The sequence below is a fragment of the Lycium barbarum genome, chromosome 8, assembly GCF_019175385.1.
Source record: "Lycium barbarum isolate Lr01 chromosome 8, ASM1917538v2, whole genome shotgun sequence".
Classification (NCBI taxonomy): Eukaryota; Viridiplantae; Streptophyta; class Magnoliopsida; order Solanales; family Solanaceae; genus Lycium; species Lycium barbarum.
Genome location: NC_083344.1, coordinates 129,790,058 through 129,852,621, shown reverse-complemented (window position 1 = coordinate 129,852,621; position 62,564 = coordinate 129,790,058). Strand labels below are relative to the sequence as shown.

At 35.3% G+C, this 62,564-nt stretch overlaps 4 protein-coding genes across 5 annotated transcripts; 1 reads left to right on the top strand and 3 right to left on the bottom strand.

Moving 5' to 3' along the window:
- Positions 1-18,718: 18,718 nt before the first annotated feature.
- On the top strand, positions 18,719-22,791 carry LOC132605487 (cytokinin dehydrogenase 1-like). Its single transcript, XM_060318624.1, has 5 exons — positions 18,719-19,444; positions 21,038-21,165; positions 21,464-21,724; positions 21,812-22,074; positions 22,156-22,791. The coding sequence occupies exons 1-5, from the start codon at positions 18,814-18,816 to the stop codon at positions 22,481-22,483; spliced, it is 1,611 nt and encodes a 536-aa protein (XP_060174607.1). The 5' UTR covers positions 18,719-18,813; the 3' UTR covers positions 22,484-22,791.
- Positions 22,792-23,598: 807 nt separating this feature from the next.
- LOC132607417 (eukaryotic translation initiation factor 3 subunit E) lies at positions 23,599-29,085 on the bottom strand. Of its 2 annotated transcripts, none has more exons than XM_060321374.1 (8): positions 28,740-29,085; positions 26,178-26,332; positions 25,718-25,945; positions 25,464-25,585; positions 24,764-24,983; positions 24,340-24,482; positions 24,037-24,174; positions 23,599-23,936 (listed from the first exon to the last, which is right to left on the bottom strand). In XM_060321374.1, the coding sequence occupies exons 1-8, from the start codon at positions 28,948-28,950 to the stop codon at positions 23,837-23,839; spliced, it is 1,317 nt and encodes a 438-aa protein (XP_060177357.1). In that variant the 5' UTR covers positions 28,951-29,085; the 3' UTR covers positions 23,599-23,836. The 2 variants fall into 2 exon arrangements, with proteins under 2 accessions (XP_060177357.1, XP_060177359.1); XM_060321376.1 differs by lacking the exon at positions 28,740-29,085 and adding an exon at positions 27,949-28,024.
- A 3,165-nt stretch (positions 29,086-32,250) lies between these two features.
- Positions 32,251-36,627, bottom strand: LOC132607416 (calcium-binding protein CBP-like). Its single transcript, XM_060321373.1, has 5 exons — positions 35,824-36,627; positions 33,081-33,127; positions 32,791-32,966; positions 32,631-32,649; positions 32,251-32,549 (listed from the first exon to the last, which is right to left on the bottom strand). Exons 1-5 carry the CDS (start codon positions 36,545-36,547, stop codon positions 32,445-32,447), a joined length of 1,071 nt encoding a protein of 356 aa, XP_060177356.1. The 5' UTR covers positions 36,548-36,627; the 3' UTR covers positions 32,251-32,444.
- A 3,109-nt stretch (positions 36,628-39,736) lies between these two features.
- Positions 39,737-43,052, bottom strand: LOC132605486 (uncharacterized). Its single transcript, XM_060318623.1, has 4 exons — positions 42,533-43,052; positions 41,809-41,976; positions 41,040-41,417; positions 39,737-40,651 (listed from the first exon to the last, which is right to left on the bottom strand). Exons 1-4 carry the CDS (start codon positions 42,746-42,748, stop codon positions 39,992-39,994), a joined length of 1,422 nt encoding a protein of 473 aa, XP_060174606.1. The 5' UTR covers positions 42,749-43,052; the 3' UTR covers positions 39,737-39,991.
- Between the last annotated feature and the right edge of the window lie 19,512 nt (positions 43,053-62,564).

Genomic DNA, 62,564 nt, shown 5'->3' with positions numbered 1-62,564 from the left:
TCGAAATCCTTGGACCCCTAAATCAGTAGATAAATTTGATTTTAGTAAACATGCGATTTTGAGCTTAAATCTGATTGGTGTTGTATTTTAAATTTAGAAACCATTGTAAAAGAGTTGAATATTGATATTTAAATTTAGAAACCATTGTAAAAGAGCTGAATATTGATATTTAAATTTAGAAACCATTGTAAAAGAGCTGAATATTGATATTTAAATTTAGAAACCATTGTAAAAGAGCTGAATATTGATAAGAAAAAATCTGGTACTAAAATCTGTTAAACAGTATTGAAGCTCGAATGAACCTATAAGGGAGATTTCAAATTTCGATCTATAATTTATTGCTCATTTGGAAGTTGTTGATTCAGATTACTGTTCTCAGCATCATTGTGAAGTTGTATTTTAATTTTGGAGTGCTTTGAAGCTGAATTAAGGTGGCTTGGATCAATTTTGAAGCTGGGATCAACGAAGAAGATGATGAATATTTTGAAGACCAAATCAGATTTAAAATAATTAACAAAATGAGAATTTGGCGTGTTTTTCTTAGTTAAATGGGGCTTTTAGGCGGGGGCGGATATGGATCTTAGATGGATCCGGGTTTGTGTTGAAATTTTTATTAATTTGAAATATCATTTCAAAATTAGTCAATAGAATTGCGCCACGTAATAAATAAATTGATTAATTTTAATTTCAGTGGGCGTTTAGAGCCAAAAGGTTGATGGTGAGAGCATTTTTGGCCTGAAAGATGGATGGAGGATATTATTGTACCAAAAACGATAGTTCAGGGACATTTTAGGCCCTTTTTTGTATTAATAATACAAATACATTCTATATATGTAGTTTCTTGAAAAAGTGAAACAAAGACAGATAGTAATGGTATTTGAAGTCTTCAAAAAAAGACCCATAATTCTATCAAGCGTGCTAAAAGGCAATTTTCTTAGAAGGATCTCGTGGGGAAAGAAAAATTGAGTCCAAGGTGGTGCTTGGTATAAAGAAAAATGTTTGTCACGAAAAATATTTTTTCGAAAAATAAGAGGTTCTTTTACTTATTTCTGGTGGTTTACAAGTAAGCAGAAAATATTATCCAAAGAGCATTGATTTCTAATATGTTGCACCCCTCGTTTTCGTAGTGGTAGAACTTATGATTTCCTAGTTGAGTATGCCTTGGGAATTGAGACCCGAGCCTGAGTTTTGGAGATAAAAAGTGTCTTACCCCGTGTGCAATGGTACCAGCAGGTATTCCTGGTGACTTACAGGATTAGAAGTTGAACGAATCGAATCGACGCAATCCGAACTGAAGCGGAAAAGTCTGCAGACACCAGTCGTGATCGACGGGTCGTTAAACCTATCGACGGACCGTCGTTGTGCGGCGTCGATAGGGTTTCGCAGCCTTGCATTCTGTAGGCGCAGGTCGATGAGCACGTCAACGGACCATCGACACGTCGACGGGTCGTCGAACCGGACTACTGAAGGAGTTAATTCTCCGAGTATAAGTAAGTGGTCCACGACTTTAAGTCTTATTTTCTCTCATTCCCAGATCAGAAAACCCTAATATTTTGCTTTCCCAACATTTATGGCATAGTAGTGAAGATTTTACAAGACCCGGACCCCGTAAACCCGAGTTTGTGAAGAAGAAGGTTGGCTCTAGGGTTTCTCCAAGAATAGGAAGCTTAGGAAGTTGAATTTAAAGTGATTCTTGGGATTCTTGACCCCTCAAGGTACGTAAATGATTCTACCCTTGTATTTAAGTTAGTTACTAAGAGTTTTGGTGGTTCCTATGAAGAGAAGATAGCTATGAAAGTGATAAGTCAATGAAAGGTTAAATAGTGCTTTTGGGGTTATGTCAAGAGATGATTGAGGGATGTATTTGGGTATATTTTGTTATGAGAATGTTGCAATTAATGTTATCCTTGATATTATAGTTGAGATTGGATGGAATTAGGAGTTGAGGGTTTTCTACGTTTTCAAGGGATATGTTGTCCATAGTTGTTAAGCTTTTTTGTAATTATGATGATTAGTGAGTAAGGTGAATAGCCTAATTAAGGCCTATGTTATCTTAATTGTAGACCTACGAGTTCAAGGAATAAGAGTTGGACGATTGAATATATCTCCAGGTATGTTAAGGTTATTCCTTCTTTTTTTTGGCACGATCCCATGATATGAACCGATAAACGAGTAAAAGAGTTTCCATATTACTCTATTCTTATAAGTACTAAGAGAAATACAGTTTTGATGTTCCCGTACCTCGGCTATGGTATTTTCCCCATATACAGATCTTACGATTTCCTGTCCTAGTAGTATGAGTTCAGTAAGGCCCATGAGAGGCAAACTATCATTTTACTGTTTGAGAATCCTGTCGTTCAGTTTTACTTGTATTACACATTCACTTCCAGTTCTCAGGGGTATGAGTGAAAGGTGCACTTGACAGGGGGTGGAGGTGTGACCTATGATATTACGTTGTATATGTGAAAGGCACGCTAGACAGGGGGTGAAGGTGTGGCCTATGAATGGTCCATGAGTGGCCTATGATATTGGAGTATATACATGAGAAAGGCACACTTGACAGGGGGTGAAGGTGTGTCCTGTGATGTGACGATGAGGTGTGTACCCACCATTTATATATATATATATATATATATATATATATATATATATATATATATATATATATACATGTCCATACTTCCCAACATACAGATTCAGCCAGATGAGGACAGATACTAGTTCATACAGATTTACACAGATAGTCATTTCAGCTTATGAGTTCAGATCTTATTCATGATTTCTGTACATATTTATGCATGTTGTCTTTATGCCTTACATATTCAGTACATTATCCGTACTGAATCCCCGTTGCTCGGGGGGCTGCGTTCATGCCCGCAGGTACAGGTAGACAGGGAGGTGGTCCGACTTAATAGGACCCTTATCCAGCAGTGATCTGTGCACTTCGATCCGGAGTTGCAGTCTATTTTGGTAGGCCATTCTTTTGAGATGTATATAGATGGGTACGACGGGGCCCTGTCCCGTCCTTTCTACATCTTTATTCCAGTAGAGGTCTGTAGACAGTGGTATGCAGTAGTCAGACGATGTAGCCTTGTCGGCTTATATTCTTTTGTGTACAGTATATATGGCAGCCTCGCTGGCTTGCACTGTTCTTCCGCATGTTATGTTTATATGTATATGCAGATTGTACAGATTTCGGATGTTTCCTCTTTATGAGATTAGTTTGTGCCATTCATGGGCTATTGATGTTCAATATTTTTCAGATAAGTGTTCAGGGGTGTTTGGTCCCTAGAGGTCAGACTCCCGTCACGGCTCATCGGTTTAGGTCGTGACATAATATAAGCAAACAAGGTGGCGCTGGAGGGGTAGGGGTAGTAGGATGGGGAGGAGACAATTAGTATATGATGCTACTTATGGAACTTGTTTCCTTCTGCTTTCACTAGGGAAGTAAGTTTCCTTATTTTTAGGCAGTGTTTTAAAAGGCGAGGGCGCGAGGCGAGACATTTTAGGGAGCACTAGGCGAGGCGTAAGCCCCGAGACACGGGGCGAAAGCCCCATGGATCTACGGGGCGTATGTCTCATGTATCTTCAATTTTATAATTTTATTACTAAAAAATACGCAAATGTAAAGCCATTAAAATTCTGCAAATAAATTCAAATAAATCACCAATAATATAAAAATAATTATTATAATAATTATTTTGACAAAGGTCACAATACAAAAAGTGATAATAGCCTAGATAATCTTTAAAATGAAATCTTCATTTACGTCATCATCAATCTCCAAATCTATTAGTCCTTCCCACCCTCAATTAATATTTGCACTAACTTTTTTTTATATATTCAAAGAAGAAGAAGGGCAAAAAGTGTAAAAGCAATGACAAAAAATGGATGAAGTTGCTTCAGCAACATAGTGCTATGAAATCTCCATCATAGCTATTTCAGACATAATCATCTAAAAAACTATTTATGGCAGTGTTATTTTCTATGAGAGTTGTTTTCTTTGTTTATATATTTTAAGAAAAATCACTAAAATATGAAAAAATGATAACATAAAGTATAAATATCATTACAACAAAATTAAAAATCATAATCTATAGCAAAAATACTTTTACAATAATAAATATTAAATTAACGAGCGGGGCCTACACCTTTGCACCGAGACTTACACTTTTGCACCAGGGACTTACCCTCCAAATTCTAGGGCGTACGCCCTATGGATCTACTCCTTTCATTTGCGCCTCGGAGCATTTTTGGTACTCCCCGCCCCGGCGCTCGCCCCGAAAACGCCTCTGAAAACACTGAAGTTTGGAACGACCAAGGGTAGAATCGTCATTTCTGCAGATATGCATCCTAATTCTAGAACCTTGTCCTTTAACCAGGGGTAGAAATATCATTTAACCCGCAGTTGAAATGCTACATTTCTATATTCTCCATCCTCCCTCTCCTTCACTCGTTCTTCTATGTCTGTTTCATCTTAGATTAAAAGATAATCAAGTGCAGAGCTTGGCAATGATGATGGGATTATAGCACTATGGTTCTAGCTTGTGGTGAGCTCAATATGCTTTTTATCACTACAACATGAAAACATTGATAATATAAAGTATAAATATCATTACAATAAAAAAAAAAAAATCATAATCTATAGCAAAAATACTTTTGAAACAATAAATATTTTATTAACGCCTGGGGCCTACGCCTTTGTGCCCGAGACTTAATGCTTTTGCACCCGGGACTTACCCCTTATGGATCTACGCCTTTCATTTGCGCCCTGGAGCGTTTTTGGTATGCCCAGCCCCGCCCCGCCCCGCCCCGCCCTTGGGCTCCCCCGAAAACGCCTCTGAAAACACTATTTTTAGGAGCTTATTTACTTTTCCGAAGCATTTTGACGTTCCAAACATGAAAAAAAAATTTAAAAAAAAAATCCTTCATGCCAAACACACCCCAAAAGCAGTAGTGGATCTAGAGGCCTGATACGGTTCACATGAACTCAGTAACTTTTGATTGTAAACCCAATTTATTAAATATCTATAAATATTTGATTGTGAACCCAATTATTATTATAAATTTATATATAATATTAATTTAACTTGAGATCATTGCAGGAACCCATCAATTTCAAATTCTGAGTCCGTCTCATCGTATCCCAATGTTCTTACTAGAAGGTCTTTTTTTTTTTTTTGTGTTTGTGGACATATACAACTGTATTATCCCACAATTTTCTTGTTACAAGCACCATCCCAAATGATTATGACCTCCAAAATTAGACTAAGTTCAGTAAACATTATCAAATGAGTCACTAATAAGTGGCTTAGTCCATATAACATCATCTCGATCTAATAAATTTTGTTGTAAACCAACTTACATCTTTGAACATTTATATATGTGATAGAAAGTTAAGTTAGGTTGCAATGAACTCATCTATTTTCTGTCGTTATCTAACAACACACATAACTCCACAAAAAATACATGAAAGTTCAGTTCATATAGGCTAGTTATCATGCGAGAAGAACATTTATATATGCATATTCAACAGCATTCTTTAGTATTATAATTAGTAATGATGGGAGTATGAAACATTAATTTAACAGGTTAAGAGTATCTCCTCAAAATATTGGCGTCAGAGAAGAATAATATTTGGTTACACCTAATTAAGATGGGTTCTATGCGTGCATGTTCTTGCCCATAGGTTAGTAACATATGTACATGTGTCGCCGGCAGAGACAAATTCGGGATTTGAATTTTATGGAATCAAATTTGAGATTCTATCATACACTTATAACTTATTGAATTAATTACTTGATTCAAAATCTATTATTTGTATTTAGTTAGTGGTTTTTTTAATACATATATAAGGCCCGATCCAGAGCTATATAGAAGGGTAAAAAAAGTGAAAATGATGTGAGTTACGTTAAATATGTTAAGTTATGACACATTATTTAGCCTAATTAAATTGATCCAATTCATACAACCAAAAACTAGAAATACGACGGCATTTTATAAATATCATATGATATGATGCCTCTTCAATGTCGCAACTAAATACAAAGAACAGGTTGTTTTTACAACAATTTTGAAATTTTTGTATCAAAAGTCACGACATTTTTTGACAGTTTAATTTGTATCAAATGTGTTGTTTTAACAACATTTTCTTATAAATGTCAAGAATTCCTTTTTCCTGACATTTATTTTATATGTCATAAATAAATATCGTTGTATCCTCCATTTCGTATAGCGTCATTTTGACCTAAATAAACTCAAAACTATTTATGATTATTTATTAGTCCAACTCGTTCTACTCTATTTAAACATAGTCTATCTCGTCCAATTGACACCTCTAATAGCAATTAATTACTTATTGCCTTCTATAAAGATATAAGATGAATATTATACTAATCATTCTTCCTTATCTATTTAAGTTTTGATGGATATATATAGAGTTCTTAATCTTAATACATCTATTGGTGAGAAATACTAATAAGTACTCTGTGAAATTAATTAAGATGTGCACGAACTGATCAGGATATTACAGTTACGTAAAAATGATATATAGGATAATATTTGACCAACTCCCTCTAGGTGACTAGTGTCCACTTGTCGAAGACACAAGCATTGCTCTAAGTCCCAACAGGGGTCAAGCAACTTGGTATCGCCAGACAATATATATGCCTCTGAATTACCAATCATTAACTGACTCGATTGCATCCCCCCCAACTCAAACTTTGAAAATGTCCTTGCCTGTTATCTGATTGTCAATTTTTCTAAAAGTAATTCCAATCAGTCTCTTGTACTTTGAAGTATGTGTTCAAAATTGGATGACATCCCGTCTTAAAAGGTCTTGCCAGTGCTCTTTTTGGCCAAAATTTAAAGCATATTTTAATCCAAAGACATGAAATCTGGGAATAGCTTTATGAGATATAAATTAAAATGAGAAGGGCAAAAAAAAAAAATGCCCTCAATTATAAGAGGTAGATAATTTTTTTTTTTTTTAATTTGGTTTTGATTATGTACTTACTGTTAGTGAACTGGCCCAGATTTGAGCCTCCAAATTATTATTTTTTGAGTTTCTCACTTGGTATATCCGGTATGCTCGTTTGCACCTAGTAGTCCTGCTTTCACTGGAGTTCAATTAAATCTGGAATTGCGCCGGAAAGACCCACAAAAGTGCTCTCTAACAAAGGCACTTCACATCCCGTAGGGCTCGAATCCAAACCCATTAAGAATGAAAGAATATTTTAGCACTCCACCATGAGTCCACGACCCTTGTTAGTGATATCTTATCCTTATAGTTGCTTGTAATATTATTTTCCTAAGTTTCAACGGAGTAAACTCTTTCTAATAAATTTCATGAGGTCTTTATATGGTTACTTAGAGGATTGTGCTGGAGGCACGTGAAGACTTTGGATTTAAAATTATGGGTAATTTAATTTCTTAGTTTATTCTTTTTCGAGTAAGAAGATTCTTAAAACACAAGAATGAAAGTAAGATTCAATAAAAAGGATATTGAAGTTTATCTAATATCCTGCTTTCTTTAGATAATAATATAGTCATTAAGTACTATAAGAAAATTTTGGTACGTACAGGAATTCATTCTATTTCCTACAGACAATATCAATTATTCCATCATCCGGTATATGAAAAGCAAGCAATAAATAAGGAAGGAGGAACTTCATAAATTAATCTCTCTTTCACTTCTGTTCTATCTATGTTTTTTTTTTTCTTTTTTTTTTTTCTGTTCTATCTTATTATAAAGAAAGAATGTCGGAAGATGGTATTGGGTCGGTCATTCAGAAGAGGTGCTTATTCATTCATTAGCTTACTAGTTTGTCCTTCTTTTAACCCTACTTATCATATTATACTAAAAGTGGGAAGCTCCACCTTCAAAGTTAGTTTATCATTTTACCCCTTCACTAAATTAAAATCTAATTAGAAAACAGTAAATTTAATTAAATAGCCATATTTTATTTACCTAATAATTTGTTAATTACATTAGAAGTGAACCGGTGAATTAGGAATGAAGCAGTATCACTTTAATGCTTCAGACCATGAAAATTCAATGAGTTTAATTAGAGGATTGAGGGCATTCACTCTTCTTTATTTACTTCAAAAAAATGTTACCAATCTTAATTATTATAGAAAATGTTTCTCCCTCTTTTTCCTTTTTCTTGAATTTTGAATTCACAATAGACTTAGCAACAAAGACTTTGATCTTTTAGGGTTATTTTTAGTTTACTTAGGGATAAATTATATAATCATGTTTTCTTTTTAATTTAGTGAAATTAATGTTATATAATCATATTATTATATTAATTCCTCAAACCACCAATTCGTTAATCATTATGTTCAAAATATGAAAAGGCTGAGGAGTTGCAAAAAGTAGTTTAATGTAGAACAAATTCATCTAATTGCAACATGAATGATCATTCTTCATTAATGTACTTCAATAATGCATTAAAAAAACTCTAAAGAAACGTACAGAACTCATTAAGCAAAGAGGGTGTGGAGTTAACAATACCTCTTCAAGTTCTTCATGCTTTAATTTATACGTTTTGGAAAAGAAAAAAACTTTCACCCTTTATAACTAAGCTGCTTAAATTAGCCGAGTAAGATTGTCTTCAACATACTTTCGCCCTTGAGTCCAAGGGCATTTGATTTCTCTTCTCCAATGGTCTTTTGTGTATTCAAGATGAATTGAGTAAGGGATGAAATCCTTACACTTTTTTTTCCCCTTCTTTATATGTACTAATATGCTAATAAGAAAGCTTTATTAATTTTTCTCAGTTGCCTCGTATGCCAACAGAAATATTGAATGTCCACCTAATAAAGATGGAAAGTAGCATGCTAGGTCTTTTTTTCTATCTGTACTAATTAAGTTCTTCTTCTGATAAATATCCATGTAAGGGATGATGCATGGAGAATGGAGATAATTGAGCAATTGGAAGATTGTCAATTTTGACAAATAAAATCAGGCAATCAGGTTCCTACTAATATCTTTTTCGACAGGAAAACGATTTCAATTTTTTTAATAGCCTGATAATCTAAAGCTATGCTTGCTTTTTAACTCCACAAACATTTATGCCAGGTTTCTGAAGTAACTGACAGTCTGACACTCATCATTTTAGATGCTAATGTAAAAAAGCTACGAGGTGGAGCATTAGTGTCTTATCTGATGACGTTTTCGAATTTTGATAAAAACTTCCAATTCTTTTTGTTCACGCATAAAGAAAAGGGGAATGGCTAAAAGAATGAAGCTTTAGCTATGACACATAATATGATAATTATGTCAAAGCAACAATCATAAAAAAAATCTCTTTTTGGAGGAAATGTAAAATTGAATTTATACCTTCAACAAAAATACTTTTCCCGAAACTATTTTTGCAGCACAATTTTATGGTACAAAAAACTACTATTAAATAAAATTTCTTTCTCCCCAAAATTCAACTTCCATGAATCTAAAAATAAAGGATATTCTTTTACTTTCATTTGAAAGTAACTTCCGATATGTTGTTCTTTGGAATGTCAAATAGACATCTAATAGGTTCACCATTCATCAGTTTGAGCTTTGGTTTTTCGTTTAAATTTCATGTAACTCACCATGTACATATTCGATTAATGATCGTTTATACTGATTACCATGGGATACACGTGCAACGCACGTGTTCAGATACTAGTAACATATAAATATATCATTGTGGGTGTTGAAAAAGACAATTTCAGACGATTCGCGAATCACTACAGATCCACTTCCATAGGAAAAAAACATTTAAGTCTCTCCTAAATTAGTATTTATTATTGAAATAAATACTACAAGGAATATATAAACATCATTTTCAAGAAAGTGAAACCAATTAAGCAACTAGTGGGAGGAAACTAATTAGGCTAGCCATCAAACCAGAACGGGAAATTAACACATTTTAATTCTCAATATGTATGTAGCTAGAACCTAAGTGACCTATGATCTTGATTAACTTATTCACTTGTTCAAGAGAGCAACTTGATCTGAGTAACCCGAGATGGAGTTAGAATTTTAAGTGTATGCATTCGGATTCTAAAAAATATGATTTACTGAATTCTTGATAAATTATTTATACATATCAAGTAAATTTTTAAATACAAATACAGATTTTGAGCTAAAGATACTATAGCTCCACGCGAATGAGGAGCAAAGAAAAAGATGTCTTTTTTGATGATGTTCACGTGAAATCTGATTAACAGTCCTATCGTGTCTGTTACACAATATTACATATATTTTATTTATAGATTGGGAAAGGTGAAATAAAAGGAGGGATGGGAATGGCACCAAAGGTCTTCAAATAAATTCTAGTATTCTACTGTCAATCGAGCCTTTAAATCCAATCTCACAGGTCTTGTGGAAAAACACTGAGATATAATCAATTAATGTCCCTTATTTTTTGGTATAAAAGAGTATATCTGTCGGTATTCGCTGATCCGATTAATTTAAATTCACTATATAAGATCTATTAAAAGTGATTTCTCTACTAAGAGTTTCTTCGATCCCAAAGTTTGAACTCAAAACTTCTGTTAATTAACTATTGAAAAATCATATCAATCCACCACGTCCCCTCGTGGTAATTAATATACCTAGCTAGTTTGCCAGAATTGTTGATGAGTTGCTTTCAATCTAAAGGTTTCGTTGACATTCTTATTTTGTGGGGTACGTAAATCTCCTAGCACTTCCCACTTCCAACTTGTTCTGATTGAATTAATTGACGATGATAGCATAATTAGTAAAATCATGAAAATAAACTTTTAATTCATTATATTTTTCAAACTCGATCTAAAACTTTTAATTTAAGCCCTTTCTTCTTTTAGCCCATTTTGAACGTCGCTCAATTTTTTTTAAGAAATTCAAGAAGAAATATTTTATAACTCGACAAGTTCTAAAAGGAAAAATATAATACCTGTCTAAGATATAAAATTTTGCTTCAACTTGTTCTGTAATGTGTTTTCTTCAGGGTCATTGAACAACGTTTGGTGTCTCAACCCAGATTATACGACTATGGAGTGTCTGTTACTTCACAAATTTTTTGTTAGCTTGACATATTCCATTAAAGAAAGAAATATCTATATATATAGAAAGCAAAATATAAAATTACATATAGGTGTTTACACTTTCCTGAAATTCCAAGACTCGGTTATCCATCAAAGAAATATCCTTTAGGTCTTAAGTCTGCACTCTACACTCTACACTAGGTAGACGAGCGTTCTCGAAGAGAAAATCATGTGATGAAAAAAGCACGAGCCTCGAATACAGTTTGTTTCTCACTGTCCCATCCCTTCTCTTCATGGAAAAAACTTACCTGAATCGGGTATTTACATGACCCCGATAGACTCGATCAACCTTATAATTCTAAATCTTTCTCAAATTGCCAACTTGATTTCAAAACGCTAAGAGAATGGAAGGCAGAGACCTAAACCCTAGAAAGCACTTTCAATCTCAACCATCAGCATGTATTTTCATAATTTTGCCTTCAAATTCAGTCTTTTGTAGTATTGGACCGATTCTTAGGTCCTGGGACATAACCTAATTTCATTCACTGTTGCCTCAGACTTTCAAGAAAAAAGAAGAAGCAAACGTCATATTGACAAGAAAAATAAGGTAAAACTAAGAAGCGTACAGGATGTTGACAGCATCAACTTGTGGAAAGAAAGATCACATTAAGCACTAATTATATTGATGTACTATAAACAAAGGCAGATAGACAAAATTAGAACAAGACGCAAATAATAGCGTTGGTTGTGAGAATAAAGTTCCACATTATTAATTAGCTGAAAAGAAAGAAAGTTACATATAAGATGTAGCGATACTCGTAATTAATAGTGTGTTTTTGGAAAAGACTGTGCAAGCTTAGCCCAAAACGGACAATATCATATCATGTTAAGAATATTTTGTGATTGGTTTTGTCCAACAATTAATATCAACGCTAAAGGGCCGACGAAATGAGCATGGAGATGGAGGAGATATGTGTGTGACACATTGATTCTCCGGATTTTTCTTTTTGAAAACACCGTGCGGGCTTGGCAAAAAATGAACAAAGATAATAATATTTTTCACCCAGTTTCATCAAACAATTGGTATATAGTCAATGGTTTGACGAAATAAATATGAAGATGATATAGGCGTCCTGATAAACCCATGAATCCTAATGATGGATGACCTATATAGAACTCAATTCGAATCCTAATGATGGATGACCTATGTAGAACTCAATTCAAGTGGCATTGTGATGATCATGTGGAACTAATTAGTCTGAGAAAAAATTGTTGGGGGTGCATGCGAGCAAAATTTCATATTGATAATTGCAAAAAAAAAAAAAATACATATAAAATGTAACATAGTACTCTTAATATTGTAAGGATTAAAATTGGCTCTAATTACATGTGTCACATTCTCATTCATAGTCCTCCAGGCCCAGCTATGAGCCAATTAGAAGCTACGAAATTCTACTAATATATTTTATAATCGGTATTGTTTTTGTCTTAGTATTAATTATGTTTCACCGACACTTGGGTCTTTCTTTTCGGTTATTGTCTCCTTTTTATCAGCATAGGCATAATATATATGCCTCCATGTTTTAATTTTTAAAATAATATTTGATGGTTTTGCTCCTCCCATTGGTTCTTAAAAAATTATATTCATTTGCTTCTTGCCACAGAAAATAAGTAGGGAATGTCTCAAGGAACTGTGCATGTGGGGTTCAAATGAGATATATATTATTTTTCTAATCAATGTGTTCGGATAAATTTGCGCGCACCTTGCTTAATAGCAAATGTTACCCTGCGACCTCTCAACGACATTAAATATTTTTGTCAACCAAAGCTTGAAAAATTTGGAAAAAATCACCTAATTTTTTTTATTTCCGCTGTAATTTAAACCTTAGAGGCTGAGACCACCAGGTGAAATAAGATTTCATAGACAGAATGAACTACGAACCTACAAAAAGAAAAAAAAATGACGTGATGATTTTTGAATAACAGTGGAAAAACCTGATGCAATGATGTTGTCTATGAGAAATAATCTAAACCAGTCATTATATGAATCTGCTGAGTCAATTAGGGGAAACTAGCTAGTGGATACAGGCAATTTTTCTAAAGTATATGTCCTCCGACCTAAAATTCAACCAAATCAAGAACCAATTGTTTCTACTCTTTATTATTCAAGAAATGGATTAGATGATTTCTTCAAAGAATTTTAAGGCTACTTGCATATGTCAATTCCTTAAGAATATCATAAGTGGATATATTTATGATTGAATTGGTCAGGTCCACTCGGAAAGAGTTATGGACACAAGAGGTTCATCAAAACCTCCTTTGCCAAAATATTAAACATGCATTTATTTTTTTATATCTTGAATTTCTTAATTTATTTATTGAGAATATTGGCACCGCCACCAAATTCACTTAGAATCCCATGTGATACCTGGTAGTAAATGTCATGATTTAATTGGTCATGAACATCATAGGGTTTTACTTTTTACAAATTCCAGCATACCCCATATCCTCTTAATATTACACCACTGAATTTCAAATTCATGACTTTGACTTGGCCTCTAAAGCTAACTCTTACTCCTCCTCCTTTAATTTAGGCCCCACTTGATTCTTTTTACATAACATTCTCGACTGTATCAATCGCCTCTAGCCAGTGACATTTAAGAAGTAATTAATGGTAATTTCTTTGACGCGACACCAATATGCTAATTAAGGTGTTGGAATATGAAAGTTACAGTTTATTATTCTTCCTTTTAGATTATGATGGAATTTTATATTGAATAATAGTTTGTTATTCTTCCTTTTAGATTATGATAGAATTTTATATTGAATAATTAAGAGAATGTAGTTACCCGGAAAATGAAATAGTCATTGTAATTGTTAGCTAAAGACTAGTTAGGCAAGTTGCAAAATGCGCCCCTCTTAGGCTAAGCTATCTATAGCAGTATAGCCTATTTGCTTTAGATATTGGGACCACACACTTTCCATTAGTAGAATAGAAGGAAGAAAAGAACAGCAAAACCCTAGCTATGTAATTATCTTGTCAGGAGAAAAGTACCACGAAGCTGTAAGTGCTACTTAATTATATGAGGAAAAAAAAAGTTGTAATCTTAATTGGTACACGACCCGACCTAAAATTGTGAGGCCCTAGCAAAATTCCAAATTGGCAAATCACGAGAGATGCTAGATATATAATGAAACAAATTCTAGAGCTTAATATCGTATTTTAAAATTACGGGAACCTAGATTCAAAACAGATAATATCGACTGAGATATTATTACAACAAATTGAGTACACACTTTTCCTGAGAACCTAGCTACTAGTTTTACATATACTTTGATAAACATATTTTTGCAATTAGTGGAGACTATACACTAAGAACAACTGAAGTAAGAAGTTCTCAAGTGATCGAGCAATGTCCCCATAAGTACATACAGTAAGAATCAATGTGAAATCTCATCGTTGCATAGCTCTGGTCTTATATATATATCGAACAATCAACATGTTGTCGATCTCTCACTATCGAGCACCACTTACATTTGTGAATCATGTATGTACGTACAAGTCAGGGCCGGCCTAAGGGTAAGGCAAATGAAGCCTTTGCCTTAGGCCCCAATTATTTAGAGCCCCAAAATTACTACAAATATTAGCTATTATATTATTATATATAGCACATAATTTATGTATTATTATTAATATTAATAATTAAAAAATGTAAACTTTTATTTTAGTTTGATTGAAGTTGTACAGATGAGTGAGTAAATAACGGTAAAAAAATTCATTAAATTAAATAGGATATTAATATTCCTTGTGGATTCTATTTTTTTTTTTAATTTTTTTTTGCTCTATGTACACTCATTTCTCTTTCACGTTTTTAATGATTTTACTTTCGATTTTTCTAAATTAGCTACTTCATTTTGTCATGTTAGATCCATGCATCAGAAATCAAGCAAATTTGTCATCTTTTTTAACTGAGAAATTACTAAAAGCAAGTGACGCAAAGTTAGAAACTTGATGGTTAATAGGTTTGTTTTTTTGCGTTGCTACACTTAATTACCATGCTTTTGCCTACGGTAAAGTTCGGAATTGTGATGTGCGTGCCTTACCATTAGACAAAAATTTGAGGGTTCTTTTGTGTCTCATTATAAATTATACGAATTTTACGAAATAAGTCTAGAGCTCTTTTGATATATTTTAGCTTTAGGCCTCTAATATCATTGAGCCGCCCTGGTACAAGAGCTATATATTTCTCCATTGCCAGTTCATAATAATGCTTGCTTATTGAGCCGAATACGGCCCCTACACTGCTACACGTCCAGACAATACCAACACCTATATTTGGAATTTTGGATAGTAAAATTATCCCATATAATCCGTCCCAGTTTGGGTGAGTTGCCCAATACGTTAAAGTTTGGACGGATTAGTGACCCATTCATCTATTAACTCATTCCATCTTGACCTGTTGAAATTCAGTCCATCTAAAAGTTGGGCTAATCACTACATCAAAAAAGAGTTTTAGTGGCAATATATTTTCCTTTTAGCGGCAATAGTTATTGTCACAAAAACATTTATCAGCAATTGTTTAATGATATTAGATCCAAGGTCGCTAAAGCCTTTAGCCGCATTTATTGTTAGGGCTAAAGTTTGGTATTGCCGGTAATAATTGATTCTAGAATATAATTAGAGGAAATTAATTTATTGCCGCAAATTAATTGCTGCTAAAAGCATATTTTGTTGTAGTAAATTTAGGCAGAGTATGTAGCCAAATTGACTTGTATATAATAAACCTTGTCAAAATATTTAAATAAATAAATTAATTGGTTTGATATGTATATATTTAGCTACAAGATAAGGTTGGGTGTGTGGGGGGGGGGGGGGGGGTGGAGGAGTTGGGCTTGTTAGATATGACCTATTGTTTAGCCCATCCTTACTCAATCTATTGTAACTCAATCACTTTTGGACAGAGTTAGGGAATGACTCATTTATCGATTCAATCTATTTTGACACGCCCGCTCATTTGTCATCCCTAATTCTCCATTTGTTGTTGGTGGTGGTTGGCATATACCAAGAAATATAATGAAATGCATGCACCACCAAAGGGTGTGGACTTTTGGTGGAATGAGAAACATTCATCCTCCCTTAATCGAGGATATTGTCTTATTTGGCAAGGAGCATTAATAGTATGTATTGATGGCGGAACTAGGATAAAATTACCTATTTATACAGTTAATTGACACCTCTTAGACAAGGATATGTATTCCCATAGTGAGCTTTCAATACTGTGAATTCAAATTATTTAGACCAGTGAATTTCAAATAATTGGATGCTCGAAGAAAGAAAAACTAAAACAACATGCATATTCAAAGAAAATCATTTTATCCTAAATACCTAATATATAATGGATAAAGTATGGTTTCGTTAACATTCATCTATTGGGTATCTCCATATATACTGATGTCAAATCCATTTTTATGTTATCCTAAGAATCATAATTTTATTTATGTTTAAAACCACTATACCTAAAGACCATACATAAGTTGTTTATTCTTCAAGAAGGTAAAATAATTTATGATGCTTCAAGATGACAAGCTCAGGACCACCACTATGCCAAAACAGTAATGTTTCATCAGCCACTCTAAAATCAAACAGTAATGAACTTAGTAGGGGCCTCCCCATTTTAGGCTCTCAAATAAGCACTAAAATCCATCAAACATATATATCTGACATTTAAACCCAAAAAAAAGCGAGATATCTGACATTACTAGTGGATGAATGAGCTTTCCAAAAAAAAGTCATTATGAATGAGGTATCAAAAAAGTCATCTTGAAGATGACACAAGATCAAACAGTACACATATCCATGTGAAGAGAAATTTGAAATTTCAAAAAATGTGGTCTAGTAAGCTGAAAAGGGTGAATACAACAGGAAGAATGAGCTAAAATTTGTAGTCATTGAATCTATGATTCATTGAACAGAATGTGAAATAGCACATATCACCTTCATATAGAAGTGACTATCTTTAAAGAAAATGGTGTCAGAGCCTCACCTTATTTGGAAAGATCTTTACTTGGTCCAAATCCACAGTTTTTGCGGATAAATTTTTTGCTCAAAATGGCAATAAGACAGTAAACTGTTAGATGGCAGTTGATACAGTGAAAAGTACTGCTCCTTCTGTTCCAAAAAGATTATTTTAGTTTGACTTGACACAGAGTTTGAGAAATAAAGGAAGACTTTTGAAATATGTGGTCCAAAACAAGCCTTTGATATTTGTGTGATTGTAAATCATCTCATAAAGTTAAATTGTTTCTAAATATAAAAAGGTATCAATTTTTTTGGGACAGATTAAAAAGGAAAAGAAGATAATCTTTTTAGGATGGAGGGAGTAATAATAGATGATAGATGTTAAATGTTAACTTGACCCCAAAAACTAAGTAGCTCCTGAGCTGAATATTGTCCAAGGCCATAAATGAGAACAACCGTTGAATACCTCAACTAAGGAGCCGTTTGGACATGATTTGAAATCGTGCTATGAAATCATGATGATTTGAGTTGACGTTTTGTTTGGACATGTAATTTGAATTTCTTAAGTTCTATTTTTTTTCTCATAGACATAAAACTCCACAAGTTATGAAAACCATCAAAAATTTTTCAATTCTTATACAATCTTATCAAATGAGCAATCATAGTTCATAATAAACTTAACACGCCACTAGAAGACCTCTTTAAAAAATACAACATCAATTGATCAAACTTTAGTTCAATAAAAAGGAAAATTGAACATGAGTTGTTGTGTAAGTTGTAACTACTCTTTAATATAATCCTCCCACATGGTATGGACAATCTCTTCAGTTGGTAAATGGTTGGTAAGAGTAAATTTGTTATAAATATACTACCACTTGCAGATCTTTTAATATTTGATATAAATAGTTGGTAAATATATCTACCAAGTTATGGATCTTTTTTTACAAAATATAAACTTATGGGTCAAGTTTTATATATATATATTTTTTAAATCATGTCGTAATCACACCTTTTTGAAGAATTTGAGATTTAAAATCATGATATGAAGTTGAAGTTGAAATTTTATGTGAATTGCATAAACAAACGCTGATTTAAAATCAAAATATGAAATCATGATTTTATATCGCATGGCCAAACGCCTACTAATATTATAGGATAATATAATACTCTCGCCCCGCACATCCAATGCTCGATACAGTGGGAAGTGTCAATAATAGGTGTTAGCGTATTCGACCCCAAAGAGTGGATAGCTCATGAGGCGAGTAAGGTGCAAGGCGCTATATAAGGAGACAACAATTCAATACCTCAACTAATGTAGGACAATCTAACACTCTCTACCCCGCACACCCTGTGCTGAACATTAGAAGAATGGGGGTCGATATTCGATAAGCCAAGAATAAGATTAAGTTTGACTTTGATACAATGTTAAAAAAATGACATTGAGCTTAACTCAATCCCAAAATATATCTCATAGTAAGATGCAATGACAATGTATCAATAAATGAAATTTTCCTCTTCAATCTAAAGAAAGTTGAGCCAAAATCTGATAGATTTCCTAAAGCATCCATTTGCAAACAATAACAACATGATAGTCCTTGACCACAAGTATCCAACATTGACAGTGACAACCCAGACATACCCCTATATATTCTCTTCAACACCCTTCCCTTTTCTCCACTCAACACCTCTGTATATTGTCAAAGAAAAGGCAAAAGTATTTAAAAAAAAGGACCAAACTTTTCTTTGTTCCCACAACCACCTTTTCTCTCAATATAGGAAAAATGAAGTCACCATCCCAGTTTTTATTTAAGCAAAAGCATGTTGTCCTGAAATTGCTTATATTCATACTCTTCAATTGTTCAATAAACAAAAGTAACATCTGTTGTAATCATAATTTTGCCTCCCCTTCAAGTTTGATTATTCAAACATCGAAACAACTGAAACTTGAAGGGCACCTTAGTTTTGAAAAATTAAATCTGGTAGCCAAAGACTTTGGTAATAGATGTCACTTCCTTCCATTAGCAATTTTGTACCCAAAATCAGTTTCTGATATATCTTCCCTCATAAAATATATCTCCGAAATCGGTAATATACCTGTTGCTGCTAGAGGCCATGGCCACTCTCTAGAAGGGCAAGCTCAAGCTTATCAAGGACTGGTGATTAATATGGAATCGCTTCAAACACCAGAAATGGCATTCAAAACTACGGAACTTCCTTATGTTGATGTTTCTGCTGGAGAGCTTTGGATAAATATCCTGCATGAAAGTCTTAAACTTGGGCTTGCACCTAAATCTTGGACTGATTATCTTCGCCTCACAGTTGGTGGCACTTTGTCTTATGCTGGAATCAGTGGACAAGCTTTCAAGCACGGACCGCAGATCAATAACGTCTACCAACTCGAGGTTGTCACTGGTATGTTTGTGCACAACCGTCTTAAAAGGCGTTTGGATAAGCTTAAAAGTCTGTCAAACTAGCTTATAAGCACTTTTTGACTTATTTACACGTATGCTGTTTAGTGTTCTTATAAATCGAATGCTTATATTGGATCATAAATTTAGCTTTTGAACCCCCTATTATATTTATATGCAGTCCTAACCTCGCTACTCTTATTTCCACTAGCAATAGAACTTCTGCTCGTAAATAGGGATATAAACTTACTTCTTCAAGCGAGCTATACTTCAACTGCCTAAGGACTAGTTATGCCAATTTCCCTAGTTGACAATATGACTTTTATGCCTAGCAGTAACTTGGATCTTATGTTCTTTAGATGCCCAGCTTATCTGTGTGTCCCATCTCCCCCGAATGATCGGTTTAGGCATCCTTAGCCGAAAGAGTGGTCTTTACGGATTTGTCGTTGTGTGTCACCTTGACATCCCTCCATATTCAGGGGCGGATCTAGTAAGGCGGGTGGGGATGCCACGCCACCCGCACACCTCGAGCAAAACCTTGTATATATATGTGAGTATATATGGGAAATAGTATAAATATGTAAAATGGCACCCTGACTAGCAAATGGTTGTTTGGTGCCACTGGTGAAGGGCCGAAAGTTGTGCCCACAGCACCTAGGATCGAGTCCAACTTGCACCAATTCTTTTAAAGACTTCTCTTTTCTAAGAAGCTTACAGAAGATTCGGTCTCGTTTTTTCTTATTTTCTTTTTCTATTTTGCTTCTTCTTTACTTTATTTTCCTTGTTTCTTTTCTTTTTATTTACTTGCTGACGGTTTTTTTTTCCCCTAATGAGTCACATTGACTTTTTAAAATTTTATAAATCCTTGCTTCTCTTTATAGTTCATAGTGTTTATTCATTTTTTATTTTGATATCTAAATGTGCATCTAAGTTGAGTTCTAGTTCTAGTTGATTAGTCTTGAGTTAGCTAATAGCTTCAAAACATAACTCTCAATTATAAATGAATAATATATTTTTGTTGATATTAGTAATACTATTGAATTTTTATGCTCTGTTTAAAATTATCATAATTATTAAATTATTTCGTTTAATCGATATCTATATAAATCGAAAATATGAATAACCCGAATTGCGGCAGTAGAAAAAATAAATTAAGTTGAAATCCAAAATAGTGTGACAATCGGTTTGTCTATATAAACGGACGAAAGATGCTTCGTTCCCCAACTCATTTAAGTCAACTGATGCATTGGGTCATTCCCTTGTTTGCGGAACTGGGCTATGGAACGCGTCGAGAAAGCCGACGCTTCTGCCTTTCCACGAGTTAAAACTTGTAACAATAGAAATACTTGTAGCTAAGATGAATAACTCGATCCGAAGCTCAAAATAAATCAAGTCAAAGGCCAAAATAGTGTGATAATCGGTCGGTCTATATAAACTGGAAGGCTGAATAACCAGAATTGAAGCCCAAAATGGACCAAATCGAAGCCCAAAATAGTGTGGCACCCGGAATCTCAAATTCCTGGATCCGCCTCTGTCCATATTATTAGTCTGAACATATATTTTGTCCAATGCTAGTAAATAATATTTCTTCTTGTAGGTAAAGGAGAGGTGATTACTTGTTCAGAGGAGCAGAATGCAGACTTATTCCATGGTGTACTAGGAGGACTAGGGCAGTTTGGAATTATTACCAGGGCAAGAATTGCTCTTGAAACAGCACCTAAGAAGGTAGTCATTGAACTCCCAAAACCAAATAAGTAAGATTACTTTATGCCAAATACAAAGACGGCCCGTTAAAAGTTGGCTTGAGTTTTCATTCTGACACTTCAACTAAGTCCAGTACCTATTGAACACTCCAATCTCATCCCTTACGTGACTTATCTAAAGTTGGAGGCTCGATAGGTACTGGCGTTAGCTGAAATGTCAAAATGAAAACTGCCAACTTTGATGGGCCGTCCATGTATTTGGCCATCAAAAAAAAGAAAAGCAAGCTCATTTAGCATTGATAAGAATCACTTATTGACAGGTCAAGTGGATCAGAGTATTGTATTCAGATTTTGCCACATTTTCCAATGATCAAGAAAGCTTGATATCATCTCAGGATACATTTGATTATATTGAAGGATCTGTCATTATCAATAAAACAGGACTATTGAATAACTGGAGGTCTACTTTCAATCCTAAAGATACACTTCTAGCTAGCAATTTCAGTTCTGAGGGCAAAGTTTTATTCTGCCTAGAAGTTGCCAAATACTTTAATCCAGAAAACAAAGATAGTACTGATCAGGTAAAATACTTTAAAATCAGTAAACTTTCCAGTTTCCAGGCTTTGATAACTCTGCAAAATATTGACCTTGTTTCCTTAATACTACAGAACATTGATATCCTCTTATCAAAGTTGAATTATATCCGACCCACGCTGTTCCTATCAGAAGTTTCCTACGTGGAATTCCTTGATAGAGTGCATGTTTCTGAGGTGAAACTCCAAGAAAAGGGGTTGTGGGATGTTGCTCATCCATGGCTAAACCTTCTAATTCCAAAAAGCAGGATTCTTTATTTTGCACAAGAAGTTTTTGGGAAGATTCTTACTGACAGTATCAATGGTCCTATACTCATCTACCCCGTCAACAAATCAAAGTAATAAAATTCTTCATACTTAACCAATCTCCTTAGAGAAATAATACGCATTTTCCTAACAATTTTCTTGTGTTACCTCAGGTGGATAAAAGGAACATCACTGGTTACACCTGAAGAAGATGTTTTTTACCTGATCTCTTTCCTGTCTTCCGCTATGCCATCATCAACAGGAAAGGATGGACTAGAAAATTTGCTAGATCAGAACAAAAGGATACTTAATTTTTGCAGAAAAGCACGTATTGGAATGAAACAATATTTGGCAAATCACAAGACTCAGGAAGAGTGGAAAGATCATTTTGGTCCTCAATGGGAAACATTTGCTAGAAGGAAATCCATATATGACCCTTTGGCTATTCTTGCTCCAGGCCAGAGGATTTTCAGAAGGGCACCAGCCTGTGAACAACAATGAACTTTTCAGTATAAATCACTTAAATAAATAGTCTTTAGCTTTAGATAAATGGCCATCATGCTCAAAAGTGTAATGAACAGATGTACATTCTTAAGTGTGGCGGGACGGGTTAAAAAGCACCAGCTGACCCGCCTCACTGCCATGCCGATATATGTTACTATGAAATTTGCCTATTAGGTAAAGATTATAGACAATGAAATGTACTTAAGTGGTCGGGTGGTACCTGGTAGTTCTTTTTTTTATAACTAAATGGGATGCAGTTTGTTTTCGATGTTGAATTAACTTCATGCAAGTATAAGTGAAATACTCCCTCCGTTCTTGCCAAGTCATACGTATGCTTAATCTTTTATTTTATCCTTTATGCATTAGCACATACATAAAAATCTGTTAGCATAATATTTAAGGCTCAGCAATTTTGCCTGCACCTCTTTGTCAAGCGCACTAAATCTATTATAGATGTTATTAGAAAAGCCGATGATGAATGAAGAGTATTGAATTGAACCATTGAGAGGTGTCTCAAATATCAGAAACGGGAATAAAGAACGCTCTAAGCGATCACAAGGGATACGTGTTGAATTGAGACATTGAAAGGCGTTTAAATCGGCATCAACAGGCATCAACAGGACTCTCAGCGATGGAGCAAAGACGCGTTGAATTGAGCCACTGAAAGGTGAGCCACTGAAAGGTGTGTCCTAAACACCAGAAACGAGGACTACCTGAGCTAACGACAGAGGCAAGGACACTTATGGACCAACATCCACTAATAATTGATCGATCATACTGATATCATGAATAAAAATGTGAACTCTATTATGTGCTGCCCACAAGCTCCATTTGTCGCATACTAGCTAAAGCTTAGACTAACTGAGTCTTAGAATAAGAGGAGCTTGTTTTGGTGGTAGAGTCACCGTCGACCAAGTAAAAAGGTTCAAGTTGGTATGAAGAAGGTGATCCCTCTAAGAAGGGGTGTACCATGGGGCTAAAGACATGAAGCTTAACTGACAATTCCATAGAACATCTACAATTGATACAGTTCTCTCTTGCTGATTTTGTATATCAAGGCAATACAAGATGCAAAGTGTAGACACCCTATGAACCATAACACCTAGGCAATATAACCAAAAACAATTGTTCTCCCAGGCAAAAAGAGTATACACATACAGAGGCGCTCCACTTCCAATGGAGATGCAGGATAAAGAACAGTGATAATTTAATTCACCATGAATCTCAAAATGTTCCTCCAGGGAAAATCCAGGCATTAAGAAAATAAAAACAAAAAACATTCTTGAATATAAAGGTTAATCAGACACCAGAGCAATGCAAAATTGACGCTAGCTTAAATCCTCAACCAAACTATCGAGCAGCCTGTGTTTGTGCATGTTCAAGAAGCTGGCTGACTAATTTGTAAGTACGTCCAGAAAGGGCCTTGGTATGATCGATGAGCTGCTCATACCTGAACAAGAGAATACTCGTAACATCAGGTGCCTGCTAAAATAGGTCAAAAACATATTTGCATTAAACTTTTCGATTAGGTACATCTGCATAAAACTTACACATTCGGCTGACTTGGCTCCATTATAACTGTCCCTGTCTCGGTGTCGATCTTAGCATCAAGCTTTGAAGTCCTAATAAGATTCACTATCCATCGCTCTGCCTCCTCAAGGTTCAAGTTTAGTTTCTCAGCTAGAACTCTGCCATATATGAAATGAAAGAAAATGGGATTAAATGGGCACAACTTTCCTTTCTTAAGCAACTACCCCGACAACATCCCTTCCATGAATAACAAGGGGCAAGGGGGTATGGGAAAGGAATCCCAAATAAATCTAGAAAGTTGCTTCGACGCATTAGCTACATACCCCATATCAATACGTTGGTGAATGCGGCAGTAGGTCTCGGAGATAAAAAGGCGAGCATTTTCAAGGAATTCATCTCTCAATGGCACAGAGGAAAAACTCCCCTCTCCAACACTTTTTCCAAGGAATGGGTCATTCAATATTAACTGCATATAGAGTCCATGTTAAAAAGGGAGGGAAAACAGCTGCATTTATGTACTTGACTACGAGTATCAGACACTAGTATGTTCAAGTTCTACCAAACTTATAAATATTTGCAAAGAAGGTCCTTCCCTTCTAGTTTCAGAAAACAAATCCTCACTTCATAAATCATCTTAAAGCCAATTATAGCGAATGAAGTTTCTACTTCTCAAATACAAGAAATTAATCATAGAAGATCATGATATGAGCATGCATCAAAGCAGATAAACTAGGCGTGGAAGCTTACCTCTTCACACTCCCTCATCTTTTGCTGTGCGCCATCAAAATCATAGTTGACGTAAATACATGCCAAAAACTCTGTGATGGGATCTTTGCAAGAGTACTGTTCCTGCTGAATAACCTTTATAAAGTCCTTAAATTGAGGTCTTCTCCGCTTGTTGACAATAAATGCAGTTGCCAAGTATCGCAGCAAGTGGGGAGCACTTGTTTGAATGGCATTCAAATACCTACAAGATTTCATGATTCGAAAACTCGATCAGAAGCAGTAATTCCAGATCCTGACAACAAAAGAAAAAGTAACAGGTGCTATAATCTAGAAGCACCAAAGAAGAAATACCCTATCTTAATGTAGTGTTACCACAAGAGAAAAGCATCAATGGAGTTATTTCAAACATTTAGAAAAATGAGAACATATTTCAAACATAATCCTGCAGTACGCACACTAAGAATACTACGCATTTTCTGACCCATGAGACTATACTTCCCATGTTTCATTTAGTTTTCAGGGCTCCCTTTTGTTCCCACTCAGGGAAGCAACTAGGACGTCCGAATGACTAAATTTCCCTAAATATTTCCAAACATCACCCACAGCGAGTGATAGTATCAGAAAAGATATCTAGCTGAAACAAGATGGGGAAAGCCAAAAAGAAGCAGCAAAGAAAAACAAGTATCTATAAGCAGTAGCAACTAAAGTACAGTCGGCATACTTGTCCTGATTAAAAAGGTCAATGATCTGTGTTCTGCCATTGTCATGGTTGAAGAAGATGAATAGACTCCAATGCATTAACCATATCCTATTCTGAACTTGATTCAACGGAGTCGAGAAACTCTGCAAAACATGTGACTCTCTTAGTAAACTTAGAAACAAAAACTAAGCATCGTTCAACTTTTCCAAATAGATACTCAACAACTTGTAAGATCAACTCAAACGATAGTCGACTAAACATACGAGTAATATTACCTTTGAGTCGATAATTTCCTTCAAGCGGTTGAGTTCCTCAAGTGCAATATCCCAATTCTGCATCAATATCTCCGCTGCAAGCTTTCCCCACAATGCACTAACGTTCCTTTCACTGTTTGTACACAAGGCTCGGTACTGGTAAAGATAATCAGCAGCACCAGAGTAGTTTCCACATTCAAACTGAAATTTGGCATATTGATACAATGCCTCTATCTGGTCTGGACCAATCTGCAAAGATTCATAAAGCCAATTATTTAGTAGAACAAACAGGGAGTATCCTTAGATCAAAATACATTGACCATCACTAATCAAAATGAAAAAAGGTATTCACAAAATTAGCTAGAGAACAATTTCCCAAGTATCTTATATAACAGAAAGTATTAAAAAAGTATCTTATATAACAGAAAATATTAAAAAAGAAGGAACTTTATATTACATAAACCAGACTAGACCCACCCACCTGGTACCGCTCGTGGAGCAACTGAAGATTGTGCTGTTTGTCAGCTCTCAACTCCTGGACAGCACTGGAATTCTGCAAAAAAGCAATCAATGGAGCTGCAGCTTCCTCAAGTGCTTTCAACCTTGCCACAACCTCAACTCTCCTCTCCATCATTTCTGAATAATCAAACAGCAGTTGTAAAGACACATTGCAGAATTAAACATGCAAAGGATCTCCAAAAATCACTTCTGCTCAAACTAAACTTTTTTTTGATAACCGATAAACCCCCGAGGGCAAGTGGCGAACGCATGCCAACAGATTATCTAATCTAAGTGTACCAAGACAACTAGGCTTTACTCTCATATAATGGATATATAAACCATAGAGCTCAAATAGAGAACACAGACAACGACGTTAAGATTAACTCCCATACAAAATCAACATGTGAATCACAAAGAACACCAAAAATTGCAAGAACAGAAAAGACTGTTATAGGAAAAACGATTAAACAACTCAAACGAACGTCAGCAACCAAAAAGACTGTACTAGCAACAAAAACACCTAAACAACTCCGAAAAAACAATAACTAAACAAGACCTAGCTTGTGCTCAACTCTACTAGTCTACCAAACAGCTACTGCATAAGAATTGCAACCAATGCTGGGATTCAAACCTGAGTTCTACAGATGGTTACCTATACATCAACTACACAGATATCCCCTTGGGATAACTCCTAAACAACCGCTAGAGAGCATATCTATCAAACCCCCCTCCCCCAAAAAACTTTTGCTAAAAGGGCACAGGTAACAAGATTGGTAGAGAAACAAATTAATTAGCATTCACCAATACGTGAAACCATACAAACATACATCAGGTAACAAGATTGGTAGAGAAACAATTAATTAGCATTCACCAATACGTGAACTCATATTGGTGAATGCTAATTAATATCAATATGAAGAGAAAAAGGTCTCCAGGCTGTTACTCCTATGCCTCAACTATACAGATATGTATACCCACGGGACAACTACTAAACAATCTCTAGACACCATAGAGACCAAAATTACAATCACCCCCCCCCCCCCCCCCCCCCCAAAAAAAAAAAAAAAACCCTCTTCCCCTTTCCCCCAACAAAAAAAAACTGCTAAGTCTCCAGATTGTTTCTCCTATACCTCAACTATACAGATATCCCCTCGGGACAACTTCTAAACAACCTCTAGGGACCATATCCATCAAAATTATAACCCCCACCCACCACCCACCTCCTTAAAAAAAGAACCATTTTTTGCTAAAAGGGCACAAGTATTAAGAGAAGTAAAGAAACAAATCAATTGGCATTCACCAAAAAAAAAAATTATGCTAAATAAAAAGGATACTGTTAAGTTTCCAGATTGTTACTCCTATACCTCAACTACACAGATATCCCCTCCCCCTTTGGCTAAAAGGGCAATAGTACTAAGATTAGTAAAGAAACAAATTAATTAGCATTGAACCCCTATAAACACAGATCAATATTAAAGGAAAAAGGAGATACCTTGAGGAACAACACTTAAAGAACTTCTTCTTTTTATAATGAACACTTAACCCAACTTCACTTAAAGAACTTCTTTTTATAATGAACACTTAACCCAACTTCTAGAGACCATATCCGTAAAAATTACAACACCACCACCACCAGAAAAAGAACCCCTTTTGCTCAAAGGTCACAAGTATTAAGATAAATTGGCATTCACCGATATGTGGAACCCTATAAACACACATCCATATGAATGAAAAAGAAAAAAAGGAGATACCTTGAGGGACATCATCGGTATGATAAAGTGACTTATGAATGTCCACATCATAATCAACCATATTAGTTTGACTAAGCAGCTCAACCTTACCGACTCCTAAACAACTTCTAGAGACCAATACTAAGGGCCATATGCAAAAACACACATCCATACGAAGGAACAAAAAAAAAGGAGATACCTTGAGGGACAACACTTAAAACAACTTCTAGAGACCATATCCATCAAAACTACCACCACCACCTCAACAAAAAAAAAAAAATTGCTAAAATGGCACAAGTATTAACAGCAATAAAGAAACAAATCAATTGACACTCATATAAACACACATGGATATGAAGGAAAAAAAGAGATACCTTGAGGAACAACACTTAAACAACTTCTTTTTTTTTTTTTAATAATGAACGCTTTAACAACTTCTAGAGACCATATCCATCAAAACTACTACACCCCCACAAAAAAAAAGAACCCCTTTTGCTAAAATGGCACAAGTATTAAACATAAATAAAGAAACAAATCAATTGACACCCATTTAAACACACATGGATATGAAGCAAAAAAGAAAAAAAGAGATACCTTGAGGAACAACACTTAAACAACTTCTTCTTCTTTTTTTAATGAACACTTAAACAACTTCTAGAGACCATATCCATCAAAACTACTACACCCCCACAAAAAAAAAAAAAAAAAAAAACTTTTGCTAAAATGGCACAAGTATTATAACAAATCAATTGACACTTATAACACACATCCATATGAAGTAAAAAAAAGAAGAAGAAAAAAAAAAGAGATACCTTGAGGGACATCATCAGTATGATAAAGAGACTTATGAATATCCATAGCATAATCAACCATATTAGTATGATTAAGAAGCTCAATCTTAGCCTTAAGTATATCTTCATCAGGGTACAATTTGCTATCTTGCAAGAACTCAAGTAATGGGAAAACCAAATGCCTGTCCAATTGTGGAGCTACACGTGGCGTTAGGTCATACTTAGCAGCCATGATTTTGAGCTCTTCAAAGGGTTATAGCCGCTTTGAAGGAACAAGAAAGAAACAAGGGAAGTGGATCTGTTGTCAATGAACGTTTTTTAGGGTTTTGTTTTTACTTTCTTGGGATAAATATATTGTTGAAATCCACCCCTTGGGTTTTGATTATTGTTACCTTTACCCAACTTAAATAGGAGTCCTATAGCCTCTGTTTGGCCACGCTTTTTTTATTTTGAAAAGTGACTATTTTTTTCAATACGTGCTTATTTAAAAAAAAAAAAAAAAAAAAGAGGCATTTGGCTAAACTTTTGAGAGAAAATAAATATTTCTGGGGAGTAACAAACACTTTTTTGAGAAGCACTTTAGAGAAAAATACACTTAGAAACACTTTTTAAAAGTTTGGTCAAACACAAATTGCTGCTCAAAAGTGTTTGTTAAATTAATTGGCCAAACTCAAATTGATTTTCGCCAAAAGTACTTTTTTATAAGCACTTTTGAAAAAAATAACATTTTTCAAAATAAGCTAATTTTAGAAGCTTAGCCAAACAGACTACTATTTTTGTTTGATTTTTACAAGAAAACTTATGGTAGACCTGGGTAAAAAGTTGATTTGTATCCGTTATTTACACTAACTCAATGAATATATGACACATATTTTAATTTACACTCGTATTGTTAAATCAAAATTTAATTTACATTTTAATCTTAATTTTTTATTTAATCATAGTAAAATAGTGTATAGTTTAATATACATTTTGAGCGCGGATTGATTTTTATGGTAGACTTTTACTTTTAGCACTAATACAAGTGTTTAATAATTTTGTCTATCAAAATATGGGTGGATGAGAGGAATTTACTTAGGAGTCGTAACAAGTTATACTGAAATTATAATTTGAAAATTATGATGTGGCAAATTCATGAGACTAAAAAAACGATATATGATTTATTATTTGAAATATGTGTATGAATTTACACTAGGTAAACTTAGATAAATTTTTATTTTCAATTAATTTTGCCTTTCTTAAAGAATTTTGGGAGAAATTTTTGGAAATTTTGTGATTAAGCAACTCAATGTTGGCTTTATAAGTGTATCTTCATCAGAGGTACAGTAGAATGCTCGCCCCTATGGAGAAAAGGATAAAAATGGTCTCTTAACTATGATAGTAGGTTCAAAATAGTCCCTTAACTATGCACTTAACAGTTTTAGTCCTTTAAGTTTGTTACAAGTTAACAAAAATTGTCCCTTAACTATGAGAGTAGGTTCAAAATAATCCCTTAACTATGCACTTAACGGTTTTGGTCCTTTAAGTTTGCCATAAGTTGACAAAATGGTCCCTTAACTATGAGGGTTGGTTAAAAATAGTCCCTTAAGTATGCACTTAACGGTTTGATAATGTCAGAAAATGATGTCTCGAAACACAAAGACCGACGGACTCTATCGATTAAAGCTGAGGGAATCCATCGACTAAATAAAATACACTTGACTTTAGAAATAAATTAGAAATAGCAGAAACTAAAAAAGTTGTCACTACCAAAAACAAGCGAAAAAAATGATGGACGGAAGGACACTATTTTTTTTTAATTTTTATTGTTTTTTACGAAAACCAACGGAAGTCCATCGGTTATTTTTGAGGAAAAATGCGCAGAAGTCCATCCTATAACCGACTAACGTCCATCGGTTTTGTCCCGAGTTATTTGACCGATCTAGAGTTCTCACTAATTTTTTCCTTTTTTTCATAGTTCTCGTCAAATCTAACAAACAGAGTTCGATGAATATTTTGTCGAGACTAAAACTGTCAACTTATGGCAAACTTAAAGGACCAAAACCGTTAAGTGCATAGTTAAGGGACTATTTTGAACCTACTCTCATAGTTAAGGGACCGTTTTTGTTAACTTGTAACAAACTTAAAGGACTAAAACCGTTAAGTGCATAGTTAAGGGACTATTTTGAACCTACTATCATAGTTAAGGGACCATTTTTGTCCTTTTCTCCGCCCCTATGGGTTTTGTTTTTACTTTCTGGGATAGAGATATTGTTGAAACGCACCCTTGGGTTTTGATTATTGTTACCTTTGCCCAACTTAAACAGGACTCCTTTTATTTTTATTTTATTGTTTATTAGAGAAGAATTTCAAGCCGTTTAGACTTAGAATATATTTGTTTTTTTTTGAGTAATTTTGTCTACCAAAATACGAATAAAAAACAAGAAATTCATTACAAGCCGTTTAGACGTAGAATATATTTGTTTTCTTTTTGAGTAATTTTGTCTACCAAAATAGAATTCTTTTTTAAGAATCTGTTTAAAATATTAACATATTCGATTTTGTGAAGATGAATTTTTCAAGTTCAAAAAATTGGTAAAACAAACATTTTACTAACTCTTTTTTTTTAAGTGAAATACATGTGCAAACACAAGTTTTACTTACTAACATGTAATACTGTTTTTCTACTTCAACTTCAAAAAGAAATTTCAAGTTTCAACCAAATATATTGTACAAATGTCTATTTAACTACCGTTTGTTTTCACTTTATCATTTAAATCACAGTGAAAAATGGTTAAATTTGCTCTGAATTATGCAAAACGATCAAAATTTGCTCCTAAACTTTGAAGATGGGTCACTGTTCTGGCTGTGTCCTACACGAGCTTTGCTTATATGATCTTCATTTCATATCCTTTGCTTTTTCTATTGTTTTTTTATTTCTTGGTGCTTCTTTATTGGAGTTAGAATAATAACAGCTAGCTATAGTAAAGCTTCAATCCCAAGCTTAGCTTGAATTTTTTTTTTTCCTTCTTGTTCTTTTTCTTCCTCCAATTTTATGTTACTTGTGAGAAATTCATTAAATTAATAGGATTAGCCTTGCCAATTATTTTACGATCATATCAAGTGATTGAAACCCGAGTCCTGAATTCATAGAATAAAAATTCTGAATCCTTCTCCAGTAAATATGTTCCAATAATGTGTTGCGCAAAACCCATCATACGAAGAACCAGCCTTGCCATGTTGCGCTCCAAACAATTTCCAAAACAAAAGCCATGGTGACATAAGGAGAAGAAATCGAAATTAACCGATTAGAAAAATATTCAGTTTTCTCTTTGCTGGTGAGACTCACCGCCAATTGTTATATAAAATGTCTTTTTAGCTAAGAATAATGCGTCAGCCGAAAAAAGGAAAAAAAAAAAAAAGAAATAAGCCTTACAAAAACTTTTAGTGAATAACCTTACAGAAACTCAATTACTTATCTTAATCTTGGGAGAGCAGTTTAAGCTGTCAACATTATGTTTCAATCATGAACACATTAAAAGCAACACAGATATAGGAGGATTTATTTTGATATATCCCATTAACTGCTGCAAAACACACTGACTTCTACAAGAAAGTGATTTAACTTCACCCTACTGAACATTGTATTACAAAACCAACATAAGCAAGCACATCTCCTAAAAACTAATGAAATCAAAGCTGGAAAGTCATAGTAAAACCACCCGTAATTATAAAATTCACATGCGTCTACGCGATCAGAAAAGGCAAAACGGTTAGCATGAAGGACTCATAAGTGAACGTAGCCGAGCCGGAATATGAAGTATCCTTCTCCTTGAACTTCTCAGTTAGCCCCTGCAAAAGAAACGAAAGCCTATGTGAGAACAAACAAACAACTATTCGAATGTCAGAATAGATGAAGACACGGTAACTTACTTTAACAGTGAGGCAGCACCTGAATCAAGCAAAGGAAACGAAAGCACAAAATGTAAAAATTAGCAAAGCATAGAAAAAATTAGCAAAGCATAGAACAAAAGAGGAGATATAAAGATATAGAACAATAAGAAGAAAGATCTGCATTGATGCAGAAACATACTCAATGAAGTTATCATATTCAATGGCCTTATTCTTTCCACCAGTTTTGTCAAACTTGGAGACCAGCAAATCCAGGATAGATGGTGATACAGCATATCCCAGGCTAAGTAAGGCGTCCCTCAACTCAGATGAATCAATTTTTCCACTCCTATCCCTGTCAAATCTCTCAAAAATTCCCTGCATACAGGACGTTCCAATCAACTTGCATAGAGAGGGAGACCTTTTTTGGAGCTAAAATGAAGAACACAAAGAAGTGCAAAGGCAACCATGAAAGATGCTTCTTCAACTTACCCTCCACTCCTGAAGACTGTAAAAGACTGAAGTGAATTCTTTGGGACCTGCTTCCAAGGAATAAAAAAGGTCAATAAGTAGAAAAGGTAAAAGGGAAAGATCTATATACTCAACAAGAATTTTTCTTCAAGAGTATATCTCCATCTCAAATTCGATCAGCACCATTAAATGGATACTCTTGATTCACTTCAAATCCACTACCACTTGGAAATTGGAAATATAGAAGACAAGGGAAGCAGAAAGATAAATTGAACATATTTCAGCTTTCTCTCTCCTCTAGAAAGATGTAGAGGAAAGAGATAAGTCAAGAGCACATATTTTCCCAACTACCGTATGCGGAAATATTGAAGTAGAATAATGGTTCTTCCATGACAACTTTCAATCCATTAACAATGTACAGTTCCCATAGGTAGTTCTGTTCTTCTACCCTAATGGCTCAACACGTGGCTTAATGAGATTCTTAAAAAAGGAGAGAGAAAGGAAGAGCAGGAAAAAAACGAATAGAGAAGCAGAAAGAAAAGTAGCATCGCTATTCACTATATTGCCACATGCTAAGTTTGATCCTTTTACAGAGAACTGATGGTGATCACTAACTTGATGCATTTCATGCAACTCTTCTACGTAGGTCATTCATTGCATCAGGTCCTCAACGCAAATTTCAAGGAAAAAAAAGTCAGAAGTGCTTTAGAATCACAAAGCCTAAACTGGAAAAGGTGTGGTCGTATGATTTATTTTCTTGAGCATACTATGTAATACAACTTAGAACAAAATAGTATTAAATTTAGCAAGATAATGTTCAATTCTCAGCACGTGTAGATTCTAAAACTTATTGGCCCAAGTTGTAGAAATTTTAATCTACTTTTGCAAAAGACTATCCTGCTAAAAGATGTCTTTTTTTTCTTTTTATAAGGCAAACCCAACCCTGCAATTCCCCATCAAGGGACCAACACTGTCTTTTCTCACTCCCTGTCCCTCTCTCCTTTAATGACTTTAACTACGATTTCATGGTTGGAGGTAGAGGGTCCCTTCCACTAGGCCAACCTTCTTACTAGATTTTATGTCAACTCAATAAATGTCCAACTAAGACGAAGAGAAATGGTCAGGCAGTCTGTGTAACTAGTTCTTCATGATAACTCTTGGCACCAACTCAAGGAACAACAGACTCAATCCGTGCCACATAGTTCTAGACGATGAAATTAAGAGCAATTAAACAGGAATTTCAGCTGCCAGCTGACAGAGCTGTGGGTTGGACAAACCGAGTTTCCCATATCTGTTCTAGCACGTGCCTACCTGTCTAATATACACGCTTACGATTGGCCCACCAATAACACTAGCTTAAAGTTTATTGAAAGTATAAAGTATTAATCAAAATTACTTCTCTTTTACAAACGGTTACTCCAAATGACCTTCTTCAACAACTCCACTCACTAATCAACCTAATTGGAAATCTAACATAATCATAAGTACCTATATAAATTGAATACTGCATATTATTATTAATTGCACGCATACTAACATTTTCAGCATGGAATTTATCATCAATTCCTTCGTTTTCTATGGACGGCAAAAGTTGAAACATTAATCGGTTCACACATAAATAACAATAACAAAACACATCCGGTGTAATCCCACATGTGGGGTCGGCTCAAAAGAAGTCTAATCAAAGCACAATTAAAGGGAAAATAACAATAGCAAAGCAAATGAAGCAACACGTAGCAGTAAAATTGAAGAACAAGATACTAAACGAATACTAACTAATACCACTCCATCCGTCCCAAATTTATGTGATAAGACTTTTGAAGCTTGTGATCTAAACAAAAGTCGTAGATATTGGTGTGGTTGTAAATCATTTCATTAAGGGGTAAAAGGAGAAGTTTTAAGTTAAATTATTTCTAATATATAAATGTATCATTCTTTTTAGAACTAACTAAAAAGGAAGGTGTATCACAAAAATTGGGACAAGAGGGAGTACTAAAGTACGCTGTAATTACTTTAACAAAAAAGATGATTCATACCTCTCACCCCAGTTAAGAATATAAATTAAATGGAAATTTTCAAAAATATACAGCTTTTTAAAATTATTACGCCACGTAGCCAGAGGCGAATTTATGTATAAAATTTGGGTCACGTGAACACATGGTCACTCGACTAAACTCGATATATTATGTGTATAATTTTGAAAATTTATCTAATATTAACGGAAGGAACACATGGTCAAACCAGGCTGAGTGGAGCACTAATTAGGGGCTGTATTTATTTTCTCAAGGTCTCGGGATCAAACCCGAGCTCCTGCATGTTTTTATGCTTTTATTTTCTAAAGCAGCCTTTAACTTGCCTTTTTTACATTATTTAAAATCCTTTTTCTTCTATAATTCTAATTACCCAAAAAATAAAAACTTTGTTTCTTTTTTATACTACATACAACAACATACCCAATGAATCCCACAACGTGGGGTGTGAGGAAGGTAGAGTGTACGCAGACCTTACCCCTTTTTTATATACTACATCTAATGAGTTTTTTCCCCTTTATTTCTAATTATCTAAGCCTCAAAAGGCAAATGAAATAAAAAAACCATTGAACCCATCCTCTTGAAATCCTGGGTTCGCCTCTACACGTAGCCCAAGATACAATATTCAACATTATACCTAATGTAAAAGGTGTTTACACACAAATAACAAACTCAAAATACGGGCTACGTGGCGTAAATATTTTTCAAAAGTAGACATAAACAAGCAAAATTACCGATTTTCCTAGTGTTGGTATTGGTGAAGAGATACATAAGTAGATGAACAGTCCTCAAACTGAAACTCTGATTATACGAAGAAAGCGCTTTCTGCAGCTCCTTATCATCAATTAACCCACTCCCATCTTGATCCGCGAGTTGAAAACACGCGATCACATTGGGATCCGTGCCAGGCGGAAAAGCTGAAGGAACGAGCGACGCAAAAGGGCTACTACTCGCCGACCCATAAGGCTGAGGTGGCGGCGGCGCGTGGTATCCACCGTAAGGAGAGGGCGCGTGTGGGTTGTCTTTAGGTGGTTTGTGTGGATCACCGTATGGTGCTGAAGGTGGTGGGCCCGTGTTAGGGTAACCACTGCTAGTACTACTACCATAAGGTTTGTTTTCTTTTGGAGGTTTGTGTGGATCACCGTAAGGTTGTGGTGTACCTGCGCTGTAGGGAGATGCAACTGGAGCGTAAGGGGAGTGAGTTTGTTGAGATTGTGGTGGTGGTGCACCGTAAGGTGATGATGATGATTGTGGTGGTGGAGCACCGTAAGGTGATGATGATTGTGGCGCTGGAGCACCGTAAGGTGATGATGATTGTGGTGCTGGAGCACCGTAAGGTTGTGGTGGTGCACCGTAAGGTGAGGTGGAAGACGGTGGTGGAGCGCCGTATGGGGCGGAGGAGTAGGGCTGAGATGGTGGTGGCTGGCCGTAACCGTAACCGTGTGGGTAACCGGACATTTTTGTAGAGGTTGAGAGAGATAGATATTCGAGAAATATCTTTATAAATTGGAAAAAGAAGAACAAAAAGAAATTCTGTGATTTTATAAAGGAGAGAGCTTAGATATATACTAGTGTTAAGTAGAAAGGGCCTGGAAATGGGTATTAATTACGCGGTTTGCCACTTCGCTCTACTTCGTTAAGTTACCGCGGATGTTGCAAAACCAAAAAGACTCCACAAAATTACTAAGTACTTCTTTTGTCTCTATTTATATGATATAATTTTTTTTTAGTCTGTTCGATATTTTTATATTCAAAAATAATTTAACTTAAAGCTGTCATTTTATTTTAAATGAAATGATTTACAACCACAAAAATATTTATGTTTTGTTCTAGACCACAAGTTTCAAAAGTCATCCTTCTATTTTAACTCCGTACTTAATCAAACTATATCACATTAATTGGAACGAAGGATACTTACTACAACAAAATATGCTTTTAGCGGCAATTAATTCGCGGCAATAACTTAATTGCCGCTAATTATATTCTAGAATCAATTATTACCGGCAATACCAAACTTTAGCCCTAACAATAAATGCCGCTAAAGGCTTTAGCGACCTTGGATCTAATGACATTAACCAATTGCTGGTAAATGTTTTTGTGGCAATAACTATTACCGCTAAAAGAAAAAAATATTGTCACTAAAAGCCTCTTTTTGTATAGTGTTATTCTTCTCTTTTCTTTTTTCCGGTGGTACAAAATCTTTAATTTTTTATCAACTGAAAGTATTTGAATGATGCGAAATGGAAAATACGTGTCATTTATTAGTTAACACAAAATGGACAATCCCACATATGAGAAGTAATTTCATGTGTTGCATGAATAATGGAGCATAATGAACCTACAAAGAATTTGACGATAATTAATATAGTGCGATATACATGACAATAAAATCACTACAATAATTTTGAATTTTCTCGAATTTAAACACTTCTTTTGTACGTAACACCTCAGATACAGTATTTGTGTATGAATATCCTGGATTTTCAAAAATATATGTTAGGCTTATGCATTTGACAATTAAGTATGTGAGAACTAATTTTTCACAAGCAAATTTATAATGACTAAGAAAAAGCAACAAGCAGAGGCGGATCCAGAATTTAAAGCTTATGGGTTTCCAACAATCTCAAACTAATAATAATAATAACCAATATTTTTGAGAAATTATATTACAATATAAGAAGAAAACAAAAAGAAAAAAAATGAGGCAAAAGAATGAAAGAGAAATTGTATTACAGGGAACTCTTTTTAGTTTGACTAACTATGGGGTTTTTAGAAGGAAAAAGTAGAAACAAGTATATTATAATATGTAAACAAAGCGAATCGATCCCTGGTCAGTGAGGTAACCAAGATTTCGCTGCTTACTTTCTCACCGGGGAATCAGCATCAAGTTTTTGTACTGGTTCCCAGCTCAAATTTTTTATATTTTCACCTAATTTTACAGTGTGAATATGGGTTCCCGAGAAAAGGTTATGGGTTCCGAGAACCTCACATAGTACTGTGAACCCATCCCTGGCAACAAGTATTGATAAATTGTAAAGTTCGAAGTAATTGAAGCATTATTACTTCTCTTTATTAAACACAATTCAATTTCAAAATCTGAACTCGTATCTGATTAAAGATGGTGGGATACTTTTTCATTCTAAACTAAAACTTTCGAATTTGAGTTCTATAATGAAATAACTTTTCCATGGAAAATACTTTATAGTCGGGCAACTACTAACGCGTTACAGAAGGTATTAACGTAATTGTCTGCATATATAGGGGTAAAGTAAAGGACTTGACAGATATAGCTGACACGCATCCAAGTGGACACGTAGAAAAGCGACAAGTCAATTACTCCCGTTAATTTGTACTGCTATTTTGGGGTCCCTCAGGAGAAGTAAAGAACTTGATATTTGTACTTTGACTTTTTCAGGTAGATCCAAGATTAGGTGTGAGGGAGAAAAGAAATACTAATAAACAAATAATAAAGAAATTCCCAATGGTTCAAATTCAAGATTTAGTCTTAGTGGAGTTGACAGGAATTGATCAAGTCCGATGTGATTGATGTTAATTTTTCTAAATTTTTTTTTTTTTTTTTGAAGAAATAGAAATTTTATTGATGAATATTACAGGTACAAGATCCGTTTACTCTCTTGATTCTTCTATCCTAATATTTGTCCGTAATTTGAGGGTCATTAGTGGCTTATTTTTCGAATGTAGGATGATTTGGATTTGGATATGTGAACTTTCTTGGAATGTATTCGATCTCTATCATGGATATTGTGGATCTTCTTGAAGTATTTGGTTGTCAAAATATATTCGGCCACCTCTTCTTGAATACTCATGAGTTTATGAGATATCTGAGATGTGTCTTGATCTCTTTATGAATACCCAGAGTTTATGGGATATTTGAGATTTTGATCTCTTTGTGAATATCTAACAGTTTTTCGGATATTCGAGATATGGTTTGATCTCTTCTTGAATATCCATGAATTTATGGTATATTTGAGATGTGTCTTGAACTCTTTATGAATTTCCAGAGTTTATGAGATATTCGAGATGTGTCTTGATCTCTTTATGAATACCCAGAATTTATGGGATATTTGAGATCTAATTTGAAATTAAAGTATTAAACAATTGTAATTATTCAAAATTAATGTAGTTGGTAGTCTTATTGTCGAGGAGAAAAAAATGGATAGGTTTATGAAAAATATCTAATCAATTTAGCCTTTTACAGTAATGAGTTTGAGATAGTTTTGCACATAACTACTTTTTAAATTTTCAATCATACTATTCTAAATCATACTATTCTAAACATAGTAGCATCATGATGCTATTTTTAGAGTAGCGTTGATTGAAAATTTGCTACTCTAAATATACCTCAATTAATTTGGGATTGGGACATAGTTATTACATATGTATTGCTACTCTAAACATCGGAATATTTTATGATAAATAATGATTTCCGTCCAACATGAAGTTTCATTTCAGGGAAGGACGACGTACTGTGATACTTTCTGTTTTGTCGAGTCCTGCTTTGGTCTCTAGTTAAATATACAATTCAATATTCATGTATTAGCATAAGTTATGCTTTAGTTTTTTTTCCCCGTAAAAGTCACTTTGAAGCAGGGTCAGATCCAACATAAAAGTTACAAGTATGGTAGAACCAATAACTTAATTTGAAATATATGGACAAATACTACAACATCCATATAAAGTCACAAGATTCTACTAGTGAATGGACTACAATCTTGAACTATTAATATGGTACAGTTGATTGTATGAACACCATTTGCTAGTTTACTCTTTAACGTTTAGACCCCAATTCCTTCCTGTTCTCCTTTACAAAAGAATTAGGAAACCATCCTATGTATATCTTATATAATAAGACTAAAAACAAAAAGAATAGAGCGATTGCTGTCATGACCAATATGGCAGCTTAGAGCGAAGCAGTTGTTGCAGATCCGCCTTCCGCATAACGGATACCCCATATATATTGTGTCGATTTGCCAAGGCCCTGAGTTGAACCAGTGACATTTTATTGATATCTGGTATACGAGGTGATGGGGTACTAGATGACATGGGAAAAGCAACTTTAACATTATGAACATCAGAGTAATCATAGGAGTATCTGTGCATGACCAGCAGCTCTTGACTTGCTCTGCCATATGACTTTACCAATGTATTCCGAACATTTCTCTGATCTTTATTCTCTTGGATGACTGGTGCACCACTCCTCTTTCTCAAGTGGAACTGAGAAGTTGTACTAATGTCTGCAAAACCGCCAGCTCCTTCGGCTCCAGCCACTCGTTGAGTTTCCATGATGGTCTTGTCCTGGTAGTGGTAGCCTCCACTCTTTAACTTCTTTCGTAGATAGCTTCCATAATTCCATTCAGAATTTAACAGATGTGGTCTTGTGTCCTCTATAGTACAATCAGTCTCAGTATGCACCACTTCTTGTCCCTTCATTCCATATGGAGATTTTATGCCGTCCATGTCTCCTTTCTGTGTTGGTTTGCTGCTATATTCTTTGGTTTCTTGTTCTGAAACATGTCTATCCTCCAGAGTTGCTCCTGCAGGCTGTCAAAGAACATTTTCGTCCTATTTTTATTAAAAGGTCTAAAAATAAGCACCTAAAGACATCATCTTAAAGTAATTTGTGCTTAGACTTTAATTGAGCATTGCAACATTCAGAATATTGCAATCTAAAAATCTGATGAGAAGGATGATGAGCAACATCTGAACTGGGAGGTTTAAAATCCATCGACCTGAATAGATGGGAGGATTCATAAAACTGATCCCAACTAACTGGGATTAAGGTGTAGTTGATTGATTGATATTTTGTTTCTAATCCTCTAGGAATTTGAACTTTATTGTTTGTACTGGTAGAACTTTTAGACTCTGTAAAAGTACTAGTATTTTTTACCAGCAAAGAGGTATTTTTGTTTTTCCTCAAAAATCAACTTACTGTTTCTTCATGATTCCTCACTTGAACCAGAGATGCCAAGACTGCATTATTGGCCTGGGCAGTGCAACCATCCTTGAATTCTACAGTTTTGATATCCTTTGGGTTGTGATTGTCTATTGCTTCAAGAGATCGCATAGAGTGTACGAATGGGTTGATTAACAATTCCTTTGGGTAGCTTCCGTAATTCCATTCAGAATTTAACAGATGTGGTCTTGTGTCCTCTATAGTACATTCAGTCTCAGTATGCACAACCTCTTGTCCCTTCATTCCATATGGAGAATTTATGCTGTCCATGTCTACTCTCTGTGTTGTTTTGCTGCTATATTCTTTGCCCTCTTGTTCTGAAGAATGTCTATCCTCCAGTGTTGTTCCTGCATGCTGTCAAAGAACATATTTGTCTTCTTTGATTCAAAGGTCGCAAAATATAGCAACTAAAGACATCATCTTAAAGTAGTTATTTATGCTTTGACTTTAATTGAGCACTGCAACATTCAGAATATTTGCAATCTAAAATCTGATGAGAAGGATGATGAGCAACATCTGAACTGGGAGGTTTAAAATCCATCGACCTGAATAGATGGGAGGATTCATAAAACTGATCCCAACTAGCTGGGATTAAGGTGTAGTTGATTGATTGATATTTTGTTTCTAATCCTCTAGGAATTTGAACTTTATTGTTTGTACTGGTAGAACTTTTAGACTCTCTAAAAGTACAAGTATTTTTTACCAGCAAAGAGGTATTTTTGTTTTTCCTCAAAAATCAACTTACTGTTTCTTGTTGATTTCTCACTTGAACCAGAGATGCCAAGACCTGGGCAGTACAACCATCTTTGAATTCTACAGTTTTGATATCCTTTGAGTTGTGATCGTCTGTTGCTTCCGTTTTGTTAAGATCTTCTTCAGGGAGGTTTGAACTTTCAACACCAGGTTCTGCAGGCTATTGATTTTAAAATATAAAGTTGTGTCAAAATAGTATATCTGGAGGTCCAGGCACTCAGCTACCTGAAGCCACTGAAAGAAGACATAACGAAGTTAAAAGAAAGAAGACATTACAAAGTTTGTACTTTACTGTCCAACCTAAAAAGGACATAATGGAATTCCATTTGTTCAAGGCCAAAAAAAGTATATAAACAACCAACTTCATATTTCACTAATTGCAAAACAAATCATAGTATTTTTTTTTTATTTTTTTTTGAATTCAAGAACTTGACATGTTGAATACATTACATGCATTTGTAGTTTGAGCATATGCTCCACCAACACTACGGATATAACATATAAGTAAGCACCAAATATGTAATAACCTTCGGTTGCTTGAACTATTAAAAACTTTTGCTGCACCAGTGACAGATCCTCCAAAATGCACTACTTTTGGAGGATCCGACAAGCACCGGGCAACATTTTTGAAGAGTCCGAGCAACATAGATTAACTAAAGAGCATGTACTGAGTAAAGTCAACAAGTAAGAACAGGTGACAATTACAAAAAGCAAACCTGCTCATTCTCATTCTTTAAGGTCCTTAGCATACTATCCAGGTTAGCAATCTTTTTATTCAATTCAGCAAAACGCATATCATCTTCACAGGCAAGTTGTCTCTGGAGCATCAGTATATCATCTTCAAGTTCAGCAATTTCTGAATCAGCTTTCTTTATCATTATCTTTAACACTTGCAGACATGATTTCTTATTTAAAGCATCTTCCTCGATCATGTCTGTGACAGAATTGATCAAAATAGATGAGATGTGTCAAACAAAGAGAATATCAAAAGAGTTATACAGTCAAACCTCTATAACTGCATCGTTTGTCTGGATATTTTTTTGGTTGCTATAGCAAAATGTCGTACAGAGAACATAAAATATAACATAAAATGGAAAATCAGTTTAAAAAAGCTTGAGCGTTATAACGAAACGTTGTTATGGAGAGTTCTGACCGTATATGTGAATTTTATGAACTTACCAAGCCGTGGATCGAAATACAAGTTATACTGCCAACTGTTTGCTAGATAAGTACTGCTTTCATCTGTGAAGACTAAATAAGTTTCTACTTCAGTACTCTCACTAACAAAGATCTTGACAATCCAACTAGGGTAACAGAATATCAAACCTGGATCTTCAGGTGGATCCCAAATAGATAAATCCATCTCCTTAAGAAAGTTCACCCTGACTTGCAGTTGCAGAAGCAAAAAATATTACTTCTCTGGCTTAAGAGAGTAAAAGCAAAACTGTATGCATTTCAAAATTTGTAAAGCGTGCCTCTCGACTAATTCCACGGGGTACTTAGTATCTATGTTGCTCGGACTCTTTAAAAATGTCGACGGGTGTGTGTCGGATTCCACTACTTTTGGAGATCAGACACCGATGCGACATAATTTTTAAAGAGTCCGAGTAACATAGCTTGTTATACCTTCCATCAACACAGATACGGTGTAATTTTGTGGTACTCTTTGTGTTTTAATTTAGAAATATTGGTTTTTGCAGTTTTCCTGAGCCAATTATTAACCTTTGCTTGATACCAATACAGTTTTCCATTTGGTCCTTCTCCTTTATCCCCCCTTCGTTTTCTGGCAACTTGGCCATTGTGTTATGCAACTCAAGCCTTAATAAAAATTCCCACATGATCAAGAATCAACCATATTGGATAAATATACACGTAGATGCACACAAAACAACTGTTCATCAAGAAAGATAAACCAGAATAAATAAAAGAAGAAGTACAAATACCTCAAGAAATATCATATGCTTTAATTTTTTTTTTTTCATTTTTTCAAGACTTGGAAATGGAAGCAAGCACATATGGCCTTTTCTTGTTCTACTGTAGTAGAAGTTAAAAGGGTCTGATGCACAATAACGTAAGATATTGAAACTTAAGCTTAATTCCAAGAAAGCTAAATTGAATTGAATGTACCAAAAAAAAAAAACTCTTGAAATTCCTCTGTTTCAGTAAAGAAGATAATAAAGGCAATTTATGGTTTCGAAAAACCTATGAGAAGAATGGAAAATTGGGAATTGCTTGCAGTAGTAATTACTATACCAAGAAATGGTGATTTACAATTGCAGAGACGAGGGAGTTGGAGTTAAACGGGAGTGACAAGGCCAAGGCTGTAATAATTCGAATCTAAGGGTTAATTAATGTAGAAAAGAATATACCTTATCATACGTGGAAGATTCAGGGCCCACTGCCTGGTTCTTTGAAAATGGATATGGACTGAAAAATTGCACAAATTGATATTTTGTGGGCTGTTGTTTTAAGTTTTGTTACCACATAAGAAATTATTTGCAGAAATGGCCTCCAGCTACAAGTATATATGCTTTTTCAATCCGGCAAGACTCATGAGCAATTTAATAAGATAGCGAACGAAAATTGCACTAAAATTATTACGCTCTTGTCCAAATAATTTATACGTGACAAGTTCTGTCAATCCGATAAGATTTGTAAACAATTTAACAAGATAGGAGAATGATCATTGTATTAAAATTATGACGCGCCTATCATAACTTGTAAATTGAACACAGACAAGTTCTACTAATCCGACGAAATTTGTGAGCAATTTAAATAAGATAAGAGAATGATGAATATTTTAACAAGATAGGAGAATGACTATTGCCCCATAGACGATGAGGGGTCCTATTGAGCGACTGTAAATATGGTTTCATTTTCCGGAGCGTCAGGTCATTGCTTGTGTCGCGTCTGAGTTGATATCATAGAGATGAGCACAAACTCGCACAACAATAAAGCGATTACTTATTACCATCAAAGGATGTGGTGCAGAGGATGGGGCTGCTCCTCCCTTAACCAGAGGTCTCGAGTTCAAGCTCTAGGTATGGAAAAATCCTTAGTAGGGAGCACTTCCCCCCAAATAGGGCCCTATGCGGCGCGAATCCGGATATAATCAGGCTTCAATGCGGGTACCGGACACCAGGTGGGAAACCAATTAAAAAACAAAGTGACTACTTAAAATTTGATTCTTCGCTACTAAACAATAATTCAAAAAAGTAATAAAACAAAGTAAATTTTATTTAATAAAACCAATGATCTCAATTAACTAGTCGACCATGCAGAAAAATTTATCTCAATTCTCAAAACCATCAACAGCAATATGGACCTGCAAGTCAAGAATGGTATGTGTAGAAATATTATAGTGATCTAACTGCGGTAGGATCATTTTGATTGTATGCATTGAAGAATTGTACATTGATAGTTAGGGTGTAAGTAGGCTTAGTTAGAATTCATCATCATTGTTAGAAATATAATTAATTACTACTATAACCCATGCTTCGTCGTCCGTAAGCATTCGTCGTCAATAAGCATTAAAAAAAAAAATTATGTGGTCCCCATATTAAACACCAACCAATATTAAAAAATTAAAAAAAAAAAAAAAACACCAACCGATATTAAAAAAAAAAGTAAAAAAAGTGAAACCCACCATCTTCAAACTCATGGAAAAAAAAGTGGACCCCATATTAACAAAATCAAGCAATATATAAAAAAAAAAAAAAAAGTGAATCCCATATTAAAAAAATAAACAATGTCAAAAAAAAAAGTGCAGAATTTGTATTCGTAGCAAACACTAATATAATAAAGTTTTAAATACAGAGCACGAACTATAATGTTATATTAATCGTGTTTTGAACATAGTATCCCATATTGACAAAATCAAGCAATATAAAAAAAAAAGTGAATCCCATATTAAAAAAACAAACGATGTCAAAAAAAAGTGCAGACTTTATATTCGTAGCAAACATTAATATAGTAAAGTTTTAAATACGAAGCACAAACTACAATGTTATATTAATCCTGTTTTTAACATAGTATCCCATATTGACAAAATCAAGCAATATAAAAAAAATAAAAAAAATAAAAAGGAAGTGAAGCCCATATTAAAAAAATAAACAATGTCAAAAAAAAAAAGTGCAGACTTTGTATTCGTAGCAAACACTAATATAATAAAGTTTTAGATACAGAGCACAAACAACAATGTTATATTAATCGTGTTTTGAACATAATATATATATATATATATATATATATATATATATATATATATATATATATATATATATATATATTATATGCATAAAAATAGTGCAAACTAATAATGTCCAAAAGGGTGGGCCCCATACTAAACAACACCAAGCAATATAAAAAATAAAAAAAATAAAAAAAGAAACTATATGAAGCATGGGTCTCCGTTGTCCCTTAAAAAAAAAGGTAGGCCCCATACTAAATAACACCGAGCAATTGAAAAAAGAGTGGAACTCACCGTCTCCAAACTCATGGGAAAAAAAAAAAGTGGACCCCATATTATCAAAATCAAGCAATATCCAAAAAAAAAAAAGTGAACCCCATATTAAAAAAATATAATGTAAAAAAAAAGTGCTGACTTTGTATTCGTAGCAAACACTAATATAATAAAGTTTTAGATACGGAGCACAAATTATAATGTTATATTAATCGTGTTTTGAACATAGTATATGTATATATATTATATGCATAAAAATAGTACAAACTAATAATGTCAAAAAAAAAAATGTGCACCCCATAAAGGGTGGACCTCATACTAAACAACATCAAACAATAAAAAAAATTTAAAAAAAAGTGAAACTCACCATCTCCAAACTCACGGTAAAAAAAAGTGGACCCCATATTAACAAAATCAAGCAATATAAAAAAAAGTGAACCCCATATTAAAAAAAATAATATAAAAAAAAAAGTGCAGACTTTGTATTCGTAGTAAACACTAATATAATAAAGTTTTAGATACGAAGTACAAACTATAATGTTATATTAATCGTGTTTTGAACATAGTATGTATATATATATATATATGCATAAAAATAGTGCAAATTAATAATGTCAAAAAAAAAAGTGCACTCCATATTAAAAAATCAAACAATATTGATGTAATTTTCAAAGTATCTCATTAAGTCAATAATAATGGATTCATTGCCACGTGTGTATCAATCCATTAGTGGAAGCAAATGAAATTGCTTTTCTTCAAAATGTTAAGTAGTCAAACCATACAATTTTCTTTCTTTTTTATATTAGCCTGAGATCTAATCTACATATTGTCACACCCCTTTTTAACCCGGGAGTTAAAGTAGAAGTACGACATATTGGAGATTCCTATTTTTTGTTATTTGTTTAAGGAGTCGCCACCTAATTATTTATGGTGAATTAGGACACCTAAAGTTTATTAAAGTTATGTTTAAAGTTAACTCTGTTTAAGGTCTGCGAAACTTAAGATTCTAGGTAAGGGTTCGATTAGTCTAAAGGGAAGGTATTAGGCATCCTTTAAGACCCATTAACAATGGTTAACCGACCGGACTTAAAATTAATTAAGCTAAGTGTGAATATAGGATTATAGAAAAAGGAAGATAGTTTTGTAAATATGACTAAAGTTATAGATAAATATGTAAGAATGCTATCTAAAATAGAACTTATAATGATAATTTATATAAAAGAGTACTTTTAATGCTATTTTGAACTACAACTTATAAATGTTGTTAAAGTTTTAAATGAAAGTGTAATAATGTTGTTTAAGATAATACTTGTAGACGAGATTCAATAAACGTGAACTTTAGATAAAAAGTTATATTGTATGAGTACTGCAATGTAGAAAATCTATACTTATTTTTTGTAAATAGGACGCAAAAGGAAATAAGTTTTCTTTCTCTTTCATTAGCTCTCTTTATCTAAAGTATGCGTGATTCTTAAAAAATGTATTCATAGAATATACTTGAATTCACATTTACATCTATCGGAAAATATGTTGCATTATAACGTGAGTCTAGAAAATTGTTTGTAATTTGAACTATAAAACAAGAACGAATATAGAACATACATTTTAATTTTTTTTTTTGAAATATTATAAAGACGTAATTTTGAAAATCGATAGCAAGAAAACAAGCGAATCTTATGGGATTGATTGATCGTCCTTAAATTAATTACCCATTATTAAACTAAGCCCCACTAATTTGCTAAATTCATGTAAGTTAGAAAAATAAAATAAGGTAAGATGTTAGTCATACAAAACAAATAAAAATACACAAAATAAAATAAGGAAGAGGGTAAAAGAGTAAATGGGTTTGGCCCATTTATTAAGGCCCAGCTGAACTGTTCACGTTTATTGGGCTTAGGCCCAATAAATTTTCTCTATATTGCTGCTGTGGGCTGTCTTGTCTATTGGGCTTTGGCCCAGACTTTGTTTTCTTGTTTGGCTGCGGATTGGATGACTCGAGAAATACGTTGGGCTTTAGCCCAACATCGAATATGGAAAGTGGAGGACTCGTATGCGAGATGATCATGCATACAATGAAAAGAAAAGGGATTAGTACATAATCAATAGATAAAATTAAACGTATATAATTAAATTCAAGACAGGCCAATGGAATTCAGCTAAAACAGGGACTGCTTATGGCTAATATATTTCTAAATAAGGAACAAGGAAAGAAGTTAAGCAAGCATGGCAGATGTAGCAGCAAGATAACAATGACATCATGAGAGCATCCTTATCAGAAGGGATTTTAAAGGCTCGACGATTTCCCAAGAGGACATCAGTAAACGGAGCAGAAAATTTAGCTAAAAATGCAGCAGAAACTCAAGTCCGGATGCGACAGAGCTCAGTTCAAAAAGGGCAGCAGTTATTCTTTTCAAGAATACACCAGTTATTGCGTTCAAACAACTAAGAATCAATCCAAATAACGAAGTTGAAACTTTGAATAAAGTAGCAATGTGGCCAAAAATTATCCCAGGAGCGCAGTTGATTTTAGTTTCAGGTGCAGCTCAGTTTGGAAAAAAAATACAATTGACTTAATGACAAAAAAAAATTAACTCAAAGTACCTAACACTCAGCAACATTGGGGCTAACAGATTTAAGCACAGGGATGCAGGATCAAAAGCAGGTCACAATACTAAGCAAGATGAAATGACATGGGGCCATATAATTGCACAGAACAGCCATATAGAGTGTTTTAATTAGGGTAAGAAGTACACAAGAAAACAAGTAACAAAGGAGCAGGAGTACTATGCAAAAGTTAGAAGGAAACAGTAGTACAAGGTAGCATGGATATGCAGCAGGGGCAAAAACTGTGCAAGTGGCAATCTAATCCTAGCTGAGTGTCAACAATAAAAGGATTGGAGACTAGATGAGACTGATGTTTAAATTTTTTTAAAAAAAATAGAAGAGAAGAGAAACATACCAACAACCAACATTATCATTACTTAGGCCAATGAGCATATGAAAAGAATCTAATTCTTAAAGTTATCTTAGGGTGGCAGCAGGCCAGCTAGACACAAGTGTTTTAGATGGCCAGAGTCAGTTTCAGTCTACTTGCCTGAAGGGTATTAGAACAAATATTGTTATATGGGCTCAACTAATCTAACTATCAATAGCCCTCGTTAAAATATTAAGACATATTCCTGCTTCATATACATGTTGCACTTAATAGGTAAAATTAACTCATGGGCTTCTAAAAAGAAGACTCAATCATGCTAAACTTCAATAAATTGTCGACAAGCAAATCAGAACTAGAGTTCAAACAAAGTATGGCAAGGTGGGGAAAACAAACATAGGGAAGCCTCTCCTTATTTTCAAAGGAATGTTTTGGGGCTGTTTTCATGGCATATTTGCAATAATTCAGATTATGCAAATTCACATTTGGTTAACAGTCAAGACTAGTCAAGGTGACTCAACAATCACCTATGGCATCAATCATATATAGATGAGAGAAACAATGAGGGCAAAGAGATTAACAGTATCATGAAGCTTATGCTCAATATTGACCATATCCAAACTTAAAGCAGGTAACTTACATCAGTCTAGGCTAGCAAAAGAATTGCAGAAAAATTCTAGTTTAATCATATTCAACTCATGACAATCGATTATGACAAATATGAACTTGTGTGGGTTTCAAACCAAACTTTAAATATTGGTCAGATTCCACTTTAAGGAACATTCATAGCAATGTAAATTGGAGGAGATTACGACAAACCAGACAAACGACTATCATCTGGCATTAATCAAATTCCATTATGCAGCGATGACATGGGAAATTAATCTAAGTTTCGAATTAACCATTCAAACATTAATCTTCTCATTTTAGACAAAACAACCATGACCCTGTAGACCAACATAAATTTTAAACTTGACCAGCCAGCATCGATCATGTCAGTTTAAATAAGCAGTTATGACATTGTCGACTAAAAAAGATTTCAATTACCAAACATCGATAAAAAACCAAAACCAACCAGCAGCACCTTGATATGGTTAATTAGGAATTAGAACATGCATAGACATCATTCAATTATCGGCGAAAGACTCTCCAATTACACTAACGTAGCAGACTGCCCGAATTAACGAAATTACTACTAAATCAAATCACACAAAACTCGTAAACAAACTAAACTGCTACGATGAAAGTAAACCAAGATGAGGAAGAAATTTACCTTTTGTGGTACAGTGAACGAGGCCTCGGGTCTCCAATCTGCTCTCGAACGCGAACGACACTCGAATTCTTACTTTGTCTCGACTAAAGTTCGCTGGAAAAGAGAACAAAGTGTGGAGAAAACAACGGGGTATTTCTGAAAAAACGATGAATAATCCTTTCACAGTGTAAACTTATGTGTTTGATAGGAGAAATCTTTAGATTCCAGATCCTGTTCGATCTCTTTTTGGTCTATTCTCAAGTTGATTAGGTTGCCGTTTTCTCCAAAAAAATCCCCCTCTCACTGATTCAACTTAGGACCTATTTATAGAAAATAGAGGAGCGTATGAGAGAGAGGAAGCGGGGGACAAGGGCGACAGAAGCGACAGAGGCGTGGGTGAATGGAGAGGAACGTGAGGCGTGGGGAACAAAAAAAAAAGGTGGAGATGGCAGAGATGAAGGTGGGAGAACGGGAAACGTGGGGGACACGGGATAGTGGAGGTGCAGAAGCGTGGAGATGAGGGGGGGGCGGCGATGAGGTAAAAGAGAAAGAGAGAGAGAGGAGGCGGAAGAAGATTGAAAGGGAGAAGAGGGATCAGGGATTAGGAAATTAAGAATGGGTCGGGTCGCGGGCAATGGGCTGGTCCGTTTGGGCTGGCCCATTAATTTAAACATGGGCTGAAAATGTGGGTTTAAAATGTGGGTTGGGTATAAAAAGTGTGGGTTATTTATTTGGGTATGAAAATAATATTGTATTTGTATTTTAAGCCATTAATTGGCTGAAAATTGTTGATCCTTCCTCCGCTATTATAATTATTTTCGGGCTTCTAATTTAATAACTAGTACCATATTTATTATGTGAAGATAAATAGTAATTAGTATATAGAAAGTAAGGATTTTACAAAGTGCTGTCTTGTAATTAATTTAACGATTCCAGACCCGAAAATGAAACGATGACTAACCGTTTAAAATTTGTGATAAAGTAATGCTCGTAATGTTTTAAAAAAAATAAGAGTAGTGAAAATAATAGTAGTGAAAATAAAGTATTTAGCTCGTTAGTAAATTTAGAAACCCGGGTAAATGAAATAGGAGAGGGACAAAATTGGGTGTCAACAGATGCCCCTCTTCGACCGGAGATGATGTAAGAATCTTCGGGCGAAGAAGTTGACGTAGTAGCCAATTTTGTTTGGACCGACGAATATGGGTTTGTAAGAAAGTACGGTTTAGAAAAATTGATGGGAAATATTATGAGGACCGAAGGAATTATGGGAAATTATGGCCGAATCTCAGTTTCGAGTTGCCTACATATCTCGGGCTGCACGAGAATCAGGCCATGTGTAGTTCGAAAGTTTTTGTGAGTTCATAATCTTGCGGGGGTTGTAGACAGGTGACGAGAATGGAACATATGCTTATAGCCTCCTAATTATAAATGTGGTGCACAACATTCTCATAAGTAGGACTCTACTAGGCACTATGTAAATTCTTCAAAGATGCCCCAGTGTTGAGTTATGGAGACACTGGGGATGTAGAAAGGAATATGAGATTGTAAAAAGAGTAGATTCAGTAGAGTTTTAGCGGAGGATGTGAAAAAGAAATTAACCTATGTATCACGTGTTTGTGGACATAGGCGGAATCGAGTTCGAGAATAGATCCGTGACCTTTGCTTGTGAGTTTGGTATTCCTCTTCAGCATGTTTGCCCCAGTTCACTGCGTAAGATAAAGTTCCACGTTGTGTTGCGTCCCTGCAGGTTGTGTTTTCTGCCAAAACTGAAATTCATGTCCAAAATTAGTAATAGAGTTGAAAGTGTAAAATTGTAAAGAGTGTAAAATGATAGTAAATATGAGTGTGGGAATGAAAGTGAAGCCGTGTGGCTAATGTTGTCTCTGATTGTCTTCAGGGACTTGAATGAATGCGTGATGCGTATGCTGAGGATGTGATAATATTTCCAGTTGCATTTGCAGATGATAGTGATAAGGTCTCCGGCTGTCTTCCGGGACTCGATGATAAATGATATCTGCGAATTTTAAGGTAAATTCATTAAAGTGGTAAGGTAGATGATGAAATAAAGGAATGAAGTAAGGAGTAAAATAAGTGTGTAGCCGTTTGGCTTATGCGGGTGAGGCCGTATAGCCGGGTGATGTCTCCGATAGTTGTCGGGACTCAATGATATGCTGATGAGGCTGTATAGCCAAACGATGTCTCCGGTTGTCTTCGGAGGCTCAAAGATAATTCCTGTAAAGTTCAGGGTAAAGTTGTTAAAGTTGGTAAAGTAAATGATAAAGTAGAGAGTAAAGTCAAAGTGTAGTCGTCTGGCTTATGCGTATGAGGCCGTGTGGCCATGCGATGTCTCCGGTTGTCTTCGGGACTTGACGATATCTCTCCGGTTGTCTTCAGAGATTTGATGCTGATTCCCGTAAAGTCCAGGATAAAGTTGTAAAGTGGATGATGTCTCCGGTTGTCTTCGGAGGCTCAATGATAATTCCTGTAAAGTTCAGGGTAAAGTTGGTAAAGTTGGTAAAGTAAATGATAAAGTAGAGAGTAATGTCAAAATGTAGCCGTATGGCTTATGTATGTGAGGCTGTAGAGCCGAATGATGCCCCCGGTTGTCTTCGGAGACTTGATGATATGACATCTCCAGTTGTCTTCGGAGATTCGATAATGATTCCCGTAAAGTCCAGGGTGAAGTTGTATGATGTCTCCGGTTGTCTTCGGAGATTTGATAATGATTCCCGTAAAGTCCAGGGTGAAGTTGTATGATGTCTCCGGTTGTCTTCGGAGATTTTGATGTTGATTCCTGTAGAGTTCAGGGTAAAGTGGTTAAAGTAGGTAAAGTGAATGATAAAGTAATGGATAACGTAGGGGGTAAAGTAAAAGTGTAGCCGTTCGGCTGATGATGTTGACGGTATCGCGACAGGCTGAATAAATGACGCGTAATCCTGATTTGATTCGTCTTTAACCTGCAAAACAGGTATATTCGTTAATGAAGTCATAAAGTTGTTCTGATAAAATAAAATTAAAGATAAAGTTAGAAATAAAGCCGTTTGGCTTTTGAGGCGAGGCCATATTGAGCCAGATGATGCTTTTTGGTTGTGATAGACTTGACTGTTGATCTCGCGGTCTTTTGATTCCTGCATTCAAAGAAAAATTCTTAGTTTGGGAGGGGGAAGTTGATTCGTGTTGGCTCGGAGCTTGACGCTGTTGGCGTTCCATTCGTCTTGTTTGTTTGGATCTCGTGATCTCCGTTCAAACCTCGGTAGGTGAACAATAGTGAAATAATTGCACGAAAGTATTTGATTTGAAAGGTAGGTATGTAAGTATATGTATATAAAAATGTAACTATATGTATATAGGTTGTGAAATATGTATATGTAAATGTATGTATGTAAGGAAAGATATATATGTAAACGTATACATATATAAGTTGTAAAATATTCTGCCAACTTTAGATTGTGACGCTTCTAAAGTAATTGGTCTATAATACTTCCTGTCTGATAGCCTAAATCTTGTCGATGTCCAACCGTTCTTTCGTCTATATCTTTTCCAAAATATGCCCCAGTTTTGGGTTCAGAAGGATATGCTAAATTTATGTTGTGGTGTGACTGAACCTTATATAGGTTGCCTACGTATCCGCCAAGGAATCAGGTCAGAACGTAGTTCGTAAAATACATAAAGTGGTCTGAGTTTTCTAATAAAGGGACCGAACCCGATATGGATTGCCTACGTATCCCACCAAGGGAATCAGGTCAGCGTAGTTCTATTATATAAATGGTAAAAGATTTGTTGGATTTTATATCTAGGTGTGGCGGATCTGTATGTTAATAGTCTACGAATGCCACCGAGGGAATCAGGCTAAGCATAGTTCTCCTTGTATAAGGATCTTTTTTTTTGATTTTCTGTTATAGCACAACCGAACCCTACGTGGGCTGCCTACGTATCCCACCACAGGAATCAGGTCAGCGTAGTTCGTATGCATAAGGTATTTTGGACTTTTTGTTCTAAATGCAACCGAACCCTATGTGGGCTGCCTACGTATCCCACCACGGGAATCAGGTCAGCGTAGTTCGGATGGCAAAAATTCTAACCTAGTATGACCGAGTCCCTATGTGGGCTGCCTACATATCCGCCGAGGAATCAGGTCAAATGTAGTTCGTATTGGTTGTTAAAGGAAAGGTTGCAAACTAATGTCGTCGTTTGATCTCTTTTTGGATTGCTAGCTTTCAGGCTTATGTTATCACCTATCGGCTATTTCAATTCTTTTGAGTGGAATCTTGTCTTGTCCCCTAGTTTGTTTGTCACTCTCTCGGGATGTATGTTGTGTATTTGTTCATTTCATGTCACAATCGTAGAGTTGGCAGATTTGATGATTATGGTAGAAAATAACAATAATAGATGATTAAGGAAAATCAGAAATGCATTCATAGTTTTCACGATTAAGCTTCCAAAAGATGAAGCAAAGCAAACAAAAATTTTGAGCATGATTCAAGCTTAAAAAGAAAAGTTCACTACATGTTCAGTCTACCAAGACTCCCGACGGATCGAGGACGGAGTACAAGTCCAATTCTTCAGAGTCTTTCCTGGTTCGGCGCCCCATATTGTCAGTGCCTTGGTGTTGCGAGTAGTTGTATTGGATTGTTCCCACGAGAGCGACAAAGTTGTTGATCTGACTCTTTCCGCACTGGACTCCTCTAAATCTTGGCATTTCCGTGAGCAGGCAAAGGATTGTTGACCACATTGGGCTTAGCTTCAGCGAGCTGAATTACTCCTTCCTTAATCAGGGCTTCGATTTTGTTTTTAAGCCCATAGCAATCTTCAGTGGCGTGCCCAACAACTCCAGAGTGGTATGCGCAGCTTTTGGAACCATCAAACCATTTTGGGATAGGCTCGGGAATTTTTCCTTCAATCGGTTGTATTATGCCTGCTGCTTTCATTCTTTCGAACAATTGAGCCAAGGGTTCAGCGATCTGAGTGTAATTACGGGTGTTTTTGGTGTCAGGGTTTGGACGGGCTCTAGGTATAGTATGTGGTCGATTTTGGTAAGCTGGAGCTTGGTTGGGTTTATACGGACGTGGGTTTTGATGTGGAGGCGCTCGGGGTTGATAGTAGTTTGCTTGGGTGTTGTAGACAGGGTAAGGAGATAGTGGAGCTTGGTAGGATTCAGGGTAGTGGTAAGGGTAGAAAGGTTGTTGTGGGTGGTTAAAGTATGGAATGGCTTGGCTCGGCTCATGCCCTCGGGCGTTCATGACTGCAACGACATCTTCCTTCTTCTTTTTAACACCGTTGATAGAACCAGATTGAATAGCTTTGTTTATTGCTTGTAAAGCAATAAGATCTTGAATTTTCCCCGATTTGATTCCTTCTTCTAAGGCTTCTCCCATTCGGACAACTTCTGTGAATTTTTGTCCCATCATACCTATCATTTTCTCGTAAAATATGCCAGTCTGGCATTCAATGAAGGTAGCAGTCATTTCTCTATCATTCATCGGAGGTTGAACCCTGGCCGCTTCTGACCTCCAACGTAACGCATACTCGCGGAATGTCTCAGCTGATTTCTTGGTTAACTTAGTCATGTAAACTCTATCTGGCGTGATATCGGTGTTAAAACTGAATCTGTCCATAAAGTCTTGCGCCATGTCACTCCAACCACGCCATTTACGGACGTCCTGTTGTGTATACCAAGTAAGTGCTTCGCCAGATAAGCTTCTTATGAAGAGCTTCATCCTTATGTTCTGGTCTCTTCCCACTCCAACCAGTTTGTCACAATAAGCCCTTAAGTGTGTATGAGGGTCACCTGTTCCATTGAATGTATCAAATTTCGGCGGTTTGTAGCCCACGGGTAAATCGACGTCAGGTTGAACACAGAGATCTTCGTATTCCACACTCTTGGTTCCCCTAGCAACTTGAAGGTTTCTCATCGCTTCTTTGAGATTGTGGATCTCTTTTAGCAATATGTTATCTGCCCCTGCCTTTGCATCCTTTTCCATTTCCTCGTATTGATCTACCTCGGGTTGGAATCTGACCGTTACTGGGTTGGTAAAGGCTTGTGTTTCTGCGGCATATACTGGAGGAACATATTGTGCATTAGGGGTGACAAAGTGTGCCCCGTGTATATGCTGGGTTGGATAAGTTTGGACGATGGGGGTGTTTTGGACAAGAGGTGGTGTGTTATAATTGGTGTTTATAGGTGGTTGATTTGGTGGGTTTAAAGGAGTGGTTGTGGGTAGTGGATTAGTGTTGGTGGGTAAAGGAACATAGGGAGTGTGAACTAGTGGTTGATTTTGTGGAGGAGTATAGCTAGTGTAAGTGGTTGGTTGACTTTGTGGGGGAGTATAGACGGATGTTGGATTTGGTGGATTTGCGGGGGTGATCGGAGGCAAGTTGTTGTTAGTAGGTGCATTGTTTTGGGGAGGAAAATGCTCAGGAACTGGGGATTCGAGTGATGGGAAACGAGGTGGTTCTGGTGCAGTATTGCTAGGTTCAGAAGGTGAATTTTGGAGTGTGATGGATAAATTGGTCAAGTCCCTAACCCGATTTAGTTCTCCACGTAGATTCTCAATTTCTTGAGTCAGGCGGGCGATATGTTCATCCCGTTGAATAGCAGTTCCATGTTCGGAAGTCTCGGGCGGATCGCTAGAGATCACGATGTTTTCTACACTAGTTGGAATAGATGTGGCCGGATCAGACATAGTAATTTCATTTCCTTGGACAACCCAACTACGTTCAGGTAACGATGATGTCTTTGACCTCGTGATGTAAGGATGGTCGGCCATCGAGTGTCAACACGAATCAACTCTCTGTTTGGGAATAAGATAAAATAGACATACAGTATAAACGATGTTAATTTCATGAACATATCTAGGTAAAGTCATGGTCACGTAAAGTCGAGTAAGGCATGTAGCAAATAATTCATCAAATAGAGTCAAACAAATTGTCAAACAGATGTAAACGATTATATTAAAAATAATAACGCGTCCTAATATGCATGTGACCTCTTTGTGCCAGAGGTAGGCCTATCGTTGTTTGAAGGGTAAAGTGTGCCATAATATGTCATCCTGTTGCTTTGATTAATTAAACAGATTCTATTTCTCAAAAAATAAAGTACAAAATAACGTAATATTTATTACATGTCAAATGAATACAACATAAAGTGTTTCCTAATCCAAATAAAGTAAATACAATTTTGCTATATCTAAATTTCAGCTCCGTTTTGTGATGTCATTGATCTCTGTCATTTGTTTTACTCCGATGCAAATCCATACCTGTCATAGAAACGTTAGTCATTCCCTCATTCCTAAAGTTTAATTAATTAGAGCAAATAGTCAATATTTAGGCACAGTTATCCTTCAAACATGCACATAAAGTATGATTGATGTCGCTCGGGGTCGTGAACCCGCTTGGACGTTTGGGTAAAGTCGTCTAATGGGTTTAATACACCAAGGGCATTAAACCTCCTAGGTTATGAAATGTATGCTCTTAATAAAGGGTGTTGGTTTAGCTCTATCTTAGACTGACTAAGAGTTGGCTTTCTATGACACAAGGTTCCCCTAAGCGGACAACTTGGGAGTGGAAAGTCCGTGGCCGTCGACTGCACCGCTGATCGACTAAATCCACAAGATCAATCCAACTAAAGGGTAATTTAATAGTGAACGGGCGCGAACCGCGAAGCCGTTTTGAGTGTGTGAATATGTGTGAGTTTTCCAGGAGTGGAAGAAATATGAACGGAATGACAGTTTATCAAAGCAGTAACACATAAACAGTGTATATCAAACAAACAGTTTATATCAAGCAAACAATTAATTAGCATGTAAAAACAGTTAACAAACAAATAAAGTAATTAAAATAAGCACACAAAACCTATTTAAACTAAGTCCGTTATGATTAGAACCTAAAAGATATCCCCAGCGGAGTCGCCAAGCTGTCACACCCCTTTTTAACCCGGGAGTTAAAGTAGAAGTACGACATATTGGAGATTCCTATTTTTTGTTATTTGTTTAAGGAGTCGCCACCTAATTATTTATGGTGAATTAGGACACCTAAAGTTTATTAAAGTTATGTTTAAAGTTAACTCTGTTTAAGGTCTGCGAAACTTAAGATTCTAGGTAAGGGTTCGATTAGTCTAAAGGGAAGGTATTAGGCATCCTTTAAGACCCATTAACAATGGTTAACCGACCGGACTTAAAATTAATTAAGCTAAGTGTGAATATAGGATTATAGAAAAAGGAAGATAGTTTTGTAAATATGACTAAAGTTATAGATAAATATGTAAGAATGCTATCTAAAATAGAACTTATAATGATAATTTATATAAAAGAGTACTTTTAATGCTATTTTGAACTACAACTTATAAATGTTGTTAAAGTTTTAAATGAAAGTGTAATAATGTTGTTTAAGATAATACTTGTAGACGAGATTCAATAAACGTGAACTTTAGATAAAAAGTTATATTGTATGAGTACTGCAATGTAGAAAATCTATACTTATTTTTTGTAAATAGGACGCAAAAGGAAATAAGTTTTCTTTCTCTTTCATTAGCTCTCTTTATCTAAAGTATGCGTGATTCTTAAAAAATGTATTCATAGAATATACTTGAATTCACATTTACATCTATCGGAAAATATGTTGCATTATAACGTGAGTCTAGAAAATTGTTTGTAATTTGAACTATAAAACAAGAACGAATATAGAACATACATTTTAATTTTTTTTTTTGAAATATTATAAAGACGTAATTTTGAAAATCGATAGCAAGAAAACAAGCGAATCTTATGGGATTGATTGATCGTCCTTAAATTAATTACCCATTATTAAACTAAGCCCCACTAATTTGCTAAATTCATGTAAGTTAGAAAAATAAAATAAGGTAAGATGTTAGTCATACAAAACAAATAAAAATACACAAAATAAAATAAGGAAGAGGGTAAAAGAGTAAATGGGTTTGGCCCATTTATTAAGGCCCAGCTGAACTGTTCACGTTTATTGGGCTTAGGCCCAATAAATTTTCTCTATATTGCTGCTGTGGGCTGTCTTGTCTATTGGGCTTTGGCCCAGACTTTGTTTTCTTGTTTGGCTGCGGATTGGATGACTCGAGAAATACGTTGGGCTTTAGCCCAACATCGAATATGGAAAGTGGAGGACTCGTATGCGAGATGATCATGCATACAATGAAAAGAAAAGGGATTAGTACATAATCAATAGATAAAATTAAACGTATATAATTAAATTCAAGACAGGCCAATGGAATTCAGCTAAAACAGGGACTGCTTATGGCTAATATATTTCTAAATAAGGAACAAGGAAAGAAGTTAAGCAAGCATGGCAGATGTAGCAGCAAGATAACAATGACATCATGAGAGCATCCTTATCAGAAGGGATTTTAAAGGCTCGACGATTTCCCAAGAGGACATCAGTAAACGGAGCAGAAAATTTAGCTAAAAATGCAGCAGAAACTCAAGTCCGGATGCGACAGAGCTCAGTTCAAAAAGGGCAGCAGTTATTCTTTTCAAGAATACACCAGTTATTGCGTTCAAACAACTAAGAATCAATCCAAATAACGAAGTTGAAACTTTGAATAAAGTAGCAATGTGGCCAAAAATTATCCCAGGAGCGCAGTTGATTTTAGTTTCAGGTGCAGCTCAGTTTGGAAAAAAAATACAATTGACTTAATGACAAAAAAAAATTAACTCAAAGTACCTAACACTCAGCAACATTGGGGCTAACAGATTTAAGCACAGGGATGCAGGATCAAAAGCAGGTCACAATACTAAGCAAGATGAAATGACATGGGGCCATATAATTGCACAGAACAGCCATATAGAGTGTTTTAATTAGGGTAAGAAGTACACAAGAAAACAAGTAACAAAGGAGCAGGAGTACTATGCAAAAGTTAGAAGGAAACAGTAGTACAAGGTAGCATGGATATGCAGCAGGGGCAAAAACTGTGCAAGTGGCAATCTAATCCTAGCTGAGTGTCAACAATAAAAGGATTGGAGACTAGATGAGACTGATGTTTAATTTTTAAAAAAAAAAATAGACGAGAAGAGAAACATACCAACAACCAACATTATCATTACTTAGGCCAATGAGCATATGAAAAGAATCTAATTCTTAAAGTTATCTTAGGGTGGCAGCAGGCCAGCTAGACACAAGTGTTTTAGATGGACAGAGTCAGTTTCAGTCTACTTGCCTGAAGGGTATTAGAACAAATATTGTTATATGGGCTCAACTAATCTAACTATCAATAGCCCTCGTTAAAATATTAAGACAGATTCCTGCTTCATATACATGTTGCACTTAATAGGTAAAATTAACTCATGGGCTTCTAAAAAGAAGACTCAATCATGCTAAACTTCAATAAATTGTCGACAAGCAAATCAGAACTAGAGTTCAAACAAAGTATGGCAAGGTGGGGAAAACAAACATAGGGAAGCCTCTCCTTATTTTCAAAGGAATGTTTTGGGGCTGTTTTCATGGCATATTTGCAATAATTCAGATTATGCAAATTCACATTTGGTTAACAGTCAAGACTAGTCAAGGTGACTCAACAATCACCTATGGCATCAATCATATATAGATGAGAGAAACAATGAGGGCAAAGAGATTAACAGTATCATGAAGCTTATGCTCAATATTGACCATATCCAAACTTAAAGCAGGTAACTTACATCAGTCTAGGCTAGCAAAAGAATTGCAGAAAAATTCTAGTTTAATCATATTCAACTCATGACAATCGATTATGACAAATATGAACTTGTGTGGGTTTCAAACCAAACTTTAAATATTGGTCAGATTCCACTTTAAGGAACATTCATAGCAATGTAAATTGGAGGAGATTACGACAAACCAGACAAACGACTATCATCTGGCATTAATCAAATTCCATTATGCAGCGATGACATGGGAAATTAATCTAAGTTTCGAATTAACCATTCAAACATTAATCTTCTCATTTTAGACAAAACAACCATGACCCTGTAGACCAACATAAATTTTAAACTTGACCAGCCAGCATCGATCATGTCAGTTTAAATAAGCAGTTATGACATTGTCGACTAAAAAAGATTTCAATTACCAAACATCGATAAAAAACCAAAACCAACCAGCAGCACCTTGATATGGTTAATTAGGAATTAGAACATGCATAGACATCATTCAATTATCGGCGAAAGACTCTCCAATTACACTAACGTAGCAGACTGCCCGAATTAACGAAATTACTACTAAATCAAATCACACAAAACTCGTAAACAAACTAAACTGCTACGATGAAAGTAAACCAAGATGAGGAAGAAATTTACCTTTTGTGGTACAGTGAACGAGGCCTCGGGTCTCCAATCTGCTCTCGAACGCGAACGACACTCGAATTCTTACTTTGTCTCGACTAAAGTTCGCTGGAAAAGAGAACAAAGTGTGGAGAAAACAACGGGGTATTTCTGAAAAAACGATGAATAATCCTTTCACAGTGTAAACTTATGTGTTTGATAGGAGAAATCTTTAGATTCCAGATCCTGTTCGATCTCTTTTTGGTCTATTCTCAAGTTGATTAGGTTGCCGTTTTCTCCAAAAAAATCCCCCTCTCACTGATTCAACTTAGGACCTATTTATAGAAAATAGAGGAGCGTATGAGAGAGAGGAAGCGGGGGACAAGGGCGACAGAAGCGACAGAGGCGTGGGTGAATGGAGAGGAACGTGAGGCGTGGGGAACAAAAAAAAAGGTGGAGATGGCAGAGATGAAGGTGGGAGAACGGGAAACGTGGGGGACACGGGATAGTGGAGGTGCAGAAGCGTGGAGATGAGGGGGGGCGGCGATGAGGTAAAAGAGAAAGAGAGAGAGAGGAGGCGGAAGAAGATTGAAAGGGAGAAGAGGAAGAGGGATCAGGGATTAGGAAATTAAGAATGGGTCGGGTCGCGGGTAATGGGCTGGTCCGTTTGGGCTGGCCCATTAATTTAAACATGGGCTGAAAATGTGGGTTGGGTATAAAAAGTGTGGGTTATTTATTTGGGTATGAAAATAATATTGTATTTGTATTTTAAGCCATTAATTGGCTGAAAATTGTTGATCCTTCCTCCGCTATTTTAATTATTTTCGGGCTTCTAATTTAATAACTA

Bases quoted from the DNA above. Each gene is read 5' to 3' on its own strand.
- LOC132605487 (XM_060318624.1), top strand. From the start codon at position 18,814: ATGAAGTCACCATCCCAGTTTTTATTTAAGCAAAAGCATGTTGTCCTG. The intron at 19,445-21,037 runs GTATGTTTGTGC...TTCTTCTTGTAG, and splicing joins CCAACTCGAGGTTGTCACTG to GTAAAGGAGAGGTGATTACT. The intron at 21,166-21,463 runs GTAGTCATTGAA...ACTTATTGACAG, and splicing joins TTGAAACAGCACCTAAGAAG to GTCAAGTGGATCAGAGTATT.
- LOC132607417 (XM_060321374.1), bottom strand. From the start codon at position 28,950: ATGGCTGCTAAGTATGACCTAACGCCACGTGTAGCTCCACAATTGGAC. The intron at 25,946-26,177 runs GTGGGTGGGTCT...GAATCTTTGCAG, and splicing joins TGCTCCACGAGCGGTACCAG to ATTGGTCCAGACCAGATAGA. The intron at 23,937-24,036 runs GTAAGTTTTATG...TCTCTTGTTCAG, and splicing joins GAGCCAAGTCAGCCGAATGT to GTATGAGCAGCTCATCGATC.
- LOC132607416 (XM_060321373.1), bottom strand. From the start codon at position 36,547: ATGTCCGGTTACCCACACGGTTACGGTTACGGCCAGCCACCACCATCT. The intron at 33,128-35,823 runs GTAATTTTGCTT...CCTTGGAAGCAG, and splicing joins TACCAACACTAGGAAAATCG to GTCCCAAAGAATTCACTTCA. The intron at 32,967-33,080 runs GTAAGTTGAAGA...TCCTGTATGCAG, and splicing joins ACAGTCTTCAGGAGTGGAGG to GGAATTTTTGAGAGATTTGA.
- LOC132605486 (XM_060318623.1), bottom strand. From the start codon at position 42,748: ATGATCGAGGAAGATGCTTTAAATAAGAAATCATGTCTGCAAGTGTTA. The intron at 41,418-41,808 runs GTAAGTTGATTT...GTTCTTTGACAG, and splicing joins TGAGAAATCAACAAGAAACA to CATGCAGGAACAACACTGGA. The intron at 40,652-41,039 runs GTAAGTTGATTT...GTTCTTTGACAG, and splicing joins TGAGGAATCATGAAGAAACA to CCTGCAGGAGCAACTCTGGA.